Source organism: Bos taurus, chromosome 7, assembly GCF_002263795.3.
Source record: "Bos taurus isolate L1 Dominette 01449 registration number 42190680 breed Hereford chromosome 7, ARS-UCD2.0, whole genome shotgun sequence".
In the NCBI taxonomy this organism is placed as follows: Eukaryota; Metazoa; Chordata; class Mammalia; order Artiodactyla; family Bovidae; genus Bos; species Bos taurus.
Window position 1 is genome coordinate 66,287,664 of NC_037334.1, and position 72,089 is coordinate 66,359,752.

Here is a 72,089-nt window from a genome sequence, read left to right on the forward strand (position 1 = left end):
CTGGTCTGCTGTTTGGAGAGGGGGAAAGAACATTCCAACCTTGGAGAATGGAGTTGCTGGGGCTCCTGCTCATGACCTTGTACTTTACTTGACTTCTTTCTATTTCAATCTCCTCTGTGATGGATGGCAAATGCTGCGCTGAGAAAACACAGATGTTTTCCAAGACCTTGACAGAATGGGCTCCCTCCATTCTCTGGCTGGAATCCAGTAGCACCAGATCTGTGGACATTTACTGGGGGCCTGTTACCTGCAGGAGACTGGGTTAGTTCCTGTAGATTAAAAGCATATAGCATCTTCCCTTCAGGAGACCAGAATCTAACTGGAGGGAAAAATATAAATTCTTAAACAGTTGAATGACAAGTACAAAAAAGTCAAAGTGTAGGGACCCAGGTGATGATGAGAGTTTTGAAGGATGGAGGGATGTTGTGGCTCACAGTGACCCATAGATGCTTATTCTAGAGGTGTTATCTGGGGCTTATGGACTTGATTAGGTGAAAGGGGCATTCAAGATAAGTGGAGCCGTTATGAACAGGGTGAGATACTGAAAAGCCAAGGCTCATTCAGAGGGCCACATCAGTTTGAGAACACTCACACAGGATGTTGCGTTTAGCATTCTTTGCTAGTAGACAGGGAGCTAAATGATTCTGTTTTATATGCTCAGCATGCGGATCCAGCACTCTTTTTGTAAACTTTGAAAGCAGTGTTTCAAAGACAGTTCTGTTCTGTGTTACTGCCTTTAACCTTGAGTTATAAACTTGCATCATTTATGCTAATTTCCCTGACATTACCGTTCCTGAGCCTTTTCTCTCGAGCCAAGAACCTGCCTCTCTCTTATACCCACCTGTGGGGCCTAGCTTTGACCTTGGGAGTTATAAGGAAAAAGGTATCACCTCTTTCCTATACCCTGGTCATTTTGATATTTGAAGTCAGCTATTATACCTCCCCTGAATTTTGTCTCTTCTGAGTTGATCACTTCTAATTTCCTTCTTCATTCCTCAGAATATCGCCCTCACCATTCTGGGTACCCATATTTGACACAAGCTGTATATACCAGCTTTTTGCAGTTTTATACTTTGTATTAAGATAATTGGAGGTAGGGATGACCTACATCTTTGATGACAGCCTTCAATAAATGCAGTCACTTCTCTTTGGAGGATCTCTTAGTTTGTTGGAATTCTGTGAGCTGTAACCTTCTCTGGGGGTACTGAAGCATCTCTCCCAGAGATACATCTGTGTCAAAGAAAGCCTTGAAGAAATAGCTCCCTATTTCCTGTACCTTTCTTTTTTCACTGTCCGTCTGTATACTTAGAAAGGACACACTTGCAAAGAGAGCACACATTTCTATTCAGTTTGCAATGCATGAAGCCTCACTGAACATTTACTTTCTAGGTAATCTTCACTTTTTTATTGGCATTTGTTTATGAAATTATTCAGGCAATTAGATTATTTGTTCATTCACTGAGTACCATCCATAACAGATGCGTGCTACAGATGCGGATTCAGAGTTGAGTCTGTGTCCTCAAGGAGATTGCAGGTGAATGGGGGTAGAGTCTAAGGTGAGTGGATACAGTTCAGAGGGATCAATGTTAAAGTGGGTAGCGCAGGGACACAAAGCAAGGAGTCATGAAATGGGCAGTGCTGGGGGAGGTGGAGGGAACTTTATGACCAGAGACCATAGTGACTGGATCATGTGCTTCTTGAGATCCCCCAAATCCCGCAAACTGGGAATTTGGGACAGTGCTTTGTTCATCTATTTTGGCCTCTGCTCCTAGCATAGTGCTTGGCATTATAAATGCCCGATAAATATTTATGGAATAAGCTGAATGAGCTGCCATCGTTCATCAGAGTCAGAGCAGCTCTTCTCTGAAGTTGCATTCAGTAAGCAAAAGGTTGAAGAGAAAGAACCCAAAGAGAATGCCCAGAGTTGCTTGAACTTTTGCCAAGAGCATACAGAAAGAGCCCACCAAGTTGAGATATTCAGCATGAAAAATGCCATCTCTCCCAATAGCTCCATGTTTCAACTTGAGCTCTTTCCCCTCTGCTGGGAACTCCTGCTGGGGTTCTGGGGACCATCTGTTTCCCAGCATTTGGTCTTGGGGAAAGGAGAGTGGATGTTCCCATTTCTGTGAAATTCTTCCATTGTTTTTCCCCATGGTAGGTTCTCCTCTTACATTGCAAGGCCTCAAACTCTCACCTTGCTGGGTGGTGACAACTGTTAATATGCCCATCAAAAGGCTCAGGCTCCACCTACTTGATGAATTATCAACTCTTTGTGGTATTTGCAAATTACAAAACCATTAGGCAAATGCCCTTCACCCTACAGAGTCTGCATCTTGTGCTCCAAAAATAATTATTCAGAATACTTATTGAAATGTTTTTGAACTTTACATTATTCCATTAATTCTTCTTTGAGATAGTTAGGGAAGGTGTCCTTGCTCTAATTTATACAGAAGAGCCTATGAAGAGCTGAGTTTTCTTAAGATCAAACTGTTGTTAAGAGTGGAAACTCAAACTCAGGGCTTCAGTTGATACAATTTTTTAAAAAATAAATATTTTCTTGATTGTGAAAGTTAGATATGTTCTGTGTAGAAAGTCTGGATGAAAGAAGAAAAGTGAAATCATGACACAGAGATAGTTGCTGTTAACAGCTTGAATTTTCTTTGACTCCTTTTTATTTCTTGCCCAGATAAGTTGCAATTACATACATATATACATTTTTATTGATATTGAAATCCTATTATACCTGCCATTTTATAGCTTGTCTTTTTATTGAGATATAATTGACATATAACATTAATTTCAGGTATGCAACATAATGATTCAACATATGAATGCATTGTGAAATGGTCACCACGATAAGTCTAGTTAGCATCCATCACTATTTTTAGTTATAATTTTTTCCCTTGAGATGAGATCTTTTAAGATCTCTCTTAGGAAATTTCAAATATTCCATACAATGTTATTAACAATAGTCACCATCGTGTACATATATATCCAGGACTTACTGATTTTATTTTGACCACCTTCACCAATTTAGCTCATTCCCCACCCCCACCTCTGGCCACCACCAGGATGTTCTCTGTATCTAAATTTACATTTATTTACTTATGGTTTATTTTTGAAAATTTTTTTGTATATTGCATGTAAGTAAGATCTTATAGTATTTATCTTTCTCTGACCTATTTTACTGTAACCTGCCTTTACTGATTATAATATCGTTCATTTATTCAACATGAATTTATGGACATTCCCTACATGCCAGGTGTGGACTAAGTCGTATAGTCGGATAGGGAGACTGGCATTCAACAGTCACAGGAATAAATGCAGAGTCAGAAACCATGAGAAGTGACAGGGAGAAAAGATACGATACTGGGAGGCAAGAAACAAGAGGACCTGACAAAACTGAGGTTTGGGGAATAGCATTCTGGGGAAGTGGCGTTTCACACAGTCTTCTATGGTGATGATGTCTTTGCCAGAAAAAAGAGCGGGACACAGTACAGGCAGCTTCCAATCATAGTGATCGGAGTGGAGACCCAGAGCCAACAAGAGCTCTCTAGAGCTGTGAGGCTGAACGAGGGCCCCATTGATCAGAGCGAGGTGAGCAAGTGGGAGGAGGCTGCTGGGCGAAGTTGGAGAGGAAGGTCCTGCATCCCCAGGACCACACACAAGGGCCTTCATCCTAATAACCAGTGAAGGCTGTGAAGGACTTTACAGGGGAGTGATGTTTTCTGCTTCACCAAGAAAAGATCACATAGGCTGAACTAAGGAGTATGGATGGGGGAGAGAGGAGGAGGAATTTATTTAAATATTCTGTAACACAATTTTTAAAGGCAGCATATTATTCATATACTCAGTATGCCTTATTTTAAAGAATTCATTGGTTTGGTGTTGTTTTGGTTATAGTTTTCAAAGTAATGAATGTCCCTGCAGACAAGTTATTTTGCATAGCAATGATGATTGCCTTAGATGAAATCCCTAGAGGCAGAATTGCTGGCTCAGAGGGCATGCACAACCTTAAGGCCATTTTTTCATATTGCCAAGTTACCCTCTGCAAAGGCTGTGTAAGTTTCAGCTCCCCCAGGCTGGGAATAAATGTACTGATTTCCATACACCCTTGCCAACTCTGACTATAATTTTTTTTTTTAAAGTCTGTGTCTTGATAGGCTAGAAGCAACATCTCATGTTTTAATTTCTATTTCTTTGATTACCAGCATGGGAGAACATTTTTCATAAGCATATGGGTCGTGTATAGTTCTGGAATTGCTCCTGATCCCATATATTTATATCTCTGGATCAGAGCTCCTTCCAGCATATCTCACAGCTCTTTAAGATGTCTTATAGAAATTTCACAAGGTTTCCTGGGCAGGCCAACTCTAGTTCCAGGAAGACCATCTTCAAGATTCAAAGCTGCTGATTGACAAAAGTGACCATCCTGTGAGTAGGTGACCCAGGCATTTTTATTTATCACAGAGACTCATACAAAAGAAGGGAAAATAAATAAGTTAAAGAGATCCTAGTGATAGAAATGCTCTTCCTTCTGCTGATATATAAGATAACTGTGAGCTTTAAATATTTAACTGTTTAGTTGATACTATAATGTGAGCCAGGATGCAGTTTAAAAATTTCTAGTGCTGCAATAAAAAAATAAAAAGGAACTGGTAAAATTAATTTGAATAACATTTTGTTTAATCCAATATATTTAAAATATGTTTTTTGTTGTTTGGGGCTTCCCTGGTGGCTCAGTGGTAAAGAACCCACCTACCAATGCAGGAGATATGGGTTTGATCCCTGGGTTGGGAAGATCCCTGGGAGAAGTAAATAGCAACCCATTCCAGTATTCTTGCCTGGGAAATCCCATAGACAGAGAAGCCTGGCGGGCTACAGTCCATGGGGGTCACAAAGAGTCGGACGTGACCTTTAATCCGATATATTTAAAACATATCAACAGGTAATCATTATAGAAATTATGAAGGGCTATTTTATATTCTTTTTTCATACTATGTCTTTGAATTTCAGTGTGTGTGTTGCATTTACTGCACATCTCAGACTGGGCTAGTGTATTTCAAGGTCTCTAGTCATGTGTGGTCAGTGGCTTCCATATTGGACAGCATGAGTCTGGATGGTAACTGGAAGGCTCCCAGTAAGAATCACTGCTTTGTAGGATTCAAGAGCTGGAGAGGAGTGTCATTTGTAGTGAGCCAGTGTTCACTAAAGATGCTGAAGGGAGGAGTTCCTTTATCAGGGTCATGTGGTTGAGGAGTGGTGTGGTGAGGAATTGAACACAGGTTCCTCCAGTACAGCTCCCAGTGTAGCTCATTCCACTTCAGGATTATTGTGAGATCATGAGATGCAGGCCACTTAAACTCTGCTTAGGTGGTAAAGGCTGTGTCCTGGTTATGATTTTTTGCCATACATGACACAGTGGATACATTTATTAAAAAATAGAGTTTTGACCCCAGAAAACAGAGGAGGGATGAGCATAGCAGAGAGGAGATTTTCTTGGGAAAAATGTTCTACTGTGTTCATTTGAGCCCTTCAATGTTGGTCTTAAGGATGTTACTGCTCTTGCAGATGAATGGATTCTGGTTCATCTTTAGTGACGCTTTAGGGATGCAGTGAATGGCCAGCAGGTGGTGCCAGAGACAGTTGGTAACCGTGGAAAGTGCTGGCTGTCCAAGGCACAGCTGGGACCGTGACCGCTGGCTGCAGATCAGCATTTGGGGCTCAGATGCTGATTCGAGGGGAAACTGGATGTGGAAATGTACTTCATCCTTTTTATATGGAAAATGGGTAACTGAAAAATTCATTCTTATTGTCTAAAATTAGCAGAACTATACTTTTCATAAATACTTTTATACCTTTAGTAAATATTTATCAAATCAGTTCTAGACCTGGCTAGGAAAAACAGAAAAAATCTGCAGGGAGATAATTCCAAAGGTTTAATAGAAAACAGACTATAAAGTATCTCACTGATATATTTTATATTGATTACATGTTGATATGATAACACCTAGAGTGAACAATATTAAGAGAGTTGAAACAAAAGGTAGAGAAGTACTAAACCAGTAACTCCTAAAGGAAATCAACTGATAACTTACCGTGAACGAGGATTCGTGGTCTCCAAAGGAGAATATTTAGCTTTGGGACCAGGGACCAGGCTTGATCACTCCAGAGCTTTTGTGTAGCAGAGTTTTATTAAAGTATGAAAAGGTACAGAGAAAGCTTCTGACATAGACATCAGAGGGGGACAGAGAGTGCCCCCTTGCTAGTCTAAGCAATGGAGTTATACTTTTTAAATTGGTTATTACAATAAGTCAAAAGAATGTCTCAAGGTTGTAAAGATCTTACTAGACCCAGTCCCATATTTTACAATTTATGATAACAGGATTAGTCAGAAGGGTTTCAAGAAGGAGAAACTGTCCTCAAGCAGGATAAACTGTTATTATATAATCCTCAGTACAGAATTTAAACAGAGTTATTTGTTGTATAATCAGTTCAGTTCAGTCGCTTAGTCGTGTAAGACTCTTTGTGACCCATGAATCCGAGCACGCCAAGCCTCCCTGTCCATCACCAACTTCGGAGTTGACCCAAACTCATGTGCATTGAGTTGGTGATGCCATCCAGCCATCTCATCCTCTGTCGTCCCCTTCTCCTCCTGCCCCGAATCCCTTCCAGCATCAGGGTCTTTTCCAATGAGTCAACTCTTCGCATGGGGTGGCCAAAGTATTGGAGTTTCAGCCTCAGCATCAGTCTTTCCAATGAACACCCAGGACTGATCTCCTTTAGGATGGACTGGTTGGATCTCCTTGCAGTCCAAGGGACTCTCAAAAGTCTTCTCCAGCACCACAGTTCAAAAGCATCAATTCTTCAGCGCTCAGCTTTCTTCACAGTCCAACTCTCACATCCATACATGACCACTGGAAAAACCATAGCCTTGACTAGACGGACCTTTGTTGGCAAAGTAATGTCTCTGCTTTTGAATATGCTATCTAGGTTGGTCATAACTTTCCTTCCAAGGAGTAAGCGTCTTTTAATTTCATGGCTGCAATCACCATCTGCAGTGATTTTGGAGCCCCCCAAAATAAAGTCTGATACTGTTTCCACTGTTTCCCCACCTATTTCCCATGAAGTGATGGGACCAGATGCCATGATCTTAGTTTTCTGAATGTTAAGCTTTAAGCCAACTTTTTCACTCTCCTCTTTCACTTTCATCAAGAGGCTTTTGAGTTCCTCTTCACTTTCTGCCATAAGGGTGGTGTCATCTGCATATCTGAGGTTATTGATATTTCTCCTGGCAATCTTGATTCCAGCTTGTGCTTCTTCCAGCCCAGCGTTTCTCATGATGTACTCTGCATATAAGTTAAATAAACAGGGTGACAATATACAGCCTTGACGTAGTCCTTTTCCTATTTGGAACCAGTCTGCTGTTCAATGTCCAGATCTAACTGTTGCTTCCTGACCCGCATATAGGTTTCTCAAGAGGCAGGTCAGGTGGTCTGGTATTCCCATCTCTTTCAGAATTTTCCACGGTTTCTTGTGATCCACACAGTCAAAGGCTTTGGCATAGTCAATAAAGCAGAAATAGATGTTTTTCTGGAACTCTCTTGCTTTTTCCATGATCTAGAGGATGTTGGCAATTTGATCTCTGGTTCCTCTGCCTGTCCTAAAACCAGCTTGAACATCTGGAAGTTCACGGTTCATGTATTGCTGAAGCCTGGCTTGGAGAATTTTGAGCATTACTTTAGTAGCATGTGAGATGAGGGCAATTGTGCAGTAGTTTGAGCATTCTTTGGCATTGCCTTTCTTTGGGATTGGAATGAATACTGACCTTTTCCAGTCCTGTGGCCACTGCTGAGTTTTCCAAATTTGCTGGCATATTGAGTCCAGCACTTTCACAGCATCATCTTTCAGGATTTGAAGTAGCTCAACTGGAATTCTATCACCTCCACTATCTTTGTTCATAGTTATACTTTCTGGGAGGGATTGGGGCCAGGAGGAGAAGGGGACAACAGAGGATGAGATGGCTGGATGGCATCACTGACTCGATGGACGTGAATCTCAGTAAACTCCGGGAGTTGGTGATGGACAGGGAGGCCTGGCATGCTGCGATTCATGGGGTTGCAAGGAGTCGGTCAGACCGAGCGACTGATCTGATCTGATCTGATCTGATACTTTCTTTTTTTTTTCAAAAAGAATTCAGTTTTATGTTTGGTACTAGGTACAAATACAGAGGGTTTTTTCTTCAGTAAATGTATGCTTTCCCAGAATCATTAAGGTCTGTCCTTTTCTACTGAGATAATACGCTGATTTTAGCATAAACGATCCTAATTTCTGCCATGTTCTGTTACTTGCTTCTCTCGTCTGTTTCAGTCATCTTGTGTGTACTTGTGCTTAGTCGCTTCAGTCGTGTGTGACTCCTTGTGACACCACTGACCACAGCCCGCCATGCTCCTCTGTCCATAGAATTCTCCTGGCAAGACTACTGGAGTGGGTTGCATGCCCTCCTCCAGGGCACCTTCCCGACCCAGGGATCTAACCTGCGTCTCCTGCCATGCAGGCAGGTTCTTTACTGCTAAGCCACTGGGGAAGTCTGTTTCAGTGATCTAGTTGTCAGTTATTGTAGAGTCATTTCAGAGTTTAGAGTTTACAAAAAAATGTCTTAGAGCTTTTAAATATGTTCTGACATCCAAATGAGATATTTCCTCTCATTATTAGTCATTTTCAAAATTTTGTTGACCTTGAAGATTTTCCTTTTAATTTTAATGGACCTCAGAATCAGGAATTTGGTAAGCTCCATAAAAAATTTTGAGATTTTAATTGAAATTGCATTCAATTCACAGGTAAAAATTGAATCTTTCTGTTCAGATTTTGATATTTTCTCTATTTCTTCATGTCTTCCTTTATGCCTTGTAGTAAAGGCTTATGGTTCTCTCTTTTTTTTAAATTTTATTTTATTTTTAAACTTTACATAATTGTATTAGTTTTGCCAAATATCAAAATGAATCCACCACAGGTATACATGTGTTCCCCATCTTGAACCCTCCTACCTCCTCCCTCCCCATACCATCCCTCTGGGTCGTCCCAGTGCACTAGCCCCAAGCATCCAGTATTGTGTGACGAACCTGGACTGGCATCTCGTTTCATACATGATATTTTACATGTTTCAATGCCATTCTCCCAAATCTTCCCACCCTCTCCCTCTCCCATAGAGTCCATAAGACTGTTCTATACGTCAGTGTCTCTTTTGCTGTCTCGTACACAGGGTTATTGTTACCATCTTTCTAAATTCCATATATATGCATTAGTATACTGTATTGGTGTTTTTCTTTCTGGCTTACTTCACTCTGTATAATAGGCTCCAGTTTCATCCACCTCATTAGAACTGATTCAAATGTATTCTTTTTAATGGCTGAGTAATACTCCATTGTGTATATGTACCACAGCTTTCTTATCCATTCATCTGTTGATGGACATCTAGGTTGCTTCCATGTCCTGGCTATTATAAACAGTGCTGCAATGAACATTGGGGTACACGTGTCTCTTTCCCTTCTGGTTTCCTCAGTGTGTATGCCCAGCAGTGGGATTGCTGGATCATAAGGCAGTTCTATTTCCAGTTTTTTAAGGAATCTCCACACTGTTCTCCATAGTGGCTGTACTAGTTTGCATTCCCACCAACAGTGTAAGAGGGTTCCCTTTTCTCCACACCCTCTCCAGCATTTATTATTTGTAGACTTTTGGATCTCAGCTATTCTGACTGGTGTGAAATGGTACCTCATAGTGGTTTTGATTTGCATTTCTCTGATAATGAGTGATGTTGAGCATCTTTTCATGTGTTTGTTAGCCCTCTGTATGTCTTCTTTGGAGAAATGTCTATTTAGTTCTTTGGCCCATTTTTTGATTGGGTCATTTATTTTTCTGGAGTTGAGCTGTAGGAGTTGCTTGTATATTTTTGAGATTAGTTGTTTGTCAGTTGCTTCATTTGCTATTATTTTCTCCCATTCTGAAGGCTGTCTTTTCACCTTGCTAATAGTTTCCTTTGATGTGCAGAAGCTTTTAAGGTTAATTAGGTCCCATTTGTTTATTTTTGCTTTTATTTCCAATATTCTGGGAGGTGGGTCATAGAGGATCCTGCTGTGATGTATGTCAGAGAGTGTTTTGCCTATGTTCTCCTCTAGGAGTTTAATAGTTTCTGGTCTTACATTTAGATCTTTAATCCATTTTGAGTTTATTTTTGTGTACAGTGTTAGAAAGTGTTCTAGTTTCATTCTTTTACAAGTGGTTGACCAGATTTTTCAGCACCACTTGTTAAAGAGATTGTCTTTAATCCATTGTATATTCTTGCCTCCTTTGTCAAAGATAAGGTGTCCATATGTGCGTGGATTTATCTCTGGGCTTTCTATTTTGTTCCATTGATCTATGTTTCTGTCTTTGTGCCAGTACCATACTGTCTTGATAACTGTGGCTTTGTAGTAGAGCCTGAAGTCAGGTAGGTTGATTCCTCCAGTTCCATTCTTCTTTCTCAAGGTCGCTTTGGCTATTCGAGGTTTTTTGTATTTCCATACAAATTGTGAAATTATTTGTTCTAGCTCTGTGAAGAATACTGTTGGTAGCTTGATAGGGATTGCATTGAATCTATAAATTGCTTTGGGTAGTATACTCATTTTCACTATATTGATTCTTCCAATCCATGAACATGGTATATTTCTCCATCTATTAGTGTCCTCTTTGATTTCTTTCACCAGTGTTTTATAGTTTTCTATATATAGGTCTTTAGTTTCTTTAGGTAGATATATTCCTAAGTATTTTATTCTTTCCGTTGCAATGGTGAATGGAATTGTTTCCTTAATTTCTCTTTCTGTTTTCTCATTATTAGTGTATAGGAATGCAAGGGATTTCTGTGTATTGATTTTATATCCTGCAACTTTACTATAGTCATTGATTAGTTCTAGTAATTTTCTGGTGGAGTCTTTAAGGTTTTCTATGTAGAAGATCATGTCATCTGCAAATAGTGAGAGTTTTACTTCTTCTTTTCCAATTTGGATTCCTTTTATTTCTTTTTCTGCTCTGATTGCTGTGGCCAAAACTTCCAAAACTATGTTGAATAGTAATGGTGAAAGTGGGCACCCTTGTCTTGTTCCTGACTTTAGAGGAAATGCTTTCAATTTTTCACCATTGAGGATAATGTTTGCTATGGGTTTGTCATATATAGCTTTTATTATGTTGAGGTATGTTCCTTCTATTCCTGCTTTCTAGAGAGTTTTTATCATAAATGGGTGTTGAATTTTGTCAAAGGCTTTCTCTGCATCTATTGAGATAATCATATGGTTTTTATTTTTCAATTTGTTAATGTGGTGTATTACATTGATTGATTTGTGGATACTGAGGAATCCTTGCATCCCTGGGATAAAGCCCACTTGGTCATGGTGTATGATCTTTTTAATGTGTTGCTGGATTCTGATTGCTAGAATTTTGTTAAGGATTTTTGCATCTATGTTCATCAGTGATATTGGCCTGTAGTTTTCTTTTTTTGTGGGATCTTTGTCAGGTTTTGGTATTAGGGTGATGGTGGCCTCATAGAATGAGTTTGGAAGTTTACCTTCCTCTGCAATTTTCTGGAAGAGTTTGAGTAGGATAGGCGTTAGCTCTTCTCTAAATTTTTGGTAGAATTCAGCTGTGAAGCCGTCTGGACCGGGGCTTTTGTTTGCTGGAAGATTTTTGATTACAGTTTCAATTTCCGTGCTTGTGATGGGTCTGTTAAGATTTTCTATTTCTTCCTGGTCCAGTTTTGGAAAGTTGTACTTTTCTAAGAATTTGTCCATTTCTTCCACGTTGTCCATTTTATTGGCATATAATTGTTGATAGCAGTCTCTTATGATCCTTTGTATTTCTGTGTTGTCTGTTGTGATCTCTCCATTTTCGTTTCTAATTTTATTGATTTGATTTTTCTCCCTTTGTTTCTTGATGAGTCTGGCTAATGGTTTGTCAATTTTATTTATCTTTTCAAAGAACCAGCTTTTGGTTTTGTTGATTTTTGCTATGGTCTCTTTTGTTTCTTTTGCATTTATTTCTGCTCTAATTTTTAAGATTTCTTTCCTTCTACTAACCCTGGGGTTCTTCATTTCTTCCTTTTCTAGTTGCTTTAGGTGTAGAGTTAGGTTATTTATTTGACTTTTTTCTTGTTTCTTGAGGTATGCCTGTATTGCTATGAACTTTCCCCTTAGGACCACTTTTACCGTGTCCCACAGGTTTTGGGTTGTTGTGTTTTCATTTTCATTCGTTTCTATGCAAATTTTGATTTCTTTCTTGATTTCTTCTGTGATTTGTTGGTTATTCAGCAGTGTGTTGTTCAGCCTCCATATGTTGGAATTTTTAATAGTTTTCCTCCTGTGGTTGAGATCTAATCTTACTGCATTATGGTCAGAAAAGATGCCTGGAATGATTTCTATTTTTTTGAATTTACCAAGGCTAGCTTTATGGCCCAGGATGTGATCTATCCTGGAGAAGGTTCCATGTGCGCTTGAGAAAAAGGTGAAATTCATTGTTTTGGGATGAAATGTCCTATAGATATCAATTAGGTCTAACTGGTCTATTGTATCATTTAAAGTTTGTGTTTCCTTGTTGATTTTCTGTTTAGTTGATCTATCCATAGGTGTGAGTGGGGTATTAAAGTCTCCCACTATTATTGTGTTATTGTTAATGTCTCCTTTCATACTTGTTAGCATTTGTCTTACATACTGCGGTGCTCCCATGTTGGGTGCATATATATTTATAATTGTTCTATCTTCTTCTTGGATTGATCCTTTGATCATTATGTAGTGACCATCTTTGTCTCTTTTCACAGCCTTTGTTTTAAAGTCTATTTTATCTGATATGGGTATTGCTACTCCTACTTTCTTTTGGTCCCTATTTGCATGGAAAATCTTTTTCCAGCCCTTCACTTTCAGTCTGTATGTGTCCCCTGTTTTGAGGTGGGTCTCTTGTAGACAACATAGGTAGGGGTCTTGTTTTTGTATCCATTCAGCCAGTCTTTGTCTTTTGGTTGGGGCATTCAACCCATTTATGTTTAAGGTAATTACTGATAAGTATGATCCCATTGCCATTTACTTTGTTGTTTTGGGTTCGAATTTATACACCGTTTTTGTGTTTCCTGTCTAGAGAATATCCTTTAGTATTTGTTGGAGAGCTGGTTTGGTGGTGCAGAATTCTCTCAGCTTTTGCTTGTCTGAAAAGCTTTTGATTTCTCCTTCATACTTGAATGAAATCCTTGCTGGGTACAATAATCTGGGCTCTATGTTATTTTCTTTCATCATTTTAAGTATGTCTTGCCATTCCCTCCTGGCTTGAAGAGTTTCTATTGAAAGATCAGCTGTTATCCTTATGGGAATTCCCTTGTGTGTTATTTGTTGTTTTTCCCTTGCTGCTTTTAATATTTGTTCTTTGTGTTTGATCTTTGTTAATTTGATTAATATGTGTCTTGGGGTGTTTCGCCTTGGGTTTATCCTGTTTGGGACTCTCTGGGTTTCTTGGACTTGGGTGACTATTTCCTTCCCCATTTTAGGGAAGTTTTCAACTATTATCTCCTCAAGTATTTTCTCATGGTCTTTCTTTTTGTCTTCTTCTTCTGGAACCCCTATGATTCGAATGTTGTAGAGTTTAATATTGTCCTGGAGGTCTCTGAGATTGTCCTCATTTAATTCGTTTTTCTTTTATCCTCTCTGATTCATTTATTTCTACCATTCTATCTTCTAATTCACTAATCCTATCTTCTGCCTCTGTTATTCTACTATTTGTTGCCTCCAGAGTGTTTTTAATTTCATTTATTGCATTATTCATTATATATTGACTCTCTTTTATTTCTTCTAGGTCCTTGTTAAACCTTTCTTGCATCTTCTCAATCTTTGTCTCCAGGCTATTTATCTGTGATTCCATTTTAATTTCAAGATTTTGGATCAATTTCACTATCATTCGGAATTCTTTATCAGGTAGATTCCCTATCTCTTCCTCTTTTGTTTGGTTTGGTGGGCATTTATCCTGTTCCTTTATCTTCTGGGTATTCCTCTGTCTCTTCATCTTGTTTAAATTGCTGAGTTTGGGGTGTCCTTTCTATATTCTGGAAGTTTGTGGAGTTCTCTTTATTGTGGCGTTTCCTCACTCTGTGTGGGTTTGTACAGGTGGCTTGTCAAGGTTTCTTGGTTAGGGAAGCTTGTGTCGGTGTTCTGGTGGGTGGAACTGTATTTCTTCTCTCTGGAGTGCAATGAAATGTCCAGTAATGAGTTATGAGATGTCTATGGTTTTGGGGTGACTTTGGGGAGCCTGTATCTTGAAGCTCAGGGCTGTGTTCCTTTGTTGCTGGAGAATTTGCTTGGTATGTCTTGCCCTGGAACTTGTTGGCCCTTGTGTGGTGCTTGGTTTCAGTGTCAGTATGGAGGCGTTTGATGAGCTTCTGTCAATTAATGTTCCTTGGAGTCAGGAGTTCCCTGGAGTCAGGGTTTGGACTTAAGCCTCCTGCTTCCAGTTATTGGTCTTATTTTTACAGTAGTTTCAAAACTTCTCCTTCTATATAGCACCATTGATAAAACATCTACATTAAAGATGAGAAGTTTCTCTACTGTGAGGGTCACTCAGAGAGCTTCACAGCGTTACATGGAGAAGAGAAGAGGGAGGAGGGAGTTAGAGGTGACCCAAATGAGATGAGGTGGAATCAATAGTGGATAGAGTGGGCTAGCCAGTAGTCACTTCCTTATGTGCACTCCACAACTGGACCACTCAGAGATGTTCACGGAGTTATACAGAGAAGAGAAGAAGGAGGAAGGAGACAGAGGTGGCCAGAAGGATAAAAGGGGGAATGAAAAGGAGGGAGACAGATCCAGCCAGTAATCAGTTCCCTAAGTGTTCTCCATCGTCTGGAACACAAAGAAATTCACAGAGTTGGGTAGAGTAGAGAGGGGTTAGGGAGGAGACACAGGAGACCTGGTGGAGAAAAAGGAGAGTCTAAAGGGAGAGAGAGCAGTCAAGCCAGTAATCTCGCTCCCTAGTGAAAAATGGGTCCTGAAGATTGGGTTCTTAAAGGTACAAAATTGGTAACAAATACATAGAAGCAAAAATTAAAAATCTAGAGTAGAGTTTGGAATTTCAAAAATACGATGTTAAAAAAAGGAAGAAGAAAAATAAAGAGAGAAAACAAACAAACAAAAACAATGTCACAAAAATTATAAAGAAAATACAGGTACAAAATTGATAACTAATACCAAAAAGCAAAAGTTAAAAATCTGGAGTAGAGTTTGGAATTTCAAAAATACAATGTTAAAAAAAGGAAGAAGAAAAATAAAGAGAGAAAACAAACAAACAAACAAACAAAAACAATGTCGCAAAAATTATAAAGAAAATACAGGTACAAAATTGATATCAAATACCAAAAAGCATAAATTAAAAATCTAGAGTAGAGTTTGGAATTTCAGATATACAATGTTATATAAAAGAAGAAGAGAAAGAAACAGAGAAAAGAAAAAGTCACAGAAATTAGAAAAAAAACTATAGGTACAAAATTGATAACAAATACCAAAAAGCTAAAATTAAAAATCTAGAGTAGAGTTTGGAATTTCAAAAATACAATGTTAAGAAAAGAAGAAGAAAAAAAAAAACCAAGGTCAAAAAATTATAAAATATATATATATGAAGTTTGCTGAAGAAGAAAAAAATAGGGTCTTTTTTTTTTTTTGCAAAGTAATAGGTTATAAAAGTGAAAATTAAAGGAACAATAGAGGACTTAAAATTTTTTTTAAAAATTAAAAAAAAAAAAGAAAGAATGATCGTAAAAATAGTAAAAATATATCTAGGACTTTCTCTGGTTTTGTTGTGAGTATTGTGGGTTCAGTTCATTTTTGGCTAGTTCCTTGTTCCGACTTACATTTCTCAAGATCTATAGGCCCCTTCCTATGTAGTCCGTAGTAACCCCAGGGTTTTAATCTCCGAGGCGTTTCCCTCTGTTATAACTTCTTCTGTTTGCTGGTCTCTTCAGTGTCTGGTTTCCTCCCTGACACAAAGGGGACGGTGGAGGACACTTTTTTTTTTTTTAGGCTCACTTGTTCAGTCGCGCTGTGGGGAGGAAGGGAGGGATGCTGCAAACAAATAACACTGGCGTGCGCTCGCAGTACCTCAGCCACACTGGGTCTGCCCCCGCTCACGGTGTGTGTAGCCTCCCTGCCCACACTGTTCGGGCTCTAGGTTGTTCTGCCGGGATCAATCTGAGGCCGGCCCTGGGCTGCATGTACCTCCCAGGTCCAAGCCGCTCAGGTTCAGGCACTCGGGTAGTCCTCAGAGGCGCAGACTCAGTTGGGCCTGCGTTTTGTGCTCTTCCCAGGTCTGAGCAGCTCAGGTGATGAGGTGTTTGGTGAGCACCAATGCTGCGACTTATCGCCTCCCCGCCACTCGGTTATCTGGGTGTAAAACCGGCGCACCTTCTCAGGCAGATGTTGACCATCCAGACCCCAAGAAGTTTTGGTTAGCAAAGAAGCCTGCTTGCAATTTTATAGATAATGTCTCTCTGGGGCTGCAATTGCCCCCTTCCGGCTCTGGCTGCCTGTCACCGGAGGGGGAAGGTCTGCAGCTGTCTATCTCTGTTCAGTCCTTTGTTCCGTGCGTGGGCCTGGCGGTGTCTTAGGTTAGGGCTGGCTTTTCGCGTGGTAGATATCCCACAGTCTGGTTTGCTAGCCCAAATTATTTTGCTCAGATAGCGCTCAGGGTATTCAGGCCAGATTCTTACTCTAAGCTATGCAGCCCACGCCGCGCCTCCCTGCCCAACCCCCGCTTGCTAATGGCGTGTGCAGGCGTCTGCGCTGCTTCTCCGCTGGGGGAGTTACCGTAGGGCTTGCAATCTGCGAGTTTTAATTGTTTATTTATTTTTTCTCCCTGTTAAGTTGCCCTCTGTGCTTCCAAAGCTCAGCACAGATTCGGCAGTGAGAAGGTTTCCTGGTGTTTGGAAACTTCTCTCTTTTTAAGACTCCCTTCCCAGGACGGAACTCCGTCCCTCCCTCTTTTGTCTCTTTTTTTGTCTTTTATATTTTTTCCTACCTCCTTTCGAAGAGTTGGGTTGCTTTTCTGGGTGCCTGATGTCCTCTGCCAGCATTCAGAAGTTGTTTTGTGGAATTTACTCGACGTTTAAATGCTCTTTTGATGAATTTGTGGGGGAGAAAGTGTTCTCCCCGTCCTACTCCTCTGCCATCTTGGCTCCTCCTTCTGATCTGATACTTTCTGAAGCCCACTTGACTTCACATTCTAGGATGTCTGGCTCTAGGTGAGTGATCACACCATCGTGATGATCTTGGTTGTGAAGAACTTTTTTATACAGTTCTTCTGTGTATTCTTGCCACCTCTTCTTAATATCTTCTGCTTCTGTTAGGTCCATACCATTTCTGTCCTTTATTGAGCCCATTTTTGCATGAAATGTTCCCTTGGTATCTCTAATTTTCTTGAAGAGATCTCTAGTCTTTCCCATTCTGTTGTTTTCCTCTATTTTACTAGGGCTTAAAGAAAAACAATTTATGTAACTAAGACTAAGGAATGTAGAGGAAAAAGAGGTTTTTCCTTTCCTTTCTTTGAGAATTCCAGACCCCTATCTCCTCAAGAGCCCCAGACCCTTTTCTCCTCCTCAGAGACACTGGACTTCTTGTCAACCTGCCAAGGAATTGACTCTCTCACAACCTTGAATATTCACCGAAAGATTTGATGCTGAAGCTGAAGGTTCAATACTTTGACTACCTGACGTGAAGATCTGACTCATTGGAAAAGACCCTGATGTTGGGAAAGATTGAGGGCAGGAGGAGAAGGGAGCAGCAGAGGTTGAGATGGTTGGATGGCATCACCAACTCAATAGACATGAATTTGAGCAAACTCTGGGAGGTAGTGAAGGACAGGGGAGCCTACTGGGCTACAGTCCATGGGGTTGTAAAGAGTCTGATACAACTTAGTGACTGAACAATAACAGAGAAGTGCTTTGCAGAAGGAAGGATGTGAAGTAGAATAATAATTTCCCCCCCTGAGACTCACCAGAGTAGGGATGGAACTTTAGTCAGTAGTCTAGAATGCCAGGGGAGAGATTCTCAAGTGAAGTGATAGGGTCAAGAAAACTTAGATCTAAGGTGAAAGAGACCACAAATACTTTGAAATCTAACCCCTACTTCCCATAGTTGTTACTAGAAGCCCTTTCTCAGAATTCCTACTAGGAATGCTTGTCCTTGAAGTGTGAGAGGAGAGCCTGAGTAGGTCTGCTTCACAGAAACCCAGCTTTGTAGGGTTTGTTAACTCAGAGAATATCAGCAGGCAGCTCCGGGCTGAATCTAGAACACATACGTGTGTTGCGTGACTTGCCCCATGTTTTAAAAAATTTCCCAATTATTTGTTAATATGTAAAATTTGGATTTATTGCTGAAATATCCAGATTTTCGACTAGTACTAGCCTTTTCGGTCAGGACACATGTCCCTCTGCTTCCTTGCTTTCAGCTCCTCTCTTGACCTTGTGGGCATCCACGTTTAGGACCTTTAACTTGAAAGAGAAACAACATTTTACCTCTCTTCTCTGTTTTGGCTGGATCTGAGAATTGAGTTGACATAACAAGATTAACAGGAGAAAACATACAGATGTATTCAATTCAAGTTTTATATGACAAGGGAGCCCTCATAAGAAAATGAAGACGCAAAGAAGTGGCAAAACTGGAATGTTTTTGTGCTAATTTGAACAAAGAGTGGCAATTGTGGAAAAATAAACTGTGTGGAGAGGCTGAAGGAAGATAAGAATTATTTTAACAAAGTCTGTAGAGAATTCTCTCAGCTATGATTCCCTGCTGAAAAAATGTTTCTTTTCTCCTGGTACAGGGAGGGTATCTTTCACATGTGAGTTTTTATCTCCTGGTTTCAGGAAGAAAAGTGGAGATTAGAATGTCCTACTTGCATCAGCTTTTTAAAGTGCCTTAAGATCAAAATAATCCTTGTGCCAAAGTGGCATAATTTAGAGTGGCATGTTCTCCCATCCTTAAGCTGAACTGCTTTATCTCATTAAGATTTCCATGGTCCACCATGGAAAAAAAAAGAGGGTATCATTTCTTTAAATGTCTGCGATAAAAATAAAGTACCTTTTGTGTTAACTCTTAATATTTTTCACTCTCGGTATTATCTTATCAACATATAATCAATATGAAAGGCACCAGTGAGGTATGTTATGTTCTTTTTCTGCACCATCCCCCCTATTGGAGATCTTAGTAGGGATAAAATATGTAGCTGGAGGAGAGTGAAGTGGCAGAGACTCAGAGGAAAGAATAAACCTTCCAAAGAACAAAAACAAAATTCAGGAGATAATTTATGCTGGATAAGAGGGGGAAAAAAAAAAAAGGGAGCATGATTTCTTTAAATGTTCTGAATAAAAAGAAAAAAATTACAACCAGAATTATTGATTGGAAGCAGGAAAAGTAGAATCTACACTGTAGAAAATTTAATCAGAAATGAGACACATTTTAGAAAGTTCTTCTGAATGTATGGAAAGGTGATAAGGAGGAAAAGGGAGGAGAGATCTAAAGTCAGAGCTCACAGGTTAACCTACAAATGATAATTTTTGAAGGAAGTCGTAGAGTCAACAGATTATATGCAATGATTGAAGGCATAATAGAAGAAAATCTGCCCCAAATAAAACATTCTTGGATGGAAAGTGAGTGTTTCCTGGGTGTTTCAGGCAAACCTTAAGTAGAACCTATGCCAAGACAAATCTGGTAAGAAATTTAAAATTTCAGGGATGAATAGACAGTTCTATAAGCCTGCAAACAGAAAATTAGAGAAAACAAAAGAAGTTACTTTAAAAGGACATAAGTCAAGTTATTTCAGTTTTCTCTGTATAAATAAGTAACATCAGAAGAACACAGGTAGGACCTACAGAGTTCCAAGAAAATGCAGCTAAGACCCAAGAATTTTATATCCAGAGAAGATGGTATTCTTTGACCAAGGGATCCAAAGGATGTTCAAAAATTTCAGAAAATATATCTCCAAAATAGCTCCATTTATGCAAAATAACTGTTTCATGCCATAAATAGTTAAATCAGAAACTAACAAATGAGAAAATTGCAGAAATAAACAAAAATGGCAACAGAACAGCAACTAGCTAAAGAATTAGCTAAGTGAACAAAAACATGAACAAGGAGAAGAAGAATGGCCAAGTTCATTATTATCACTTATAAAAGCTATTTGAATACCCTAAAAGCCTTTGGGACAGAGGGATAACTTGTGTATCTACAACAATTTGTTCATAAAGTGACTTTTAATCACCTTAAAATGTCTAACCTAGCAGCTGCTCTGGGATTCTAAACAAAGCATCCAAACCGAGTTCTCAATGACAAAATAATGCTGAAGGGACCCATTCCAGGACTTTCTCCTCTTGGTGATTATTTCAGAATTGACTCTTTTCTCTTATACTCCATACATTCGTATCTGCAGCACCTGTCCATCACAGAGGTATTAAACTAGTTTAAATGAAGATGGCTCCCATCCCTCTGGCAGAATTAAATCAGAAGACTCAAGAGCAAGCAGTGGCAGTGTTACATTCTTATTCATTTAAAAATCTTTCTTGCCACCATAAAAAGTGAGTGAAGTGGCTCAGTCATGTCTAACTCTTTGCAACCCCATGGACTGTAGCTTGTCCATGGAATTTTCCAGGAAAGAGTACTGGAGTGGGTTGCCATATCTTTCTCCAGGGAATCTTCCCAACCCAGGGATCGAACCCGGGTCTCCCACATGGCAGGCAAACACTTTAGCATCTGAGCCACCAGGGAAGCCACAGGAAAAGTGATCATTGTGTGGAATAAGAGATGTACATTGTCTTCTGCTTTTGCTAAGGTAAATGTTTCCACTGGGCATTGAGCTATAAATTCCCACATCAGGACTTCAGCAGGAACCATACTGCACTAAACATTTCCACGATGGATGTCACCCGACTCAGTGGGTTTTTATTTTCCTTTTCACTCATGATTAACAGCGTGCTGGCTCAGCAATGCCCGCCCCTGGTCTGCACTGTTCTTGTGTTCATGAGACTTGAATGAGTCCTGACACCAGCCAGTGGTTTTCCTTTTATTTTTTTCTTCTTCCTTCTTTCCCTCCCCTCCCCTCCCCTTTCCTTCTCCTCTTTTTTCTTTTTAGAGAACACAAATGCATCCATTTTGAACAATGTCTTAAATCACTTTTCTTTCTGCTCATTGCAAAGTCACAGAATCCTGGATAGTTAGATTTGAAAGAGATCTCGGAGCTGATCCATTTTAATGCCCCAGCTGGAGAAGAAATGTCCTCTAGAGTATCCAAACAGTGGTTGTGTAGCCTTTCCTTATTCTTCTGCAAGGCCAGGGGACTCACCACCTCAGGTTGGGACAAGTTCACTTCTGAGAATCTTCTCCCAGCCCTTGGAGGCAAGTGACCCTAGCTTCCTCAGCAGGGTCTTCCGAATCTGAAAGGGGTGGTTTTGTCCTCCCAAGTAATGAAGTTCACTATCCCCTTAATAGTTAAGGACACTTTCTTATTCAAAATGTACATACTTTGACAAGTATGTGGTTTGAATGCACATAGTGAGCTTCAAAAGCATTTTTTTTTGGTGATGCTTTCTGCTTGGATAATGACTGTATTGAAGGAAGATCTTAGCATATAAACTGAAAAATAATGATGAGACCCAAAGACACATGGATGGGTCCATGGGAAGACCTCTCTCTAGAGGCTTTCCCTCTCCCCAAGAGTACGGTTGCTTAGTAACTTAGTATAGTTACTAAGAGTTTGGTTCTCTGGTCAGGTTAAATCCCATCCCTACCCCTCAATAGTTCTGTGACTTTGGCAAGTCCCTACCACATAGACTTGTTAAGCAGATTAAGTAAGATAATGCATGTAAAATGCTTAATGTATTTCCTGGCACATATGAAGAACACTATTGTGTTAGTTGTTTTTAGTATAGCCATTACTACTACTATTGGGCTTCCCTGGTGGCTCTGATGGTAAAGAATCTGCTTGCAATGCAGTAGACCCCGGTTCAATCCCTGGGTGGGAATATCCCCTGGAGAAGGAGTGGGTACCCACTCCAGTATTCTTGCTGGGAGAATCCCAAGGACAGAGGAGTCTGGTGGGTTATAGTCCATGGGGTCACAGAGTCAGATACAACTGAGCGGCTGACACTTGAATGCCTGGGGTTCTTCCGCTAAGCTGTATTTTATGTGCAGAGGTTCTGATTCAGTAGGTACAGACTGGGTCTCGGATGTTTGCTTCTGTAGCAGGTTCGCTGGGTGATTCTGATCCGGGTGGTTTTTAGGTCACATTTTGATAAATAGTGTGTTGAAGAAATCCATTGCCTTGAGGTTGTAAAAGTTTTAGGGGCTTGGGAAGCCACCAGGCAAAGTAAGGGGCTATCACTCTTACCAGTTTGTTAAGAAGTATTCATTCAGCAAACGGCTCTGGAGAGCCTAATGTTCATGGTGCACTGCTCTCTTGCTGGTGAAATAGAGGGACCACAGTTGGTACACTTGGAGAGCCCAGGGGCAGAGAAGACAAGCTCAGGATGGGTGCCACCGGTGATATATAAGAAAATTTTAGGTGATATGTGAATAAACATTTGAATATGTTAACTGTTGTGTATGACCTTCTCTTCTTGCTGTGGGATACTGGGTTTCCACTTACAGTAGCGATAGAAAGTTTATGTATAAGGCAAAACAATTTCACTTAAAGGAGCAAGTTGTACATGTGAAAGTAGTACATGAATGTCTGAAGTTTAGGAATACTAAATTTTGGGGGTTTTTTTGGGTAGGACAGTCATGCTGTACTCAGTGTGGTTCTTTAAATAGAGGAGAGGCCAATAAACTCAGCCTGGGAGAGGAGAAGCAGGGCAGTGGTCTTTCTGCCTCTTCTCTTCCCATTCATCATGTCATAATTATCAGGAAAAGAACACTTATCTGTTAGGAGCTCTCACTCCTCTTGTTGCTTTTCCTGACTTACCTTACTGAGTTTTCATAAGATGGGATGAATGTTGTCTTCATTAGACAGATGAGGAAATCACGGTCATAGAGCTTATAAGAAGGAGAAGGATTTGAACCCAGGCAGCTCACTCTGACCTCTGCTTCCCAACTTGTATTCCTCCATCTTTTCCTAATAGGGATGAGAGCAAGTGGTTATGATGAGGGTCTAGAGGAGATGTCTATGGGGAGGGTGTGTGTGTGTGTGTGTGTGTAAGTGAGAAGGCTTGGCAAAATTGGCCACATAATTATAATTTGTGGGGCTTGGTGAAAAATGACAAGGTGGGGTCCCTTGTTCAAAAATTATGAAGAACTTAAAGACTAATAGAATTTTTATAAAACATGGGGCCTTTCAGAGCCCAGGACTCTGTGCCCAAGTCACATACCTACCCACACAGCCGGCCTCAGGACTCGGTGTAGAATGGGAAGGGGCTGAGAAGGAGACAAACGGGGATCCCAGGACCCTGCACCTGTTTCTCCCTTTCCTGACAACCGACACGAGGAGCTGTTGTCATAAAGCAATTTCCTCCTGGTCTCCATGCCCTTTGAGGAGAAGAAAACTTCCACAAACACTAAGTCAGATAAGGAAGGTTCCAATGCTCTGTGATGACTTCAGAGACCTTAACACAGCTCCAAATGTCAATATTCCTTCAATGGGTTCTGCAAATAAGAGTCTTATGGGTAATTAGATTTTTAATAAAATACAGTTTGCAGATTGATAGTCAAATAGATTTCCTGTTCTGGAAGCCGAGCCTTCTTCCCAGTGCTGTCATCATGCCCTCCTCATGCTGTTCCTTTCTTGCAAATCTTTCATAATTAGGAAAAGAGTTGTTCATTGACTTAAACCTTCAGATACTCTCAGTTCCTGCTAATTCACTATGTGAAAGAGCTAAATGTTACAAAAATTGCCATTTATTGCCTCATATTCATAATGTGCCTGTTTAATGAAAGGAAGTAGGAAATGAATTATTTTTGGCCTTCATTGGTGGCTGCAGACCTCAGTGATAAATAATAAGGTGCACGGAAGGTTTAAATGGAATTTTTATAGTAAAATGCACATAATACCTTGTTTTATTAAGCAGCCTTGATACGTGAAAGCCTAGATTGATAAAATATATTTCAGGAATCATTATTTACTTTTCAAGATGATTTTTAGCCTTGCAAAAACATTGGGTATAGTTTTCTTTTAAAGAACTAGCTTGCTAGTGTTTGAAGTGAACTTTCATTTAAGAAGCAGTTTGTACACAGTTGTTCAGGATGCCCTCTTTGTGCAGAGAGCACGGCACACCTGTCTTTCCCTGGAATAGAAATAGCGTGCTTCTGAATTCTGTGTTGTTTTGTGTTCAGGACCTATAGTGCCCTTGGCATCCAACTTCAATTTCATTAATTCTGCATTGATGGATCCTATTATGGGCAGCCTCTGATCTGAACAAACATGCAGTTTTGTCAAGTTAATGCCTGATTTTAAAATTTCCTTTTCACAAAGCATGCAATCTCTGGAACAATAAGGAGCTTCTCTGATGAATCCTTCTAGCTGAATGGTGACTGTGAGAAGTGGATCCACATTTACAGACATTAGAAGAGTGATGCTCCATTTAGCAAGGATCTGTACTGGTTTCTTCACGGCCCCGAAGGGAAAAATATACATCTATCTGTAAACAGGATAATTGTCAGGTTCATTAGATGCTCATTCCCTGCCTAATACAATGTCAGGCACATAGTAGGTGGGCAATAATGGAGGAATACCTGGATGAGTCAAGAAAACACTTCTCTGAGCATTCCAGAGAGTAAGATGGTAACCATTCAATTATCTGGAACCTGAGTCAATGGAATTTCCAAACAATTAGTTTTCTGTTGTATATACAAAGATGTGGTCATAAATAGGCTCAAAGAACATCAAACAAAGCTGATCATGGGCTTATAGGTCATTTAGTCCCACCTTGAGACAGGAATAAATAATGATGATAATGATAATTATGATGTAAACGCTATTCTTTGAGCATCTATTATTGTAGACCCCTTGGGCTTCCCTGGTGGCTCAGATGGTAAAGAATGTGCCTGCGATTCAGGAGACCTAGGTTTGATCTCTGGGTCAGGAAGATCCCCTGGAGAAGGAAATGGCTACACACTCCCACTCTAGCATTCTTGCCTGGAGGATTCCATGGACAGAGGCGTCTGGTGGGCTATATTCCATGGAGTAGTAGTTGTTCACAACTGAGCTGCTCACACATGCACATTGTAGACCCAGTATACATATTGCTTCATTTTAACATCACAATAATAATGTTGTTGTTGCTCAGTCGCTAAATTGTGTCCGACTCTTAGTGATCCCATGGACTGTAGCACGCCAGGCTTCCCTGTCCTTCAGTATGTCGCAGAGTTTGCTCAAACTCATGTCCATTGAGTAACTTTGCAAGCTAAGTATTGCTATACCATTTTACGGGCTTCTCTGGTGGCTCAGTTGATAAAGAATCTGCCTCCAGGAAAATATTACGGACAGAGGAGCCTGGCTGGCTACGGTCCATGGGGTCACAAAGAGTCAGACATGACAACGTATGAGCATAGTGTAACATACCATTTTATAAATGAGGAAACTAAGGCTTAGAGAGGTGAAATAATGTCATCAATCCACACAGTAGCTGGAAGCCAGATCCTTTTTTTGGCTCTAAAGTCCACATTCTTTTCTCTTACCACATTATCTCTACACTGGGTCCTAGAGCTTGTCATTGCTGGAGGCAGGATCAGAAAACAAGTCTCTAGGCTCTTCAGTCAGTGTTCTTGGCTCCCTGGCAGGCTGCTACAGAACCCAGACAAAAGGAAAAAGGAAATGCTAATCAAAGTGCTTTAAAAGACAAGCCAGTATTTTAACTTGAACCATCAAGGTTTATAAAATGGGGACCAAAGGTCATCCCCAGTAAGTCTGTTGCAAATTGGGCACATGGATTCAGGTTACTCAGGAGATATTTAAAGCAATCAGGGTGAGATGCGCAAATGTAGTAGAAAACTCATACAGTTTGCAGTCATGGTTTTAGGCCATGATTTGATATCCTGTTAGTCGTGTGATCTTGAGCACTTATCCTCTGTGAACTTGCTTTCTCATTTACAAAATAGGAGCAGTACAAGCACCTGCCTGACAGAGTGGTGATATTACATGAGATCATGTCTAGGAAATGTTTTCTAGACTAAAATAGAGTTAGTGTATTTTTTATTCCCGGTCCCTTGCATTCTTCTTTTATATTTTTTCAGTGTTTTTTTTTTTTTTTTAGGGAGGGTTTTGCTTTACAGACCTTGTTTTATAGATATTTTATAAACATTTTAATTTGTCTTATGTGCTTTCTTTGATTGCTTTGATGGTAAACAATGATTTCCCTTTTATAAATGGGGACTTGTGTAATTTATTGCAAAGCTTATTAAAATAAAATTGGAAAATCACATTTGGCATCTGGATTAGAAAATTGTTCACACACAAGAAGTTTGAAGGAATAAGGTTAATAGTAGTAAATGTTGAAAGATCTCCAGAATTGTCAACTGATGGCTAGGTCAGTAGGAGCCAGGACAAAGTCCAGCTGGATGAATGGATGGATGCTGAGGGCCCAGAACAGGGGACATAATTGTGCCTGAAGCTGGTCAACCAACACCATGAGTTGTATGTGTAATCTGTAGAGTCTCCCTTTAAAAGGAGTTTTGTTTTACATCCTTGCCAATACTGAGGATCATCAGTCTTTTTAATTATACGTATTTTACTGGGTATGCAGTAATATCTCTCTGTGGTTTTAATTGCATTTCCCTGAAAATTAAATATATACCTAGCTTATGAGTCCAGTTATTCCACTCCTGGGTATTTACCCAAGAAAAATAGAAACATATATCCAAGCAAAAACTTTTTTAAGAATGTTCATGGAAACTTTATTCAAAATAATCCAAAATGGAAATAATCAAATGTGTATCAATAGGAGAACAGATAAACAGACTACAGTATATTCTCACCATGTACTACTATCCAGAAATAAAAATGGAACTTATTACTGTAATTTGCAACATGATGAATCCCCAAAACCTCACCCTGAGTTAAAGAATCTAGGTCTAAAAGAATATTTATTGTGTAATGATGTGCTCAGTCACTTCAGTCATGTCCGACTTTGTGCGGCCCATGGACTGTAGCCACCAGACTCCTCTGTCCATGGGATTCTTTCTTATGTCTCCTGCATTGGCAGGCAGGTTCTTTACCACTAGTGCCAGCTGGGAAGCCATTGTGTGGTTATAGGTAAAGTGAATGTATGGTGATAGGAATCAGACCAGTGGTTCCCTCGGGTGAGTGTGGGATCAGAAGTCCCTGCGAGAGGAGACTAGGGACTTTCTGAGGAGGTTGTTTGTGTTCTAATAGGAGTGTGGGTTTCACAGGTGTGTTCACGTTGTCAAAACTCACCAGGAAACCCACACAATGCTGTAAAGCAATTATCCTCCAGTTAAAAATAAACTTTAAAAAACCCACCAAAGTGGAATACTAGGTCTGGGTTCTCCATCACATGTAAATTTTATCTCATAAGATTGATTTATAAAATAAAAAACCAAAGAAGTATTGCCTTGGGGGCCTTTTGGCTGTTGAGGAATCTTAGAGCCTTCACGTAGGATGAGTCTGAGAACACCGCCACAAGAGGAGAGATTTGAGAGACGGCAGAAGAGCTGATTCCCCAGACTCGACGGGTTGTCCTGTGATGAAGGGAAGAGACACCCATTGTGATTCATTCCAGAGGAGAGACAAGGGGAGGGTCAGGGAAGTAGATGATTTGAGTTCCGTGGAGAGAAAAAAATTTTTTTTTATTGAGTTAGATATGTCTTGTGATAGAATGGGATATCTTTAGGAGCCTGTGGCTCCTTGTCACTTAGCTGAAACTTCTTGTCAAGGGTGTGTTGCAGAGTGGGTCCTGTAGTGATTGGGAGGTTTAACTAGAAGACCTTATGACTCTCCTGGGCAAAAACTCTGTAGGTCCTGTCGGGTAACAAATGGAGCATGATCTTTGCAGTCAGGCTTGAGAGCTCCCTGTCTGAAGCTAGAGATCTTGGATCTACCATGAATGAGATTATCTTTTGCAAGTTGACTTCTTTTAGTCTAGTTTCCTCATACTAAGAATGGTTGTGTGTGTGTGTGTGTGTGGGAGCATGTGTATGTTTATGTGTTTATCTTCCTTCTAATTTGTAACCCACTTGCAATGCTGGATGACCTCAAAGAATTATAACTGAAGCTGAAATTGAAATGATTAACGGAAAGGGCATAGCAAAGCACCTAACACATATACTAAGTGCATGATAAATGTTCAATAACTTTTCACCATTATTATTGCTATTGCTACTATCATGATTCCAAGAATTTTAGGTATCAGCAAATGCCAAAGATAGATGTTTGGGGGCAAAGTTTAGGAGCTCATATAAGATCTCTTATATTAGACCCTGAAAGTGGCTGTTACATCTCTCAAAAAGTATGATTAACACTCCACAGGTTAATTTAAAAATGAGAAAGTAAGCCTTTGTGGAAGAACCAAACTTTGTGGATAAAAAAATGTCCAATGCTTCTGTGTCTGGCATAAAGAGATTCTTTTGTACTTGGTTATGTTTTTGTTTGGCTTTGAGTCACAGTGGCCTAGTCAAGGTAGAGTTGGTAGGATTAAGTTGACCCCAGTCCTCACTTTGTGGGGCAGATCACAGTAGCAAAATGAACACTTTCTGTCTTTCAGTAGAGGATTGATTTTAAATATTCTACATAATTTCCCAAAAGGTTCTGATGGATTAAAAATTTCATTTATTTGGGATAGGTCATTCAGTCACATTGGTCAAAATTTAAAGGGAACAAAAAATGTAGAGTAAAACATCTCCCTCTTGCCTACCCTCCCAACCTCCAATTCTTTAGCCACTCAGGTGCTCTCTCCAGAGGTAAAGAACTTAGCCAGTTTCTAGTATATTTTTGTAAAAAACATAAACATATTATGCTGTTTCTGGAACTTTTTCCTATATACACAGTAGTTTACCTCAGAGTATTTTTTTATCTTGTACTTTTCACTTTACAATGTTCACCTAACAATATTTCATATTTGAAGTTGTGAGCTTTCTTTCATTTCAATGGCTATATAGTATTCCATTGTATGTAGTTGATCATACTTCGTTAAACCAACCTGGTGTTGATGGACATTTAGGTTTTCCTCTACCTTTTGCTAATCAAAGCAAGGCTTCAATAGATAATTTGTTTCATAGGTCATTTGGCCTATGTATATCCAAGGGATAAATTTTTGCACATGGAATTGCTGGGTGAAACGGCAAATGCACTTTTAATATATTTATTTATTTATCTTTGGCTGTGCTGGGTCTTCATTGCTGCTCAAGCTTTCCTCTAGTTGTGGTGAGCAGGGACTACTTTTCCTTGTAATGCACGGGCTTCTCATTGTGGTGGCTTCTCTTGTCAGGAAGCAGGGGCTCCAGGCACAGAGGCTTCAGTAGTTGCAACATGTGGGCTCAGTAGTTGAAGTTCCTGGACTCTAGAGCATAGGCTCAATAGTTGTGGCACACAGGCTTATTTGCTCTGAGGCAAGTGGGATCTTCCTGGACCAGGGATCAAACCCATGTCCCCTGCATCGGCAGGCAGATTCTTTACCACTGAGCCACAGGGAAGCCCAGCATCAATTCAGTTCAGTTCAGTTTAGTCGCTCAGTCGTGTCTGACTCTTTGCCACCCCATAAATTGCAGCACGCCAGGCCTCCCTGTCCATCACCAACTCCCGGAGTTCACTCAGACTCATGTGCATCGAGTCGGTGATGCCATCCAGCCATCTCATCCTCTGTCGTCCCCTTTTCCTCCTGCCCCCAATCCCTTCCAGCATATGTACTTTTAAAACATTTCAACAGATCTTGCAATTTTCCCTCCATTTAGGTTATACCAATTGACCTTCCACCAGCAATGTTGACCACAAATCCTCACCAACATGATACGTTCTCAAACTCTTTTCTTTGCCAATCCAATGAGTAAAAAAGTGGGGTTGAACATATCTATATATTTAAGAGTTATTTTCATTTTCTTCTCTGTGAATTCTCTGTTTATAACCTTTGCCCATTTTTCGGATCAGTTCATGTATATAATACTTTTCTTTTATTGTTAGAATAAAGATGTTTATAACATTCCTTTTATATCCATTTTTCTTTCAGACTTTAAACTTTATTTCAAAAATAATGTACAGTAAAATTTTCATTTTTGGAGTACAGTACTACAAGTTTTAACAGATATATAGACACATATATGGGGCTTCCCTGGTGGCTCAGACAGTAGAGAATCTGCCTGCAGTTTTGGGTTTCATCCCTGGGTTGGGAAGATCCCCTGGAGAAGGAAATAGAAACCCACTCCATTATTCTTGCTTGGAGAATTCCATGGACAGAGGAGCCTGGTGGGCTACAGTCCATGGGGTCACAAAGAGTTGGATATGATTAGAGACTAACACAGACACACATATAGGTTTGTGTGACCACCCTCACAAATCTATATATAGGATATATAAAAGTTCAGTCATCCAGAAAACTTCCTTGTGCTGCCTCCTTGAGGTCAAACCTTCTTCCATCCCTAAACTTTGGTAACTACTGTTCCTATAGTGATGATTCTACCTTTTCCCAAATGTAACGTAAAGGGAACCATGCAGTGTAAAATTTTTTGAGACTGGTTTCTTTCTCTCAGCATAATACCTTTAAGAGTCATCCTTATTATTGTAAATATCCAATAATTCATTTCTTTTTATTGCTGAATGGTCTTCCATTGGATGAATGTGCAAAAGCTTATTTATTCATTCACCCATTGAAGAACATTTGAGTTATTTCCAGTTTTTGGTGATTATAAATAGAGCTGCATTAAACATTTGTGTGTAGGTTTTTGTGTGAAAGTAAGTTTTTATAATTGCTGTGGAAACATCTGGGTGTTGGTTTATTTTGACTGACTTTTTTTCACTATGACTACATTTTCCTGTTTTTTAAGGATATTTTGTATTGTTTATTGATATTTTATAGACTCCTTTCCCTGAAGGAAGTTTATTTTTGTCTAGTGGCCAGTTCTACTGCTGGATGATTACCTAGCGATTGTGGAGATTTGGTTTTATATTTTATTTTGCCATATTTGTGAAAAGCCAAGACCCTTTAATTTGGTGGGATTCAGGTTCTAAACTTCCCTATGAATATAGTTAGAGCCTGGTTGAAGGCTTTGTTAGGGTGGATCTAGGATAAACATAGTTCTTACTCTTAAGAGGAAAACTATCTGATATGTGGCTTGTTGTCTATAGAGTTAATGGGGGTGTTAATAAGTTTTTCTACCCACCCTGGGCTGGGTTTCCAGTGTCCTCTGGCACTGCTTGATTTCCAGTATCTCTTTTTCATGCTCAAGCTCACAGCAGCCAGTCTCTGCTAAGCACAGTCGCAGGCTGTGCCTGTGAGCCCAGCTTTGGACGAGGGCTTCTGGGGAACCCCAGCATGGGCTTCTGTGCGCCTCTCTGTTAGGGCTGTTCCCTTCCCAGCACTCTGCTGCACAGTTGCCAGCTGTTTCAGCTAGTCTGAACTTTGATCTTGGCCAGTTCCACTCAGCAGGGTCACCATGCTCTGCTTGGATTTCAGCTCATGGCATTTTCATTGGGAAATTGAACCCAAGTGTATTGCTGGGGTGATTTTTCAGCTCAGTTCATGTGTGTCCTGTCTCTTAGGGGTTGCAGTTCTTGCACTGCCTCTTGTCCAGTGTTTGAGAAAAATTGCTTTCTTATTTATTTATTTCATGGTTGTTTGTAGCATAGGAAAAGTCAAGTACCAGATACGTCTATGGGAAGCTTTCTTGAATGACAGATCCAGAATGATTTATTAAGGGCAACTAAGGGTCTTCTGCTTGCAACCTAACTTTTCATCAAGGATGGGTTTGTTTTCTCAACTTTCAGAGAACTCTGTGCTGAAGGGTACTAGGGATCTGACCTGGTTTGGTAATTTTTGTGTTATTCTGTTTGCTACATTGAGTGAATTGGCAACCTTCTCCAAGGAGCTGAATCATAGCTTCTATAAAGTACACTAGGTCATGAATTTTTAATTTTCAGTCCAGTTTTACCACAGTAGTAAAAACAGTTCAATTATATGCTTATTGGGAATTTTTTATTCTTATAAATTCTAAAGTTTTATTACAGAAGAGATTAAGTTTTTCCCCTAGCACAGAATGACTTTAGGACAGTTCTGCCCATCTCAAAATGGGTCATTTTCTTTTTCTGTGTGTGGAATGGAGACAAGGTTGGTGAGGGAAAGAGAATATATAACATAGTTGAAAAACTTTGTTTTTTTATTTAACCTTGTGTTGAGTGATGACAAGTTATGGGTTGTGTCTACTAACTTTTCAAATGTGGCCATAGCACTCTTATGTCACCCTCCCCAGCTGGAGGACAAACAGGTTTTGGAATAATTCCCTAGTAACGGATAACCTGGTTTCTATATTATTTCCCTAGAGGGTGTATGACAAATTTTCAGCTATAATGCTTTTTCATTAATTCATTAATTGAAACTTTTACTGGTATTCTGTTGTGTGATGTGCTATATAATGAATACCGTTAAAGTCTCAATGGCATATAAAAACATGCATTCATTTAGTTTATGAGTTGGGTTGATTGAGGCTTGGCTGATATAGGCTGGACTCAGCAGGAGACATTGAGTTCTGCTCACCATATTTCTTATACTCCTTCTGGGACCAGTGGGTAGCCCAAACATTTTATTCTCATGGTTATGGTAGAGGTCCAAGAGAGAAAATCCAATTACCTGAGCACATTTTCAGCCTTGCCTACATTCCATCTGTTAGAATCCTGTTGGCCAAAGCAAGACACATGGCCAAGCCCAATATCAATGAAACTGTTCCTTCTATGAGAGTAAAGAAGAGGAAGTGGGTATTATTGAAGAATAATCCAATTTCCTCTAGGAAATTATTACATTACTAATCACTAAGGCTATAGAGACGAATAAGACAGTCATTTGCTCTAGGAGCACTCAAAAAATTGATCCTGAACCATAAGTAGTGATCTTACTAATGGAGGGTATAGAAAAGGAGTTAAAACTCTAGTCAAATAAACAGAAACTCTCAGACTTTTAAGATTCTTTTTCCTTTTAATTTCACACCCTGGAGGATGTTGAACTTGGATTGCTGGCTATCTACCAAAGCATTGTGTTGAGCTGAAATCCCCTGCTATTAATAACCAGGTATACTGTGATTTTGAGATTTAAAGCCATGATTTCATGTTAGAAGCTGCAGTGGGCCAGGAAGCTATTTGGGTTTATAACACTTCTAAAGCACTTGGGCAAAGATGCTGGGGATTAAAGGGAAAGCATAAGCAGGTTTGTACACAGGGGCTCAGAGCTACATGGCTTTGTTTTAGGAACTCTCAGTAAGAAAGGTATGATAAAAAACTGAAATATGCAGGCCATCCAAATGCATGAAACAAAAATCTAAGATCATTGAAGTGAATGACTGGAGGGATCAAGGAAGATCTTGATGGACTGCAGAGAGCAGAGCAATGGCCTGGAAATACTGGTATCTGATGCCTCTTTCCCTTTTCTGAGGACCTCTTCCTCAACAGTTAGTGTTAAGATTGCAGTTGGGCCTGAGGAAGTCTCAAAAACCTGGACAGAAGGATGGTGAAAACATCATGTTTTTTTTTTTTTTCTGAGTTATCCAAAATTTATGATGCTAAAGTTGGGGGACCTGAACTGGAAGTCTGGCATTATGGTGGGTGCTTAGAATCCCCAGACCCTCCCAGGTCTGACTGTTGACCATGCCCAAGGAATAAAGGAAAGAAGTTAAATAGGAAAAAAAAAAAAGTACTGAGACACAAGAAAGAATATTTCAGGTTTTGTGGATTCCACTTTGGAAATATCTGCTCTCAGCCAACTCATGTTTTTAGTTGAGGAAGTAAAGGCCTTTCTTGAGGCCACATGAGTCTATGGCAGGGCCAGGCTAGAAACAGTTCTGTGGCCTCATGGTGGCAGCTAACAGCTAATGTTTAACAATTGAGCTGAGAATTTGCTTGGCACTAGCGAAGAGTGACTCATTGGAAAAGACTCTGATGCTGGGAGGGATTGGGGGCAGGAGGAAAAGGGGACGACAGAGGATGAGATGGCTGGATGGCATCACTGACTTGATGGATGTGAGTTTGAGGGAACTCCGGGAGATGGTGATGGACAGGGAGGCCTGGTGTGCTGAGATTCATGGGGTTGCAAAGAGTTGGACATGGCTGAGCTACTGAACTGACCTGAACTGAAGCTATCCCAAGCTATACTTTATGTAGATTGTATCCTTTTGTCTTCACTAGAATCCTATAAATTAGATATGATAATTAATCTCATCTAACAGAGGAGGTAACTGAGGTACTAAGATACCCACAAATTGTCTTTTGTCACACAGCTAGTAAGTGGGGGAACCATGATTCAAATCAAGTAGTCTGACCCAGCGCCTGGACTCTTCATTGTTATTCTGCAGTGAGAGATCTAGATGGCAATAGCATACGTTAAAGACCCTGAAGAGATAAGGATGTCTCTCTCGGAGCCTGGGAGATCCCGAAAGTGTAAGGCAAGAGCCTTTAACTTATCCTTACAGAGAGGTGGAGCTGGAAAATATTGTAGATTGTGTCAGAACTGCCACAGGAATTCTGGCATGCCTTCTGAGCTGTCCATGGTGCTGAGCACCAGCTTCCCTTCATGCATGTTTGCTATTGCACTCATCACCAATATTTAATAATTTTCACCTGAGATGTCTAGAATTTGAAAACCAAATAGATTGAAATAAATAATAATTGCATTTGTACTTGGTTCTAAACATTTTAGATGTGTTATTTCACTACAACCCCACAGCAATTCAATGACGTTTCTTTTGAGAAAGAAATAGATAAACTACTATCATGTTAAAAGGCAGAATGAATCAATGAGTTGTTAGAAGTATAAAAACTGGAATGTGGAAAGGAGTGATGAGAAAGTTTTTAGAGTTGGATGGAGCCTTTGAGTTGGAACTAAAGGGAGAAGTTCAGTAAGGTTAAGGACTCCAGGATCTTTCCTACCCCAGAATTTCAGGCAGTTCCTGCCAATTGAACACTCTGAGTGTGTGAAATAGGCCTTTTTGGTTTTTCCTGGACCAGCACATTCATGAGTGGGATATGTGCTGAAAAGTCAGTTAATTCACTTTATCCTCCTTCACCTAGAGATGTTACAGCTGAGGGTCACTAAAACAGTTATTCAAGGTCATAGAACAAGAGAGTGCAGAGCCAAAAGAAATATAACCCAGATCTCATATCAATACTCCACATTTATTACCTATTTCAGGATCTCACAAAGCTATAATCATGGACCGCTTCCATGAGCAATACCCAGGTGCTGAATAAAAATACATGGTACTACATTCCATGCCAAACCCACTAGAATATAATTCCTAGAGAGAATATGGATTGTGCATAGAGCACTGATAGTCTATCAGATGTACTAAGGTTCTGTTGGGAAATTAATGCTAATAGTATTGTTCCTTTTACAATCCATTTAAAACATATATCACATTAAAACTTCTATCTTTATTATGTAGTTGCTATAGTCCTGTGGTAATCTGCCTTTAAGAAAATATGCTCTTTATTTAAGAATTGACTTACTGACATTTGAATATTCACTGTGCATTTATTGGCTGAATGTTTTTGAATATGTTTATCAATCCTTTAGGACTTCAGTTTTCCCACATGTAAATGGAACTATAACACCTACCTTGTAAAGTTTCTGTAGTATTTATATGGATAGTTCTAAGAGGACAGTTGTTTTGCACATAATAAATGTTTTCTATATGATATATAGTTTTAGAATTGGCTATTTTATTAATAATATTGTAACTATAAAAAATCTTGCAACTTGTTTTGGATTTTTAAAAATTTTTAATTGCTGTACTTTTCAATTCAAGCATGCATTATATATCTTGATTTAATTTAAAAAATCAGTACTTTATGTTCCAAAATATGTTCCTTGGTCAACTCTATTAAGGTGGATAGATAGAAACACACGATGGTATTGCTTTTTGGCCTTTTGGACTAAGATCAAGTGTGGTATCTGTTCTGACCAGTTTAATATCTGATATGTCCTCTATCTGAGGACAGTATATTAAATTTCTAAATAGGTTGCAAATATGTACTGTTTCAATCCATCTATCTTTTTTTTCCCTTGAGGATTCAGACTGGCTCTCCTGTTCCTGTTTTCTGTAGAGGAAAAACATATTTTTCTACAGATACACAGATAATAAAATTTACTGTTAACAATTTTATTCAAGTGGGAACAGTACATTTAAATGTGTGCATTAATGGAAAAAAAAAAAAAAAGAAGAAGCACATGGTCAAATTGGAAAAGTAAGAAAGCATCAGATCATGAGGAATCTCATATGTCACGCTGACCATTTTGGATTTGATCCTGTAAGCAGTGGTCACCCATCAGAGATTTTGATCTGTGGGTCATGAGGCACAAACAGTGTCTAGGGAAAATGAGTTTGACACAGGACACAATGGAGACAGGTAGGGAAATTTAAACATTATCGCTCATGTAGAAGTTGATAATTCCCTGTATTAGATCTGTCCATTGGAAGTGTGAAGGCAGGAAAAGACCTGTGAGGTCACTACTAAGGTCACTACTAAGGTCACTACTACTAACCAAATAACTAAAGTATTTGGTTAACGGATATGAGGGAGAAGAAAGAGATGAAAATAATTGTGGAGTTTTAAGCCTGAGTGATGAGGCTTGACAGCTTGACAGAAAAAGAGATTATCTAGAGGGAGACCTGGATGTGGATAGGGAATCAGTTTGGATCTGATCCTGTTTTACAAATTGTGAAAAAATGTGATAATAAGCAGATGTATTGACTCCTTTATACATAAATCAGTTGAATGAAAAATTTCAAGTACATTTAAATATAATTTCTTTAAAAAATTCTACTGCTACCTGTCTCTAGTATTTTTTTTTTTTTATTACTCTTCAATTTTATTTTTTGATGTATCAAGGTTCTTAGTTGCAAGCAAAAGAAACTGTTTCTGGTTGACTTAAACAGGGAAGCAGTTTATTAAAGTAATATTGATTTGCTTATAGAATGGGAAGATTGGAGATCCAGGCTCAGAATGTGTTTAGAAACAAGGGATCATGAGCAGCAGCCACATCCATGGCCAAAATCATGCTAAGAACCAGCCTGCGAAGACACTGCTGTCCCTCTGCATAGTGTTGGGTGCTGTGGCTTGTGCTGTCACTGGTAATGGACAGAGAATGCTATTGCTGACTCTGACGTCTTTGGAAATTTGAAGCTTCTGCTGCCATTGTTGCTCCCACATCCATAATAGAGTCTCCTCTATTCCTGCCTATTTGTATCACTAGGTTCTTACTCAAAGACCAGGGTAGAGACATCTGGTTGGGTAAGCCCATGTCTTATCCCCTAGCTGAAAGATGTAAGGGTCTTGCTTATCACTGTAAAGGAAGGGTCTTGCTTTTCAGCCTTATGGTGAGAGGTGGACCCTGCCTCCCACCAAGATTCCTAAGAAGGAACATTCGTAGTTATAGGAAGGACTTTCAGATACTTGGCAGCCAAAAAAAGCATATCAAACTAAAGAACCAACAGCCAGTGTCCACAACACATGCCTAAAGTTATACTTTATATCATGAGAGCAGAGTATCTCTATAGAAATACTTTTTTTCTTTCTTCTTCTTCTTCTTTTTTTCAGTTACCTTCAAATACAGACACAGAATGTCCCAAGAATCAAAGCACTTGCAGTCATAGCTAAAAAGGTCAGAAAATTGCCCGATATTTCATGGCTGGGGTTGCTCAAATTACAGCCTATTCAGACTGAAAAAGAGCACCATTTGACCTTTTCATGTGGCAAGATGTTGTGTTAACAGAACTCCCTCTTTCTATGATCTTTATGCCCTTCCATCCTTTCCTGCTTATTTGAATTCAGCTCCAAGAGGGAAAGAAATGAAGACAAAACACGTGGTTTGAAATTTCAGGTTGAGGGTGAACTGATTCAAAATTTGAATTTAGGGAGGAAAGAATTTTGTCTTGTGTATCTGAGTAGAACATTGGACTGGGACTCAGAAAACTGAAATCCCAGTGTTGGGCACGTCCTTTTCTCTCTCTTGACCCTCAATTCCTCCTTGATGGAGTCCTTGGATTTGAACTCAGGACAAACCAGATTTGAACTCCCACTTACTGATTGGTGTAAACTTGGGAATATCATGCTCTTAGCTTCATTTGTATTTATGGAAGGAATGGAAATATAATAGTACCTTCCTCATAAATTTATCGTGTGAATTAAATAAAGCAAGATTGATAAAACTTCAGGATAAAATAGGATGGTTGTACCCTGCTAAGTCACTTCAGTCATGTCCGACTCTGTGCGACCCCAGAGACGGCAGCCCACCAGGCTCCCCCGTCCCTGGAATTCTCCAGGCAAGAATACTGGAGTGGGTTGCCATTTCCTTCTCCAATACATGAAAGTGAAAAGTGAAAGTGAAGTCGCTCAGTTGTGTCTGACTCTTAGCGACTCCATGGACTGCAGCCTTCCAGGGTCCTCCGTCCATGGGATTTTCCAGGCAAGGGTACTGGAGTGGGGTGCCACTAGATGGTCTCCAATGACTTCCTAGGTATTGGAGAATCTGCTGTTTCATTATAGTTTGCATAATGATCCTTAGTTTGTGCATATGTGTCTCTTATAGTGCATATATCCTAAAGTGGGTTTTAGAGGAACAGGTATTCTCAGAAAGAAAAAAAAAGAGAAAATTTCGTTTCTTCTTTTCTCTATTCCGTGATCTACGACTATCATTTCTTTTGAAATACTGTGAAAGATACTCAGATGATAACTATGTTACATATTTAATACCCCTGGGAATCTGTGATCCAAATGAGGAAACTGGAAAGACAAAGTTCTATGTTTATATGGGTTGAAATATAAAATAACCATTCAAGGCAGTGTCATGAGGAGAGAGTGGGTGAAGAGGGAAGGGAATGGGTTACACTGGGGAGGATAGACAGGGTCAGCTTCTTGGAATTCTAGAATTATTCCTTAACAAATGTAGTTGAATTTATAATTTGTGTCAGAGCATACTTTCTTAAACCTGCCAGATTTGACTATGGGAGCTGAGATGTTTATATCCCTCCAAGGGTTGGGGAAAATGGCTGGTGTGATGGTTTTAAAGGCTATCAGCAAAATCTTTGACCTGTTTCCCATCAAAAGATGGGACCTGATTCTCCTCCCTTTGAACATGCATTGTTTGGCTCTAGTGACTTCATTTGAATGAGGTGAATGACTTTGTTGATTTCTCAGTCTATTAGAAAAGGCAATTCAGCTTCCTGACAGCTTCTCCCTCTTTTGGGATGATTACCCTGGAAACATTTATATGGTGCAATACTATATGAAGTCATTGTATTTATTTTTAATGAATGGATGAATATAGTTATTCATTGTTTTTCTCCACCTAGTAAAATGTAAGCTCTGTTAGATCAGGTGTTTCATCTTATGCTCCATCCAACATCTAGCTCAGGCCTGACACACAGGTGCTCAATGGGTATTTGCTGAATGAATGCGTAGTTGGGTAGATAGAAGGTTCTAGAGGCCAGAGTGACAGAGGTTTGAATACCATTAGCATATAGATGGTAAGCAATAAAAGTAGAGCAGATAATCAGGGAATAGTAGATAATCAGAGGATAGTGTATGGATGAGGATCAAGGATTGGACTCATCAGATGTCCTGTGATCTCACTAGCTTTCTCATAATTCAGTCGTGTCCGACTCTCTGTGACCCCATAGATGGCAGCCCACCAGGCTTCCCCGACCCTGGGATTCTCCAGGCAAGAACACTGAAGTGGGTTGCCATTTCCTTCTCCAATGCATGAAAGTGAAAAGTGAAAGTGAAGTCGCTCAGTCGTGTCTGACTCTTAGCGACCCCATGGACTGCAGCCTACCAGGCTCCTCCGTCCATGGATTTTCCAGGCAAGAGTACTGGAGTGGGATGCCATTGCCTTCTCTATTCTCATTACTAGACTTAACAAAATCTCTTCTTTCACTTTAGAAGACAGCAGAGTGCTATGCTTGAGAGCAGGGATGTTGAAATCATACTGTCTGGGTTTGAATTCAAACTATAACTTACTATGCGATCTTAAGTGAAAGTGGAAGTTGCTCAGTTGTGTCTGACTCTTTGTGACCCCATGAACTATACAGTCCATGGAATTCTCTAGGCCAGAATACTGGAGTGGGTATCTGTTCCCTTCTCCAGGGGATCTTCCCAGCCTAGGGATAGAACTCAGGTCTCCAGCATTGCAGGTGGATTCTTTACCAGCTGAGCCACAAGGGAAGCCCAAGAATACTGGAGTGGGTAGCCTATCCCTTCTCCAGGGGATCTTCCAGACCCAGGAATCCAATTAGGGTCTCCTGCATTGCAGGCGAGTTCTTGACCAACTGAGCTATCAGGGAAACCCACACGTGAATCCTTTCTCCAGAGGAACTTTCCAACCCAGGGATTGAACCCAGGTCTACCACATTACAGGAGATTCTTTACCAGTTGAGCCACCAGGGAAGCCCATGTGATCTGAACCCAGCCCTTTAACCTTAATGAGTCTCTGAATTTCTTTGTATCAGTGGAACTAATGATAGTACCTAGCACATAGGGACTTATAGGACTCGTAAGAGTTGATATAGATTATAGCCTAAAATCCTATAAGCCTTAAATAAAATTTGGTTATTATTATTATTAATATTGTTGTTTAGTTGTTAAGTTGTGTTCAACTCTTTTGCCACCCCATGGACTGTAGCCCTCCAGGCTCCCCTGTCCATGGGATTTCCTAGGCAAGAATACTGGAGTGCATTGCCATTTCCTTCTCCACGGGATCTTCTAGACCCAGAGGTTGAATGTCTCCTGCTTGGCAGGTGGATTTTTTTTTACCACTGAACTACCTGGGATGCCCATTATTATTATTATTCCAATTATTAAGCATAGGGTTTAAAGGCATTGACCTAAGGGAAAGACTGTAGTAAAAATACAGACATTTGTATAGTAATTTATATTTTCTGAGATGCTTTTGCATTTGTCAACTCATTCAATTTTCACAACTGAGCATATAGGATATCATTATCTCTACTATTTTTTAAGATATTAATAAATGGAAAAACTTGGTCAAGTTTTTCATATATTTCTCAAGCCCAGTGGCCTTTCAGAATGAGGAATCAGAAGAAGAATATCAAGTACAAAGATTTAGAACTGACATTCACCCATCTTGGATAAAAATGATTTACCCCTGGAACAGTTTGGTGCCAAGCCTTTGAATTATATATATCCTAAAAATTTCCAGCATTTAGTGGAAGAACATCACTCTGCCATAGTTTGTTTGGACTGCAACACTGGAGCAGTTGAAATTAATCTTTTTTATTCCTTCATTCAACAGGTACTTGTAGAGCTTTGTGCTAGGGACTGTGTGGGATACAGAGAAATACAATTTATAGATTCTGACCTTTAAGTTTTCATTGCTTAGTTGAGATGAGGGGAGGGTAAAGACACACAGTCTGAAGCCATAGCTTGATAGAGCAGAGTCTAAACTTTGAGTCTATGTGTTTGAAGTTTAGGGAAACTTACATGAAATATGGACCATATTTCCTCTTAATCAAGCAAGCATCACTTGGCAGATAAGCTATTAATCATTGCTTTCTTGTCATGAACTGACTTGTTCAGCATGGGGAGGAGATTGTTCAAGGTACTAGAGACTTTTTCTCATCATGTATTATGACATATAGTTCCTGCGTGTGAGACAGGAAGGTGGGCAGAAAACAAGACCAGGTGAGCCCATCCCCAGGTCACTGCTTCCAAACCTCACTTTGACTTTCAGGGGCAGAAGAAAGGCAGTTAATTCCTTCCTTCAACAAACATAGACTGACTGCCTCTTTTGAATTGAGGCACTGTGATACATGCTGGAAAAGATCAGCACAAGAATAAGGGCTTGTTCCTGTCTTCAAGGGGCTCACAGGGCAGAGGCAACATTATAGAATCATAGCACTGCTCTTTTTAAAAATTTTTATTTATTTTTAGTTGGGGGATAATTGCTTACAGTGTTGTATTGGTTTCTGCCATATATCAACATGAAACAGCCATAGCTATACACATGTCCCCTGTCTCTTGAACCTTCCTCCCACCCCATCCCACCTCTCTAGGCTGTCATAGAGCACTGCTCTTGAGTCACACTGCCTGTGCTTGTGTTAAGTTTCTACCCCTTAGCAGCTGTGAGACCTTGGGCAAATAAGTTAATTGCTCTATGTCTTGATTTCCCAGCTTAGGAAATGGGTGTAATCATGGTGAGGATTTAAAAAAATCAATTATTTATTTATTCATTTTTGGCTGTGTTGAGTCTTCGTTGCTGCACGTGCTTTTCTCTAGTTGCAGTGAGCTGGGGCTAGTCTCTAGTTGCGGTGTGTGCCAGCTTCTCATTGTAGTGGCTTTCTTGTTGCAGAGCACAGGCTTTAGGGTATGTGGGCTTTGGTATATACACCCTGTGGGCTCAGTAGTTGCTGCACATGGGCCTAGTAGTTGTGGTGTGCAGGCTCAATAGTTGAGGACATGGGCTTATTTGCCTCATGGCATGTGGAATCTTCCCACACCAGGGATCGAACCCATATCCCCTGTATTGGCAGGTGGATACTTAACCACTGGACCACCAGGGAAGTCCAATGGTGAGATTAAATGAGCTATTCCATGTATCCCATAGCACTATGCCAGGCATGTAATAAGTATGTAATAAACATTAGCTATTATTATTTAGTTCAGTTCAGTTCAATCTCTCAGTCGTGTCCAACTCTTTGTGACCCCATGAATCACAGCACACCAGGCCTCCCTGTCCATCACCAATTCCCAGAGTTTACCCAAACTCTCGTCCATTGAGTCAGTGATGCCATCCAGCCATCTCATCTTCTGTCGTCCCCTTCTCCTCCTGCCCCCAATCCCTCTCAGCATCAGAGTCTTTTCCAATGAGTCAACTCTTCGCATGAGGTGGACAAAGTATTGGAGTTTCAGCTTTAGCATCAGTCCTTCCAAAGAACACCCAGGACTGATCTCCTTTAGAATGGACTGGTTGGATCTCCTTGCAGTCCAAGGGACTCTCAAGAGTCTTCTCCAACACCACAGTTCAAAAGCATCAATTCTTTGGCGCTCAGCTTTCTTCACAGTCCAACTCTCACATCCATACATGACCACTGGAAAAACCATAGCCTTGACTAGATGGACCTTTGTTGGCAAAGTAATGTCCCTGCTTTTCAATATGCTATCTAGGTTGGTCATAACTTTCCTTCCAAGGAGTAAGCTTCTTTTAATTTCATGGCTGCAATCACCATCTGCAGTGATTTTGGAGCCACTAAAAATAAAGTCTGACACTGTTTCCACTGTTTCCCCATCTATTTCCCATGAAGCTGATGGGATATTACTAGTGTACAAAAGTATAGAGGGGTTTCACTTCCACTTAGGATAAAAAGTTGGAAAGAACATCACCTGCATTCTAAGACTGAGAAAAATTCAGCTAACTACAAAATCAGAGCCTGTTTTTTGACCTATTAGAGAGCTGAGGTCACAGAGCAAGCAAATTCTGTAATGGAAGAGATTTCTCCAAGGAGAAATAGGACCAGTGGACTGTGACATTTTCTGTGACAGAAAACAAGAGAGGATGCTGCCATACAGATGAGTGAGAAGAATTCAATTAACATTTTGCGAGCATTTAGCTGAATATGGGCTAGCATGAAATAAGAGAAGTTGTGGACTTCCTCATACAAGAGGAGTTTGGACCCTTCTCAGGCTCTCTTCTGTAAATCTTCACCAGGTGTTCACAAGAAAGTCTGGGGTCAGGGCAAGAGACTAGGGAAATCAATCCTCACTAAGGCAGATATGGAGGAGGAGCTAATCTCACAGATTAGCCCCTGTGAGAAAGGTACAAAAGCCTGCTTCCCAGAACCATATGTCCTACAGAGCAAAAGACTTAAACTACTGTGAAAGGGCAGCATTGTGTAACCCTCAGGAATAGCTGAGGAGCCATTATTGCTAGATGAAAAGGCGGAGGTGCAAAAGATCAGGTCTAAGTGCATGAGCACATTTCTAGCCGCTCCTGATTTACATTTGCTATGCTATGCTATGCTAAGTCACTTCAGTCGTGTCTGACTCTGTGCGACCCCATAGACAGCAGCCCACCAGGCTTCCCCATCCCTGGGATTCTCCAGGCAAGAATGCTGGAGTGGGTTGCCATTTCCTTCTCCAATACATGAAAGTGAAAAGTGAAAGTGAAGTCACTCAGTCGTGTCTGACCCTCAGCGACCCCATGGACTGCAGCCTTCCAGGCTCCTCCATCCATGGGATTTTCCAGGCAAGAGTACTGGAGTGGGGTGCCATTGCCTTCTCCGTTACATTTGCTAGATTAATTCAATCCCTGACACTGATGACCTGACTAAAGAAGTGGCGTGCCTGTTTCCAAGCATGAGTACTATTAATCTCATTGCTCTATGTAAAATATCTGACATTCAGTAAATAATTGTGGTTAATTTTAATAATTAATCAGTCATAATAGCAAATAAAAAACCCATTATTGAGAGAAAAAACAATCAACAGAGTCAGACTTAATGATGACTAAGATGTTAGAACAATCATTCAGGAACTTTAAAACAATTATCAGATCAGATCAGATCAGATCAGTTGCTCAGTCGTGTCCGACTCTTTGCGACCCAGTGAATCGCAGCACACCAGGCCTCCCTGTCCATCACCAACTCCCGGAGTTCACTGAGACTCACGTCCATCGAGTCAGTGATGCCATCCAGCCATCTCATCCTCTGTCGTCCCCTTCTCCTCCTGCCCCCAATCCCTCCCAGCATCAGAGTCTTTTCCAATGAGTCAACTCTTCGCATGAGGTGGCCAAAGTACTGAAGTTTCAGCTTTAGCATCATTCCTTCCAAAGAAATCCCAGGGCTGATCTCCTTCAGAATGGACTGGTTGGATCTCCTTGCAGTCCAAGGGACTCTCAAGAGTCTTCTCCAACACCACAGTTCAAAAGCATCAATTCTTTGGTGCTCAGCCTTCTTCACAGTCCAACTCTCACATCCATACATGACCACAGGAAAAACCATATAGCCTTGACTAGACGAACCTTTGTTGGCAAAGTAATGTCTCTGCTTTTGAATATGCTATCTAGGTTGGTTATAACTTTCCTTCCAAGGAGTAAGCGTCTTTTAATTTCATGGCTGTAGTCACCATCTGCAGTGATTTGGGAGCCCCCAAAAATAAAGTCTGACACTGTTTCCACTGTTTCCCCATCTATTTCCCATGAGTGATGGGTGGAAAAGGTGGACAGTGTATATGAACAGATAGGAAATTTCAGTGGAGAGGTCAAAACTATAAGAAAGAGTCTCATGGAAATGCCACACACACACACACACACACACTAGAAATAAAGAATTCTTCTAATGGGCTCAATAGTAGACTTGACCCAGCTGAGGAAATAATCAATGACCTTGAAGATAGGTCAATAGGAATTGCTCAAATTGTAGCACAGTGAAAAAAAAGTAAAAATATCCAAAAGCTATGAAAGAACATCAAATGTTTTGACATTTGTATAGTTGGAAAATACAGAGAGGGAAGAGAAATATTTGAAAATATAAGACTGAGAATATTCTCAAAATAATTAAAGGTACCAAACTAAAGATCTAGGAAGCTCAGAAATCTCAAGTGAAAATATCTTTCAAGATTGAAGGTAAAATCCATTTTTTCCCCGAATACTCAACATCTGAAAGAATTTATCACTAGTAGACCTCTGCTACAAAAGATGTTAAAAAAATATTCAGGATAAGTAATACGATACCGGACAGAAACTTGAAGAAATGAATACAGTAAAAATGAAGGTAAATATAAATTTTATTTCTTATTCACTGTAAAAGATAACTGTCTAAAGTAAATATGGTAATAATATATTTTAAAGTGTAATGTATATAAAAATAAAATGTATAACAACAACATCACAAAGAATGGGAGGGAGAAGTTGGAAATAGGTTGTTGTAAGAGTCTCATTCTATGTGAATTAATATATAATATTTAGAGGTAGACATAAATCCTACAGCAGTAACTAAAAATATTATAAAGAGGTATAAGTAATAAACAAATAGTAGGGGTAAAAGAGAATTAAAGAAAATAGTCAGTACAAAAATATAAATATGTAAAAGTTAAGATTATTTGGAGGAAATGGTGAGAAGTCTGGTAAAGATGTTGGAAAGATGTATGGAAAGTATTTGGTAAAGGTGTATGGAAAGTATGATGTGAGCACAGAGTGTTAAGAGAAAAGGTTGAAAACAAGGCATCTAAGAGTTTGATGATGAACAGCTTTATAAAGTAGTCTAGATTAGTGATGTGTGTGTCATAAGTTGTTTCAGTAGCATTCGACTCTGCGATCTCATGAACTGTAACCTGCCAGGCTCCTGTGTCCATGAGAATCTCCAGACAAGAATACTGGAGTGGGTTGCCATGCCTTCCTCCAGGGGGTTTTCCTGAGCCAGGGATTGAACCTGCATTTCCTGTATCTCCTGCATTGCTGGTGGATTCTTTACTGCTGAGCCACCAACCAGGGAAGCCTTAGGTTAGTGATATTGACTATTTAAAAAAAATAAAGTTTTTTCCATCAATTTTAATAAAATAAGCATTTTCACCTAGGATGATTTTGTGGTGCTTTTCTCTTTTTGAAATTTTATTTATTTTTAATTTTTTGGCTGTATTCTTCATTGCCTTTTTTTTTTTTTTTTGCATGAGCTTTCTCTAATTGTGGAGCATGGGGGCTACTGTTTGTGGGGCTCTGGCCTCGCATTGAGGTGGCTTCTCTTGTTGCAGTGCATAGGCTTAGGCACGTGGGCTTCAGTAGTTGTAGCACACGGGCTCAGTGGTTGTGGCTTGTGGGCCCTAGAACACGCAGGCTCCATTACTTGTGGTATGTGGGCTCAGTAGTGTGGCCTGTGGGTTCTAGAGCGTGGGCTCAGCAGTTGTGGTGTACGGATCTAGCTTTCTGTGGCATGTGAAATCTTCCTGGACCAGGGATCTAACCCGTGTCCCCTGTACTGGCAGGTGGACTCTTACCCACTGCACCACCAGGGAAGTCCGGACACAATTTCTTTAAATGATAAATATGGCTTATGATAAGTTTGTGAGGTTCACAAAGATGCCTGAATGTCATTTTCTTAAGGAGGGCAAGTTAGTTCATTTCAGACTTTTGAAGGAAGGGTAGCTTAATCACATGTATGAGGCTTGTTTTCAAATAACCTAATTTATGTTAAATACCTGTTTTTTGTTTCTTCTTGGAAGGCTGTGTTCCAGTCCATCACAGTAGTGTACATTGATTTATATGACTTATGTTTGGTTGGAAATAAGAAATTCAGAACTAAATGCTTTTTATTTAGAACTAATTATTTATAATTATTTTTAATCTTACATAAAAATAAAGATTTTTTTTACTCCAAGGTTGAAGTGATAAGAAGATATTTGTTATAGAAAAGAAGATTGAAAACCTAAAAAAATAGAAACTCAGTCATTATATGTAGAGAAAATCTGTTGCTTTTCTTATATATATATTTTCTAGTTCCTTTCTTATTATATGTCACAATATTCCAAGCCAAATGGTTTCGGTGGGATGGATTTAACTTGGGGCTTGAAGGACAGTTTCTTAAGGGCATAGGCCAATCACATATCCTAATGCAGGAGAAGCAAGAAATGCAGGTTCGATCCCTGGGTCAGGAATATCCCCTGGAGTCAGAAATGACAATGTACTCCAGAATTCTTACCTGGAAAATTCCATGGGCAGAAAAGCTTGGCAGGCTACAGTCCATGAGGTTGCAAAAAGTCAGACACGGCTGAGCGACTGAGCAGCCCCATAGTCACAGTGATTGACTCTAGGATGTGCACATAATTCAGGAGAGACCAATTAAGAGAAGACAAAATTCTGTGATTTTAAGTTATCCAGTGAGCAGATTCTTTTCATGTAAACATGAATGTGCTGGCACTACTAGGGAAAAATATGTTTGAAAAGTCAACCCCGCTTCTGAGGTTAAAAAAAAAATGAAGAAATGGTGAGTCTGGGATCACACTGAGACTTGGGTAGAAACTCTCCTGCAAGTTGATCAGTCAGTAGCCTAATTTATCCCCTTTTAAAATTTAACCAGATTGGTATGGCTTTGGAACGGAAAGCATCCTGTGTGTGCAACTAGCAGTTTCAGTTAATTGGATCTTTCTTCATTCTGTCTTCTTTCCCTTGTTCAAACTCCTTACACATTTTTAATCCCTCCTTTCACTCTTCTTGGACATCATTTCTAGCCTTCTTTTGGATAAAAGGTCAGTGGTCTCCCCATTTTCTCACAGGTATCACTTATTCCAATTGACATTTACACTTGAGTAAACGTAAACTTCTCTGACCTTTTTTAAAAGCAAGATTTTTAAAGAGATATTTTCTCTGTTTTAAAACAGTACGTTATTGTTGCTTTTCTTTGTAAAAGGCCACATTGCTCCTTCCAGATTTTTTGGATACTTTGTCTACCCACTTAGATTTTCTTTTCCTTCTTTAAAATGGGGGTCTGCTCCTTCTCTTTCTTTCTTCCCCAGTGTGGGATGCAGGTGTTTTGTAGACACATGGGAGCCACTTAACAGTAAGTTTAAAAAATATTTAGTCATTTCCACACACCATTCTTAGTCATGTGAAATAAATATGGGAATATATCAGCTCTTAAATATTCCATCTAGTGTTGAAAATGGAAAACAACAGATGTAGGTATTTGAGTGGGAGAAAATACTGCTAGATATAAGTCTAAAGTCTAGCCTAGTTCAAATATTCTTTTCAGTTTGAGAAAGATATGCTTAGCTCTTCTCCTGGCTAAATTTTGGTAATCCATCTGCAAAAGATGATTAAGACATAGATTCAGAGTTTATCTCTCAAGGTTGATACCAAGAACATTTTCAGTCAATCTGTCTGTAAGTGATTTCAAATTCCTCTTGCCATTTGGGGATAGTGTTTCTCACTTGGCCTCTTGTCTGTGGTTCAGCTCCATCCAGCACTTCCTATAGCCCCCTCTCTTTCTATGGCATCTTAGGTTGCATCTCCTCCAGGCACTATGACCTCCATATGCTTTATTCCCATTATCTCATTAAGTCTTTCAATGACTCTAAAAGATGTGTTTAAGATGAGCATTATCAAACTATATGAGGAAAGCTAAGTTTGGAGGTGTATGAACTTGCCTGGTACCCCTAGGCTCATGAGTGGTAAAGCTGAGGTCCACACTATTTGTCCGAGACTAGAACCCACATGGTTTCATTGAGTTAGACAAGGCTGTGGTCCATGTGATCAGTTTGATTAGTTTTCTGTGAATGTGGTTTTCATTCTGTTTGCCCTCTGAATGGGAATTCCTTGGTGGCTCAGAGGGTGAAGCGTCTGCCTGCGGTGCAGGAGACCAGAGTTTGATCCCTGGGTCAGGAAGATCCCCTGGAGAAGCAAATGGCAACCCACTCCAGTACTCTTGCCTGGAAAATCCCATGGACGGAGGAGCCTGGTAGGCTACAGTCCATGGGGTCGCAGTAGTCAGACACCACTGAGCGACTTCACTTTGGACTTCCCTGGTGACTCAGATGGTAAAGCGTCTGTCTACAATGCGGGAGACCTGGGTTCAAACCCTGGGTCAGTAAGATCCCCTGGAGAAGGAAATGCAATCCATTCCAGTTCTATTGCCTGGAAAATCCCATGGACAGAGGAGCCTGGTAGGCTACAGTCCATGGGGTTGCAAAGAGTCAGACACAACTGACCGACTTCACTTTCACTTTTCACTTTTGCCCTCTGAAGATAAGGATAAGAGGCTTATGGAAGTTTCCTGATGGGAGAGACTGACTGTGGGGGAAACTGGGTCTTGTTCCGATGGGCGGAGCCATGCTGAGTCCATGCCTGTGTGGGGCATTTTGAAGGAGGTTGCCATTATCTTCATTACCTCCACCACAGTTTGGCTTCAGGGCAAACAGATCAAACAACAGGGTAGGAACACAGCCCCACCCATCAACAGAAAATTGGATTAAACATTTACTGAGCATGAACTGTGGTGGAGGTAATGAAGATAACGGCTACCTCCTTCAAAAGGTCCCCTGGACGCACTGCCACACTCAGTGCCCACGACCTTGCAGTAGGTCACTGCTGACCCACACCTCTGCTGGGGACTCCTGTACACTCACAGGCAAGTCTGAGTCAGTCTCTTGTGGGTCACTGCTCCTTTCTCCTGGATCCCGGTATGCATAAGGTTTTGTTTGTGCCCTCCAAGAGTCTGTTTCCCAGTCCTGTGTAAGTTCCATAATCAAAACCCACTGGAAACAATGAGAGACTATCTTTTTTGGGCTCCAAAATCACTGTAGATGATTTTGACTGCACCTATGAAATTAAAAGACGCTTGCTCCTTGGAAGAAAAGCTGTAACTAACCTCAGATCAGATCAGATCAGATCAGTCACTCAGTCATGTCCAACTCTTTGCAACCCCATGAATTGCAGCACGCCAAGCCTCCCTGTCCATCACCAACTCCAGGAGTTCACTGAGACTCACGTCCATTGAGTCAGTCATGCCATCCAGCCATCTCATCCTCTGTCGTCCCCTTTTCCTCCTGCCCCCAATCCCTCCCAGCATCAGAGTCTTTTCCAATGAGTCAACTCTTCACATGAGGTGGCCAAAGTACTGGAGTTTCAGCTTTAGTATCATTCCTTCCAAAGAAATCCCAGGGCTGATCTCCTTCAGAATGGACTGGTTGGATCTCCTTGCAGTCCAAGGGACTCTCAAGAGTCTAACCTAGACAGCATATTAATAGCAGAGACATTACTTTGCCAACAAAGGTCTGTCTATACAAAGCTGTGGTTTTTCCAGTAGTCATGTATGAAAGTGAGAGTTGGACTATAAAGAAAGCTGAGCAGCGAAGAATTGATGCTTTTGAACTGTGGTGTTGGAGAAGACTCTTGAGAGTTCCTTGGACTGCAAGGAGATCCAACCAGTCAATCCTAAAGGAGATCAGTCCCGGGTGTTCATTGGAAGGACTGATGTTGAAGCTGAAACTCCAATACTTTGGCCATCTAATGCAAAGAACTGACTCATTTGAAAAGACCCTGATGCTGGGAAAGATTGAAGGAGAGAGGAGAAGGGGACAACAAAGGTTGAGATGGTTGGATGGCATCACTGACTCAATGGACATGAGTTAGAATAAGCTCTGGGAGTTGGTGATAGACAGGGAAGCCTGGCATGCAGCAGTCCCTGGGGTTGCAGAGAGTCAGACACAACTGAGTGAATGAACTGAACTGAACTGAAGAATCCATATGCTAACTGTGGTTGAGGATTCCCTTCACTTACACTGAGGGTCCGAAGCTGATAATGCAGATGACTCAGAACGAATATATAAACATTTTACATGGGATTATTTCATAAGGCAAAGGCCAATCTCCCTTGGATTGACTTCATGCTGCTTTCGTAGTCCACTGTGGAAACAGTGGGGTGGGAGCCTGGTACTCCTATGATGGCAGTCTGCTGAGGTCAGCTCCTCCTGGTGTGTTATTTTTCTATCAAAAACTCTTTGAGTATTTGGGAAACTATAGAGTCTCCCTGAGTGTTTTCTTTAATGTTTTAAATATCTTTTTCCTAACGTTCAGTTCAGTTCAGTCACTCAGTTGTGTTCAAATCTTTGTGACCTCATGGACTGCAGTATGCCAGGTTTCCCTGTCCATCACCCACTCCCGGAGCTTACTCAAACTCATGTCCATCAAGTAGGTGATGTCATCCAACCATCTCATCCTCTGTCGTCCACTTCTCCTCCCGTCTTCAATCTTTCCCAGCATGAGGGTCTTTTCCAGTGAGTCAGTTTTTTTGCATCAGGTGGTCAAAGTACTGGAGGTTCAGCTTCAGTACCAGTCCTTCCAATGAATATTCAGGACTGATTTCCTTTAGGATTGACTGGTTGGATCTCCTTGCAGTCTAAGAGACTCTCAAGAGTCTTCTTCAATCACAGTTCAAAAGCATCAATTCTTTGGTGCTCAGCTTTCTTTATGGTCCAACTCTCACATCCATACATGACTACTGGAAAAACCGTAGATTTGATTAGACGGACCTTTGTTAGCAAAGTAATGTCTCTGCTTTTTAATATTCTCTATAGGTTGGTAATAGCTTTTCTTCAAGGAGCAAACATCTTTTAATTTCATGGCTGCAGTCACTATCTGCAGTGATTTTGGAGCCCCCCAAGATAAAGTCTGTCACTATTTTCATTGTCTCCCCATCTATTTACCATGAAGTGATGAGACTGGATGCCATGGTCTTCGTTTTCTGAATGTTGAGCTTTAAGCCAACTTTTTCACTCTCCTCTTTCACTTTCATCAAGAGGCTCTTTAGTTCTTCTTTGCTTTCTGTCATAAGGGTGGTGTCATCTGCATATCTGAGGTTATTGATATTTCTCCTGGCAATCTTGATTCCAGCTTGTGCATTTTGCATGATGTAGTCTGCTTATAAGTTAAATAAGCAGGGTGACAATATACAGCCTTGACATACTCCTTTCCTGATTTGGAACCAATCTGTTGTTCCATGTCCATTTCTAACTGATGCTTCTTGACCTGCATACAGATTTTTCAGGAGGTGGGTAAGATGGTCTGGTATTCCCATCTCTTTAAGAATATTGCATGTTTTGTCATGATCCACACAGTCAAAGGCTTTAGCATAGTGAAGCACATATTTTTTGGAATTTCTTTGCTTTTTCTATGATCCAGCCTATGTTGGCAATTTGATCTCTGGTTCCTTTGCCTTTTCTAAATCCAGCTTGTACATCTGGAAGTTCTCCATTCAAGTATTGCTGAAGCCTAGCTTGAAGGATTTTGAGCAAAATCTTGCTGTCATGTGAAATGAGTGCAATTGTACGGTAATTTGAACCTTCTTTGGCAGTAGTTTTCTTTGGGATTGGAATGAAAACTGACCTTTTCCTGTCCTGTGGCCATTGCTGAGTTTTCCAAATTTGCTGGCATATTGAGTGCAGCACTTTCACAGCATCATCTTTTATGATTTGAAATAGCTCAACTGGAATTCCATCACCTCCACTAGCTTTGTTCATAGTGATGCTTCCTAAGGCCCACTTGACTTCACACTTCAGGATGTCTGGCTCTAGGTGAGTGATCACACCATTGTGATTCTCTGGGTCATAAAGATCTTTTTTTTTAATAGTTCTTCTGTGTATTCTTGCCACCTCTTCTTAATATCTTCTGCTTCTGTTAGGTCCATACCATTTCTGTCCTTTATTTATTGCATGAAATGTTCCCTTGGTATCTCTAATTTTCTTAAAGAGATCTCTAGTCTTTCCCATTCTATTGTCTTCCTCTATTTCTTTGCATTGATCACCGAGGAAGGCTTTCTTATCTCTCCTTGCTATTCTCTGAAACTGCATTCAAATGGGTATATCTTTCCTTTTCTCCTTTGCCTTTCACTTCTCTTCTTTTCACACTTATTTGTAAGGCCTCCTCAGACAACCATTTTGCCTTTTTTGCATTTCTTTTTCTTGGGGATGGTCTTGATCCCTGCCTCCTGTACAATGTCATGAATCTCTATCCATAGTTACTTAGGCACTCTATCTATCAGGTCCAATTCTTTGAATCTATTTCTCACTTTCACTGTATAGACATAAGGGATTTGATTTAGGTCATACCTGGATGGTCTAGTGGTTTTCCCTACTTTCTTCAATTTAAGTTTGAATTTGGCAATAAAGAATTTGAGCTGAGCCATAATCTGCTCTCAGTCTTGTTTTTGCTGACTGTATAGAGCTTCTCCATCTTTGGCTGCAAAGAATATAATCAATCTGATTTTGGTATTGACCATCTGGTGATGTCCATGTGTAGAGTCTTCTCTTGTGTTGTTGGAAGAGGGTGTTTGCTATGACCAGTGCGTTCTCTTGGTAAAACTCTGTTAGGCTTTGCCCTGCTTCATTTTGTACTCTAAGGCCAACTTTGCCTGTTACTCCAGGTATCTCTTGACTTCCTACTTTTACATTCCAGTCTCCTATAATGAAAAGGACATCTTTTTTGGTTGTTAGTTCTGGAAGGTCTTATCAGTTTTCATAGAATTTTTCACTTCAGCTTCTTCAGCATTACTGGTTGGGGCATGGACTTGGATTACTGTGATATTGAATGGTTTGCCTTGGAAATGAATAGGTCATTCTGTCATTTTTGAGATTGCATCCAACTATTGCATTTTGGACTCTTTTGTTGACTATGATGGCTACTCCATTTCTTCTAAGGGATTCTTGCCCACAGTAGTAGATATGATGGTATCTGAGTTAAATTCACCCATTTCAGTCCATTTTAGTTCACTGATTCCTAAAATGTTCATGTTCGCTCTTCCCATCTCCTGTTTAACCACTTCTAATTTACCTTGATTCATGGACCTAACATTCCAGGTTCCTATGCAATATTGTTCTTTACAGCATCGGACCTTGCTTCCATCACCAGTCACATCCACAACTGGGTATTGTTTTTTCTTTGGCTATGTCTCTTCATTCGTTCTGGAGTTATTTCTCCACTGTTCTCCAGTAGCATATTGGGCACCTACTGACCTGGGGAGTTCATCTTTCAGTGTCTTATCTTTTTTCTTTTCATACTGTTGTTGGGGTTCTCAAGGTAGGAATACTGAAGTGGTTTTCCATTCCTTTCTCCAGTGGACCACATTTTGTCAGAACTCTCCACCATGTCCCGTCCGTCTTGGGTGGCCCTGCACAACATGGCTTAAAGTTTCATTGAGTTAGACAAGGCTATTGTCCATGTGATCAGTTTGACTAGTTTTGTCATTTCCCTAATGTTACATCCTTTTATTTATAAGTCTGTTGCTCCCAGATACTATAAACTTCAAACTGAGATACTTCATATATCCAGAAGTATTGCCAACAAATCATTCAGAATAAAAACCAACTTGAGCGTCAGACTGTTATTGAGAGAAGGGGCTCCCCAAGCAACTAACCTAGTGTTCCCAGGAACCTGTAACCTCTACCTTTTTTCTTATTTTGGGGTTCTTTTGATTTTTGTTTATTTTCTTTCCTTTATACTCAAGAGAATATGAGAACTCTTAGGTTCCTAAGCTGAATCTTTTCATTGACATGTCAGCTAAAGCTTTTCATTTTTTCTTAACCCACAGACACCTCTGCCCTTCCCTTTCCATTCCTCTATTGTAATATCAGGAGTCCCTATCTTTGGAAGTTCTGGCCAATAAAATGCCACAGCACCCTTTTTTGAAGAGCTCATTGGTAGACATGTTTGATCACTCTTGATATGTCCTTGAGACCACACAACAGAACCACTCAGAGCAGAGTCATGCAGCCAGAATGACCATAGGTTTAGATCCAAAGGCTAAGAAAACTTCATCCTTCCATACCTGCTGGAGTTTCTCATTTCCCATATAGTCTGGCCATCCAGGCTTTTGGCAGAGACTCTTCTATAGAGTTACAACTGCCAGGACTGGAAGCACAGTAGAGATCTAAGAGCCATCTGTAGAAAGGGGACATCTCACCCATCAGCTTTTTAGGATTCTGACTCTTTGTGAGGCAAGAATATGGGGTATGATGGAATGAAGTTCTTGTTGAATTCATCTTTGATGCCAGGCTAGTGGCAGGGTGCTTGCTGTTCTTGGTCCAGAGGAAACTTTGAGTAGTCAGTGTTTGCAGACTAGAGGGATGCTTCTCATTAGAAAAGCCCAAGTTGCCTGGCTTGACATGATGGGGTTTTTCCCATGGATACCCTCCTCCCAGAAGGGATGAGCAGAGAGGTCAGCTCTTCTTCTGGGTGTGTGCGCAGATGGGTCATCAACCCACAGTTCACAAAGAGTCAACTCAAAAAGGTTTAGATTTCAACCTTTGTGAGATTTAAAATCTTTGTTTGCCAAAGAAATCCTCCTATTAGACATTCACTTGATCTTACTTAAAATCCTTGGGTATGTTTTCATAAGGGATGTCTGAAAGTGAAGTGAAAGTGATATTCAGTCAGTCGTATCTGACTCTTTACAATCCCATGAACTATAGCCCACCAGGCTCCTCTGTCCTTGGAATTCTCCAGGCAAGAATACTGGAGTAGGTTGCCATTTCCTTCTCCAGGGGATCTTCCCCACCCAGGGATTGAACCCGGGTCTCCTGCATTTCAGTACATTTGAAAACTAGGCTGAGTTAGGTTCTGCAGGGGAATGGCTAAGCAATGTTTGGTTAATATTTCATTAACAAGTCCTGGTTTGTGCAAAAAGCTATCTCATGAGTCTAATGTAGAAAAGGACACCAACGAAGGAAACAGTACAGAGTGAGGGTTTTCTGGAAGGTGTTTTTAAATTTATTTTATTCCAAACAGTTAAAGTGAGAGATAATGCCTTCATAATGGTTCATTAACACAAACCATGAGAGAGGAAAAGTATTGCTGATGTCAATTTCATGACATGCTACTCTGACTTCTTGAGCAAACTGCATTTCTCATAGTAATGATTATTTTGCTTGCCTTGACGGAAGAAAGATTATTGGGTATTCTCTAACTCTCTTGAGAATCACTTATAAAGTGAAATTTTTTACCTATTAGGTAAACCATATATCTTGTTGACCTTCTTGCAGAGAGAAGCATTTAAAGGTGCATCACTCCCTTTTTCTTGGGACTAGCATATAAGAAAACTCAGCTGTTATTAAGTAACTTATAGATGCCTGGCTCTACCATCAGAGAGAAATAGCATGGCTACTGCTGGTGAATGGTGACAGATTCATTTTTAAGGAGTCACTGAGTTTTAAAGTAGTTGTCCTCGTGGGTCCTACTGGAGGAATCTGACTTAGCAGACAGTTTACAGAAACAATTCAGGCACTAGCGTGTTAGTACTTTTTCCAAATGTGAATATGAGAAGCACATACCTTGCATGATTGACACCTGAGATTTTAACTTCTTCAAGCGGAGAAAGGACATACATATGAACCCAGCTGTGAGCTCATTCAGAGCAGAGATCTGTAACTTGTCTTTTCACATCCTTGGCACCTAAGGTTCTCTCATCCATTTAACAACTATTTTATCCAACAAATTTTTACTGAGCACCTACTATGTGCCAGTCTCTATTCTAGTTGCTAAGGATAGAACCATGAGCAAAACAGAAAATCTCGCTCATATGGGGCTAATATTGTTGATGGAGGATAAGGCTAAAACATGACGATGATATATCGAATATGAAGAAAAAACAGGAGAATAAAGGGGGAAAGAGTGAAGGGAGGGCTGTGTGCATATGTGCTGCTTTCCGTAGGAGGCTTCTCTGCCCTGGTGACATGGAACAGAAGGAAATGGGTCTGGTGATCTGGAAGAGCAGTCTAGGCAGAGAAAACAGCTGATGTAAAGCCTTGGGGTAGGAATGTGCTTAGTGACAACAATAAGGCAAGAGGAGCTGAATGGAAAGCTATTAAAAAGAATGAAATAACGCCATTTGCAGCTACAAGGATGGACCTAGAGAGTATACGAGGTAAAATAAGTCAGACAAAGAGACATATCATATGATATCCCTTATATGCAAGAATCCAAAAAGAAATTACACAGATGAACTTACAAAATGGAAACAGACTCGCAGACCTGGAGAACTAACTCACGGTTAAGGAGTGGGGAAGGGTAGGGGGGAGACACAGTTAGGGAGTTTGGGGTCCACATGTACACACTGCTATATTTACTTATTTATTTGTCTTTTAACTTTTTATTTTATATTGGATTATAGCCAATTAACAACATTGTGATAGTTTCAGGTGGACGGCAAAGGGACTCAGCCATACATACTCATGCACCCATTCTCACCCAAACTCCCCACACTGCTATATTTAAAATGGATAACCAACAAGGTCCTCCTGTACAGCACAGGGAACTCTGCTCAATGTTATGTGGCAGCCTGGATGGGAGGGGAGTTTGGGGGAGAATGGATACATATATATGGATGGCTGGATCCCTTTGCTGTCTACCTGAAACTGTCACAACATTGTTAATAGGCTAGACCCCAATACAAAATAAAAATTAAAAAAAAAAAAAAGAGGAGCTGAGTGGAGTATGGAAAGGGTGGAGTCATAGCACAAGAGGTTAGAGGTAGTGAGGAAGGACAGATCACCGAGAGTGGAGGAGGTCACGGTTGGGACTGTGGACTATTCTGAATGTGATGGTTGTTTTTGGGTGGGGAATTGAACCTGGGAGTGAGGTGAGCTTAATTATATTTCACCAGAGTCTCTGGCTGTTCTTTGCAGACCAGGAATAGAAACAGAAAAAACTACTAGGAAGCTCTGGCAAGAAACAATGGTGGATGGCTGTGGAGGTGGTGATCACCTCTTAGCACGGAGTCTCACATACAAGAGCTGCTCAATAAGTTTATGGCTTTCATTCACTTGGATCTCAATATTCCTTCCTCCAAATATCTGTGCAAACTTGCCTTGTTCAGGAAAATGTATTTACTTCCACTCATTTTCTTTTTAGAAGAATTTTAAAATGTATATATATTTGCAGACCACAGAAAGGGGGATGTCTTCTCAGAGGCTCCAAATGTTCAAACAAGAGCCGTGCCCTAAAAGGACTTTTTAAAATGAAAAATATTACACTTTTATATGCTGTTAGAATATCCATTGTGCCTGCTATTTGAAAGAGATCTTCTATGCCCTCTTCTCCACTTTTTTTATTTAATAAAAAAGTTTGAAAATCACTGCTTTATACATCCTAAGTCCTGCTCAAAGCTTTGCAGCCAATTATCTTTCTTGTTAGATCAGTCCTTCTCCATCTGACGGAGGCTGACCCTTTCCCACCTCTTGTTTCCAGAACAGCACAAGCTAAGATGGTTTTCACCAAAGCTACTGTTTCAGTTCCATCAGCATCTCTGTTGATGATCATTAATAATGTCAGCTGAGCTCTGGAAACAGTGTGAGAGGTTAGCCAGTTGGTTTGCTGTCTGTCTTATTTTGTGGTTGTCTGGCTACCGTAAAGACAAAGTGTCTGGAGGGTGACAGAGGTCTTTGTCATAGGGCAGCCGACACTTTGGAAGTATAGGTAATTTCGAGGGGGTACAGCTACACTGATGTCAATTACAGTGATGCTGCATCCCATAGATGGTTAACTTAGGAACGTGGTTCTCCAATTCAGGTGAGTTCACGGTCATCTAGAGGGCTGCTTAAACCATGAATTACTGGACTCGGCATTTTCAAATTCAGTTGGTCTGGGGTGGATCCTGAGAATTTGCATTTTTGAGAAGTTTCCAGGTGATGCTGATGCTGGGATGAGGTTTTAGAGATACTGATCTAGAAGAATTCACTTGAGAGAGAAAGCAAGTGTGAGAGTAAGAGAGAGAGGGAGAGAGAGAGAGAGAACACGCAAGCGTGCTTAAATATTTAAGTGTATGGGCAACTCAGTGTGCTGTTTTCTTAGTAAACATGTGCCCATGAGTGAGTGTGCAGTGGGACATGACTTCTTCAGACCAGAACCAGAGGACTCGCAAAGAAGCCCTGGTTATTGTCTCTGAGAAGCTTGTAGTCTAATGTTGGAGGGGGGAAAATGCTGCTTGTTCTGAAATAAATGCGTGCTAGGTAATAGGGGATGAATTGTCTTGAGTGTTAGGTGCAAGGATGGAGCTGGAAGGACGTTAGGACAGAGAGAAGGGCCTGAGGCCACCAAGCACTGTGTTCTCTTGGAGGAGTGCAGGCACTTGCAGTAGGGCAGGAGTGAGCTCTCAGTGGCAGGGGGTAAGCAGAAGGGAGTGTGTGTGCATCAGGGGAACGAAGAGTTAGGAACCTGGTTGGCTCGAGGGGAAAGATCGGTTTGGGGAGACAACAGAAATGCGTTTTGAATGCTGAGTGAACGGAGAGGAAGGCTAACAAGGCCTTGGACACTGGGGAATATAGATTGGGGGGTCATTTGTGTCGAGTGTGAAGTAGAAAAGCTTCCTTCAAGAAAGAATGTGGAGATGTGCCTGAGTACTTGGTTAGGGAGAGGTGCACATGTGCCTCAGATTTCTTTTTTTGCTAAAACAGACATTATCTTATAAACAGGACTAAATGGCTATAAATTCTAAGTGACATACTAATGCTTTTAAACATTAAGGAAGAAGCATCTTTTATAAGAGCTAAAGGGAACAGTAAAAATATTAACGTTCTATAAAAAGGCAACTGCACCTGATTGAAGCAGGTGTGCCAAATGCTTTAATTTTTATCAGTTTATTTTTAGTCTCAAGTATTGTGATTTGGAAAACTCACTTTCACAATAGGCAAAATAATGGTTGAAAATTCTAACAATACTAATATCTATTCATCTATTTTTATAAAGTGCATTAAAATAATGAAGACATTTGCTAAACTTCTGTGTAGCTCCTAGAGTTTTTGAGGATACTAAGAATTTGATAATAGGTGTTTTAACTAAGCAGATAATCCTCAAAATATAAATAGCCTCTTAAATTATTTTAGGGCAACAACTATGTAAAGGATATGAAACAAGAGGTTTAATAACAATAAATAAACATTTCAATAGTGATAACAGATGTGATGAACATCTTTTAAGTTCTTCCTCTGTGCCAGGCACTGTGCATATACATATGTGTGTGTGTGTGCATGAATGCACATATATTCCTCTCTGTGTGTAAAGACACACATATTATTTTTAAAATAATAATTACATTTTGTTCAGGTGTCATTACATATCATAATGATTAGTCATAGCAAATATACAATTCGTTGATTTTAGTAAATTTATAGAGTTGTGCCACCATCATCACAAACCAGGTTTAGAATACTTCCATCATCCCCAGATGTTCTCTTGTGCCCATTTACAGTCCATCTCACCCCACCTTGTAGCCCCAAACTGTCTTATTCTCTATCGTTGTGGGTTTCTCTTTTCTGAACGTTGCCTGTCAGTGGAATCATAAAATATATGGTCTTTAGAGTCTGGCTTCTTTTACTCAGTGTAATGTTGTTCACAAACACCCTCTTCCAACAAAACAAGAGAAGACTCTATACATGGACATCACCAGATGGTCAACACTGAAATCAGATTGATTATATTCTTTGCAGCCAAAGATGGAGAAGCTCTATACAGTCAGCAAAAACAAGACCAGGAGCTGACTGTGGCTCAGACCATGAACTCCTTATTGCCAAATTCAGACTTAAATTGAAGAAAGTAGGGAAAACCACTAGACCGTTCAGGTATGACCTAAATCAAATTCCTTATGATTATACAGTGGAAGTGAGAAATAGATTTAAGGGCATAGATCTGATAGATAGAATGCCTGATGAACTATGGAATGAGGTTCATGACATTGTACAGGAGACAGGGATCAAGACCATCCCCATGGAAAAGAAATGCAAAAAAGCAAAATGGCTGTCTGGGGAGGCCTTAAAAATAGCTGTGAAAAGAAGAGAAGCGAAAAGCAAAAGAGAAAAGGAAAGATATAAACATCTGAATGCAGAGTTCCAAAGAATAGCAAGAAGAGATAAGAAAGCCTTCTTCAGCGATCAATGCAAAGATATAGAGGAAAACAACAGAATGGGAAAGACTAGAGATCTCTTCAAGAAAATCAGAGATACCAAAGAAACATTTCATGCAAAGATGGGCTCGATAAAGGACAGAAATGGTACGGACCTAACAGAAGTAGAAGATATTAAGAAGAGATGGCAAGAATACACAGAAGAACTGTACAAAAAAGAGCTTCACGACCCAGATAATCACGATGGTGTGATCAATTACCTAGAGCCAGACATCCTGGAATGTGAAGTCAAGTGGGCCTTAGAAAGCATCACTATGAACAAAGCCAGTGGAGGTGATAGAATTCCAGTTGAGCTATTCCAAGTCCTGAAAGATGATGCTGTGAAAGTGCTACACTCAATATGCCAGCAAATTTGGAAAACTCAGCAGTGGCCACAGGACTGGAAAAGGTCAGTTTTCATTCCAATCCCAAAGAAAGGCAATGCCAAAGAATGCTCAAACTACCGCACAATTGCACTCATCTCACACACTAATAAAGTAATGCTCAAAATTCTCCAAGCCAGGCTTCAGCAATATGTGAACCGTGAACTTCCTGATGTTCAAGCTGGTTTTAGAAAAAGCAGAGGAACCAGAGATCAAATTGCCAACATCCACTGGATCATCAAAAAAGCAAGAGAGTTCCAGAAAAACATCTATTTCTGCTTTATTGACTATGCCAAAGCCTTTGACTATGTGGATCACAATAAACTGTGGAAAATTCTGAAAGAGATGGGAATACCAGACCACTTGATCTGCCTCTTGAGAAATTTGTATGCAGGTCAGGAAGCAACAGTTAGAACTGAACATGGAACAACAGACTGGTTCCAAATAGGAAAAGGAGTACGTCAAGGCTATATATTGTCACCCTGTTTATTTAACTTCTATGCAGAGTACATCATGAGAAACGCTGGACTGGAAGAAACACAAGCTGGAATCAAGATTGCCGGGAGAAATATCAATAACCTCAGATATGCAGATGACACTACCCTTATGGCAGAAAGTGAAGAGGAACTCAAAAGCCTCTTGATGAAAGTGAAAGTGGAGAGTGAAAAAGTTGGCTTAAAGCTCAACATTCAGAAAACAAAGATCATGGCATCCAGTCCCACCACTTCATGGGAAATAGATGGGGAAACAGTGGAAACAGTGTCAAACTTTATTTTGGGGGGCTCCAAAATCACTGCAGATGGTGACTGCAGCCATGAAATTAAAAGATGCTTACTCCTTGGAAGGAAAGTTATGACCAACCTAGATAACATATTCAAAAGCAGAGACATTACTTTGCCAACAAAGGTTCGTCTAGTCAAGGCTATGGTTTTTCCTGTGATCATGTATGGATGACCACATACATGACCAACTCTCACATGTATGGATGTGAGAGTTGGACTGTGAAGAAGGCTGAGCGCTGAAGAATTGATGCTTTTGAACTGTGGTGTTGGAGAAGAGTCTTGAGAGTCCCTTGGACTGCAAGGAGATCCAACCAGTCCATTCTGAAGGAGATCAGCCCTGGGATTTCTTTGGAAGGAATGATGCTAAAGCTGAAACTCCAGTACTTTGTCCACCTCATGCGAAGAGTTGACTCATTGTAAAAGACTCTGATGCTGGGAGGGATTGGGGGCAAGAGGAGAAGGGGACGACAGAGGATGAGATGGCTGGATGGCATCACTGACTCGATGGACGTGAGTCTGAGTGAACTCTGGGAGTTGGTGATGGACAGGGAGGCCTGGTGTGCTGTGATTCATGGGGTCGCAAAGAGTCAGACACAACTGAGCAACTGATCTGATCTGATCTGATCTGAATGTTGTTCAGAGTCATCAATGCAGTACCATGTATCAGTATTTATTCATTTTGATTGTTGAATAGTATTCTATTGTGAGGATATGCAACATTTTGTTTGTCCTTTTAACCAACCAAAGGGCATCTGGATTGTGTCCAGTTCTGGATTATTATGAATAATGCTGCTATAACTGTTTGCTTACAAGTCTTTCAAAAATTTTATCATTCTAATTACTCTGTAGTTTAGAACCATTATAATTTCTTTTTCTTCAGATAATGAAACCAGAGCTCAAAAAAATTATGAAACTTAATACCTGAAACCAAGATTTTTCTGGAAGACAACATAGGCAATATGCTCTTTGACACTGGTCACAGCATTATCTTTTTTTCTGAATCTATCTCATCAAGCAAGGGAAATAAAAGCAAAAGTAAATAAATTGGACTGTATCAAACTAAAAAACTTTTGAATGGTAAAGGAAGCCAGCAATTAAATGGAAAGGTAACCTACTGAGTGGGAGAAGATATTTGCAAATTATGTGTCTGATAAGGGGTTAATATCCAAAATATATATAAAGAACTCACACAACTCAATAGCGAAAACCCCAAGCAATGTGATAAAAATGTGCAGATGTAATAAACTATAATGGAAAAGAATAAGAAAAAGAACATATATATATATATATTTGCTGTATAGCAGAAACTAACACAACATTGTAAACTAACTGTACTTCAATAAAAGAAATAAAAAATGGTCTGAGTATTTAAACATATATTTTTTTAAGGAAGATATAGAGATGACCAATAGACACATGAAAATATGCTCAACATCGCTAATTATTAGGGAAATACAAACCAAAACTATACTAAGATATCATTTCATACCTGTCAGAATGGCTCTCATGAAAAGGACAGCAAGGTGGGAGGGAGGTTTAAGAAGGAGGGGATGTATATATACTTATGGCTGATTCACATTGTTGCATGGCAGAAACCTATACAACACTGGAAAGCAATTATCCTTCAGTTAAAACAATGACCACAAGTATTAGGCATTGGTGAGAATGTGGAGGAAAGGGAACCCTCATATACTGTTGGTGTGAATGCAAATTCGTACAGCCACTATGAAAAACAGTATGGAGAGTCCTCAAAAAATTAAAAATAGAGCTATCATATGATTCAGCAATTTCAATTCTGGGTATTTACCTAAAGAAAATGAAAACACAAATTCAAAAAGGTACCTGTACCCCTATATATAATATAAATTTTATATAAATGTGTATATATGCAATGGAATACTGCTAAGCCTTAAAAAAGAATGAAATCTTCCCATTTGCAATTACAGGGTAGACCTAGAGGGTCTAGAAAAATAAGTCAGACAGAGAAAGACAAATACCAAATGATTTCACTTAAATGTGGAATGTAAAACACAAACAAATGAACCAACAAAACAAAACAGAAACAAACTTATAGATACAGAGAATAACAGGTGGTTTCCCGAGGGTAGAGAGTGGGGGAGTGGGCAACATAGGTGAAGGGGGTTAAGGGGTACAAACTTTCAGTTATAAAATAAGCTATGGGCATGCAGTATTTGGCATAGGGAATATAGTCGATAGTATTGCAATAACTTTGTGTGGTGACAGACCATTACCAGACTTAATGTGATCAGTTCATAATGTATATAAATGTTGAATCACTATGTTGAACGCCTGAAATTAATATAATATTGTATGTCAACTATGCTCCAATAAAAAATTGTAAAAATTGCCCCAGGTGATAAATGCAATAGGGGTCATATTTTGAGAAACTGAATGCACTTTCTTCTTTTGCTTTTCCATATATTTTCCTGACTCCCCAGTTGGCTTCGAGTCATTCATCTACTTCAGGTGGGAGGAGAAGGTGTAAGGAACATTATAGCAGAAATGAGAAGATAATAAGCTAGTCAGCTCTGACATTCAATATAAGATTTAGGGACAAAATAGTAACATTAAAAGCCATGTTTTACGAGAGGGAGTATAGGGAGAGAAAATGGAGGAGGGTAGGATATTTATTTACTTTTTTATTATTTTTAGCATATCAAGAGGAAGACTTAGAAAAATTAGATCATCATTTCTTCCATAGATGGAGAAGACACCTCTTCCACCTTAGGCAAGGCTCTTCAGCATCCCACCCTGGGAGCATATGGCTAAGTCTGATGAGAAAGGTAGGAACCTACTCCTCTTGACCAGGGTTTGTGTGGGCAGAAGTGCAACGGCAACAGAGCAGGGCGTGTGGGCCCCCGTCTCCCCATGTGGACTTTGGGATGGAGCAAGTGAGGGTAATGGGGTCAGTCGAGGAGTAACAAGGTCATGGGCTTTGGACTCAAGGCACTTTTAGGGCTCTGAGCAGAGCTTGTCTCCAGTCTTCATGCTCCAAACTGGGGCACAGCTGCATCAGAGGAAACTTGGTAGCCCAGCATGGTTGGGCAAAGAGATGACCAATGCTTGGCTTTTCTCAGTTGGCTTTGGTATCCTGTGGTATGGAGCGACCCCTGGCATTCCTTCCTTCTTCAGAGGACCCTGGTGGTTTGAAGGAACATCAGCTCTGCACTTCCCAAGTGACTCAGTGGTAAAGAATTTGCCTGTCAATGCAGGAGATACGAGTTCGATCCCTGGGTTGAGAAGGATCCCCTGGAGACGGAAATGGCAACCCACACCAGTATTCTTGTCTGGAAAATCCCATGGACAGAGGAGCCCGGCAGGTTATAGTCCATGGGGTTACAAAAGAGTTGGACATGACTGAGCGACTAAAAAATAACAACAGCAACAACAGCTCTGCGCTATAGAGATTGTGCGTGGACTGCCTATTTCTGGGCTTTAGATGAAAGTCATGATACAGCAGCTTTAGTAAGAGCTGAGGTGAGAATCAAGTCAACTAGAGAACCTCCCTAGGCCATTATCAGAAGAGAGACCTTCCTGTGGGGTGTATCAGACACTGATTTCAGCAGTAGCAGAACACTCAAGGGACAGAGCAACTGTGAGATTCCCAACTGACGGCTCATACTCAAAAGTCAGTTTGAAACCAGGGCTACTCTTGCCCCAAGGCAGGGACTGCAGTGAGGCCAGTGGGGTGCCTAGGTCATAGAACTCAAGGAGGGACTTACTTCTCCTGAGGTTTACATCAGTCTGCCCGTCATACTCCCAGTTAGTGTCATCTTGGGGAAAAACAGGGGTGGAGTGGAAATCCATGACAGTACACTGACATTTAAAGCAAGTAAGCCTTGCCTTAGAAATTTTAAATGGTCTTGTCAGTCTCGGTTTGTGGGGGGTCTGCTTTCCCGAGGTTATATTGTTTTGTTTGCTTGCTTCCCTCTCCTCAGGGTGTGAGGACTGGGAGGAGAGAGCTGGTCTGTCAGGGAGATGGATAATGAACCACTTCCTTGACATACAGATTTGTGACCTATTTACGTATCACTAACTACAGAATCGTAAGGCTAGGATTTGGAACCAAATTTTGCCTGACTCTAGAGCCTACTGGTAGCTCAGATGGTAAAGAATCTGTCTGTGATGCAAGAGACCTGAGTTTGATCCCTGGGTCGGGAAGATCTCCTGGAGAAGGGAATGGCCATCCACTCCAGTATTCTTGCCTGGAAAATTCCATGGATAGAGAGGAGCCTGGAGGGCTATAGTCCATGGGGTTGCAAAGAGTCAGACATGACTGAAGCGATGTAGCATGCCCATCCCATGAAGTCACTTTTGGGCTTCCCTAGTATCTCAGCTGGGAGAAGGCAATGGCACCCCACTCCAGTACTGTTGCCCGGAAAATCCCATGGATGGAGGAGCCTGGTAGGCTGCAGTTCATGGATTGCTAAGAGTCAGACACGACTGAGCAACTTCACTTTCACTTTCCACTTTCATGCATTGGAGAAGGAAATGGCAACCCACTCCAGTGTTCTTGCCTGGAGAATCCCATGGACAGAGAAGCCTGGTAGGCTGAGCCATGGGGTTGCACAGAGTCGGACACGACTGAAGCGACTTAGCAGTATCTCAGCTGGTAAAGAATCCACCTGCAATGCAGGACACCCCAGTTTAATTCCTGGGTCTGGAAGATCCCCTGGAGAAGGGATAGGTTATTCACTCCAGTATTCTTGGGCTTCCCTAATGGCTCAAACAGTAAAGAATCTGTCTGCAATGCAGGAGACCTGGGTTCAATCCCTGGGTTGGGAAGATTGCTTGGAAGATGGTATGGCAACCCACTCCAGTATTCTTGCCTGGAGAATCCCCATGGACAGAGGAGCCTGGCGGGCTACAGTCCATAGGGTCGCAAAGAGTCAGACATGACTGAGTGACTAAGCACAGCATAGAGCCTACTGTTTGGAGACAATAATAGCAATAATTGCTAACAGGTTCCGAGAGTTCATTACGTGCAGGGAACTTTTCTAGGTGCTTTATGTGTATTAATTCTTCGAATCTTCACAATACGCATGTGGTATTAAGTGCTGTCCTCATGTTACAAAGGAAGACTTTGAGACACAGGGAGGTACAGTAACTTTCCAAGGTCACACAGCACATGAAAAGTGGTGGAGCCCATACTCAGAACCGCTACATCATGAAGGCAGTTGACTTAGAAAACATCTGACACTATACTGACTCACACCTTTCCAAGAAATTTCACAATATAGTCTTATTTTATCCTCTTGATGGACATAGTGGTTAAGTGGGGCAGGAGGCAAGGTTTCCAGTTTACATATGAGGGAATCAAAATGCCAGTAGCAGGTAAGGAATAGAATGGGGCTTTAAGAATGCTGGGTGTGCTCTGACAAGAACATAGGCTCTGTGGAAGAATGCAGGCGGGGATCATGGATGTCACTGAATGTCATTTTGAGGAGTTTTCTGGGAAAGCAAAATACAGATCAATTAGAGACTGTTAAGAGAAGATATGGAACTTACTTGAAGTTGACACCATGTTTAATAATTACTTCTCAATGGGATTCTGTCTAGATCTTCAAAAAGAGAAAACAAAAGCTGCTGAATGTATCAGCTTTCTGTTAAGTCCCATAAGCGTATTTTTCTTGCCCCTAATTTTTATTAAAGATTGGTTGAACCTAAAGAAATGATCAGTTTTGCTAATTACTAAAGATGTTTAATGCATAATCTCCATCTTATAGTGTTAGATGAAGCAAATAAATAGCAGCAGAGATTGATTAATGACCAAAGTGAACTTGAGGCAACCAATCACAAAAGTCATTTATTTCAGAGAATTCAATAGGGAAATGTTTTCTGAAATGTGGCACATGAGATGGTTTTAGGAAATATCCCAAATGAACATTTTTATAACAGTTATTCTTTTTACTAGGAGAATATTGGTTTCCTATTTATAGAAGTGGTTTACTTACATTTAAGTTTAAAAGTCAAGGTGATTTCTCTATGTTGTCCATCTGAAGCTTATATAATATCTCACACCAACCATACCTCAAAAAAAGGCAAATGGATATAAAGAAAATAGTAAGTAATAGCATGGATGGTATATGAATCTTGGAAAACCACAAATAAGTAAGGTTTGGGGAGTACTGTACTAATGGAACAAAGACCAGCTGGTTATATGGCAACTCAAAAGTAATGCTAATGAGATGTTTTGCTCTCTTCCTACCCTCCCCTCAGCTTTTATTCAGCTTACTCTATATCGTGCACTGTGCCAAACACCATCTGTATTAGCTGATTTTATCTTACAACAATTGTCACCCAAGAATCAGTCTCTTTTTGTTCCTAAGTAGCAGAACTCTGGTTTTTGCTGTGGTGGCAGTGACTCCCAGCTCAAAGACTGCATTCCCAGGCTGCTTTGTAACCAGGTATGCCATGTAGCTGTTCTGACAGATGATCTATAAGTGAGAGAGTTGTGAGGAACATCTAAGTAGTTCTGGCTATTAAATGGAGCTAATTCATATGGAAGCAGTGCCTATTTATCCATTCTTGGCATGCCTTTGTGATGGCAGGCACTCCAATAGCCATCTAGGAGCGTAGATAAGTTTGAAGATGGAAACCAAAGGCTAGGATGATGGAGCTGAAAGAGAAAAGAAGCAAGTGGCCCTGATGACTATGGAGCTATACCTTCTTTTGACTGTCTACTTCAGATCCCTTTTACCTGAGATAGAAATTAACTTCTATCTTTACAACTTCCATTATTTGAGGTCTTCTGCTAAAAGAGCCAAACTTTAAAAAATTGAAATATAGTACATTATTACATAAACTTACAGTAGTACATTATTTACAGGTATATAGCACAGTGATTCAACATTTTTAGAGATGATATTCCATTTAAATGAATGAATGAAATGAAATACTGGCTGTATTCTCTGTGCTGTAAGTATATCCTTGTAGCTATCTATTTTACACATAGTAGTCTGTACCTGTTAATCCCCCAACCCTATCTTGTCCCTCCTTACTTCCCCCTCTCTCCACTGGTAACCACTAGCTTGTTCTCTATGACTGTGAGTCTGTTTCAGTTTTGTGGCATTCATTCATTTATTTTTTAGAGTCCACATTTTAAAGTGGTAATGTACAATTTTCATCTTTGTTTGACTTATTTCACTAGGTGTAGCACCCTCCAGGTCCATCCATATTGTTGCAAATGTCAGAATTTCATTCCTTTTTATTTGCATAAAAAATATTCAGTATACGTATATGTGTATGTATGTATATTTTCTCAGTCACTCAGTCATGTTAGACTCTTTGTGACCCCATGAACTGTAGCCTTCCAGGCTCCTCTGTCCCTGGAATTTTCCAGGCAAGAATACTGGAGTGGGTTGGCATTTTCTTCCTGACCCAGGCGTTGAAGCCGCATCTCTTGCATGCCCTGCATTGGGAGGCAGATTCTTTACCACTGTGCCACCTGGGAAGCTGTATGTATAAATATACCATATCTTTATCTGTTCATTTGTTGATGGACATTTAGGTTGCTTCCATATCTTGGCTATTATAAATAATGTTGCTGTGAACACTGGGGTGCATGTATCTTTTTGAATTAGTACTTTTGTTTCTTTGTGCATACAACCAGGAGTGGAATTAAACAGCTAAACTTAATACTAACTGATAGAAGATGAAATATCAGTTTGGAGTGCTTTTGGATGTAGGTAACAGTAAAACTTAATGGAAGCTTAGACATAGGGGTTTATTTTCTCACATAAACTAGCTCGAGGCATTAGGTCCATAGAGTAGGCAAGAAGGGGATGGAAGTGTCAAAATTCTGCTTTTCCCAAGGTGGTGTTCTTTTATTTGAGCATGGAAGTCCTTCCCAGCAGAGTTTCCCCTAACAACCCATTACAGAACTGCATCCCCAAGAACTGGAATGGGGCCCATCCTTCTAACTCCTGAAATATATTGGGCTCTGTTACTATAGGTGGATGTGGGGGGAGGCTGTGAACGGGTCACGGACAGTGAAGAAACCAAGGCTCAGAGATGAAGAGACGAGCTCAATTACACAGCCGGCAGGTAGAAGAACTAGGTCTCAAATGAAGCTCTAATCCTCAAACCTGGGGTCTTAACCACTTTGATAAACTTCTCTCATACAGGCTTTAAACATCTTAGTGTATTTGTTTTTAGAAAATTTTTTCAGACTGTTAGGGATTTCATACAGGAAGTCCTAACTGGTAAGTAAAACTCAAGAGTCCTAAAAGATTCCTTCCAAATTAAGCTTCTAGAGCAGCTGTGTCTAAAAGAACTTTGGAAATAATAGAAATGTTTTATGCTGTTCTGTCTATTATGGTAGCCACTAGCCACAGCTATTGAGGACCTGAGATATGGCAATATAATAGTGAATAAGGAACTGAGAGTAGTATTGAAACATATATATTACCATATGTAAAATTAGATAGCCAGTGGAAACTTACTATATGATACAGGGAGTTCAGATCTGGTGCTCTGTGATAACCAGATGGTGAGATGGGGTGGGAGGTGGGACGGAGGTGTGTACCTATGGCCCATTCATGTTGATATATGGCAGAAATCAATACAATATTGTAAAGCAATTCTCCTCCCATAAAAAATAAATATATTAAAATCAGAAAAAAAGTATGCAACTTCATTTAAAAACAGCTACCTGTAGCTTGTTGCTACTGTAAAGAACAGCACAGTTCTAGAACCTTAAAATATTGGTTCTCAGAATATCCTTAAATGCTCAGAATCAACAAAATCCACACTGTCTCCCAGATCAGTTTGTTTTTAAGAAGTAATGGGCCACTGTTTCTTTGCATGAATTGGTGTTACAGGCCAGCACAAGTTCAGTGTGGGGCATAATTGTGTTTGAATATGTGCAAAGAATAGGCCTGTAAAAAATACTGACTTATGGAGCTCCAAGGTTCAGTCAGTTCAGTTCGGTCGCTCAGTCATGTCTGACTCTTTGCAACCCCATGGACTGCAGCACACCAGGGTTCCCTGTCCATCACCAACTCCCAGAACTTGCTCAAATTCATGTCCATCGAGTTGGTGATGCCATCCAACCATCTCATCCTCTGTCGTCCCCTTCTCCTCCTGCCTTCAATCTTTCCCAGCATGAGGGTCTTTTCCAATGAGTCAGTTCTTTGCATCAGGTGGCCAAAATATTACTTTATAGCAAGTCAGGCTTGCTCTTCTGAAGTTATAGAAGGACAGATCTTTGGCCTAGTGTAAGAAGCAGAAGGGGTAGCATGGGTCAGTATGGCAAAGCAGTGAGCCTCGCCTTAGTTCTATTACAGGATTGGTGGTAC

The 72,089-nt window shown here is 40.3% G+C and overlaps 1 pseudogene; it reads left to right on the top strand.

The window, feature by feature from the left end:
- The first annotated feature begins 36,090 nt into the window (after positions 1-36,090).
- Positions 36,091-36,294, top strand: LOC112447638 (uncharacterized; annotated as a pseudogene).
- Positions 36,295-72,089: the final 35,795 nt, after the last annotated feature.